The sequence below is a fragment of the Equus przewalskii genome, chromosome 1, assembly GCF_037783145.1.
Source record: "Equus przewalskii isolate Varuska chromosome 1, EquPr2, whole genome shotgun sequence".
Taxonomy (NCBI): Eukaryota; Metazoa; Chordata; class Mammalia; order Perissodactyla; family Equidae; genus Equus; species Equus przewalskii.
Genome location: NC_091831.1, coordinates 123,748,493 through 123,807,194, shown reverse-complemented (window position 1 = coordinate 123,807,194; position 58,702 = coordinate 123,748,493). Strand labels below are relative to the sequence as shown.

General features: G+C 43.0%; 2 protein-coding genes and 1 long non-coding RNA gene across 10 annotated transcripts; 2 read left to right on the top strand and 1 right to left on the bottom strand.

Moving 5' to 3' along the window:
* Positions 1-5,087: 5,087 nt before the first annotated feature.
* Positions 5,088-33,970, top strand: KIF23 (kinesin family member 23). Of its 8 annotated transcripts, XM_070622164.1 has the most exons (24): positions 5,102-5,323; positions 6,866-6,935; positions 8,025-8,153; positions 12,563-12,668; positions 12,902-13,038; positions 13,624-13,733; positions 14,136-14,306; positions 15,644-15,685; positions 16,399-16,511; positions 16,664-16,785; positions 18,055-18,157; positions 22,943-23,022; positions 23,107-23,226; positions 23,457-23,583; positions 23,919-24,077; positions 25,074-25,231; positions 25,924-26,097; positions 26,394-26,573; positions 26,878-27,189; positions 30,375-30,605; positions 31,559-31,641; positions 31,831-31,909; positions 32,560-32,630; positions 33,340-33,970. In XM_070622164.1, exons 1-24 carry the CDS (start codon positions 5,313-5,315, stop codon positions 33,353-33,355), a joined length of 2,904 nt encoding a protein of 967 aa, XP_070478265.1. In that variant the 5' UTR covers positions 5,102-5,312; the 3' UTR covers positions 33,356-33,970. The 8 variants fall into 8 exon arrangements, with proteins under 8 accessions (XP_070478275.1, XP_070478265.1, XP_008539779.1 ...); XM_008541557.2 differs by lacking the exon at positions 15,644-15,685; XM_070622172.1 differs by lacking the exon at positions 26,878-27,189.
* Positions 33,971-40,503: 6,533 nt separating this feature from the next.
* LOC139083753 (uncharacterized) lies at positions 40,504-44,510 on the bottom strand. Its single transcript, XR_011540655.1, has 2 exons — positions 44,128-44,510; positions 40,504-42,738 (listed from the first exon to the last, which is right to left on the bottom strand). It is a non-coding gene; the product is annotated as an uncharacterized lncRNA (long non-coding RNA).
* Positions 44,423-46,973, top strand: RPLP1 (ribosomal protein lateral stalk subunit P1). The gene is made up of 4 exons (XM_070622259.1): positions 44,423-44,802; positions 45,439-45,513; positions 46,516-46,633; positions 46,850-46,973. The coding sequence occupies exons 1-4, from the start codon at positions 44,731-44,733 to the stop codon at positions 46,927-46,929; spliced, it is 345 nt and encodes a 114-aa protein (XP_070478360.1). The 5' UTR covers positions 44,423-44,730; the 3' UTR covers positions 46,930-46,973.
* Positions 46,974-58,702: the final 11,729 nt, after the last annotated feature.

Here is a 58,702-nt window from a genome sequence, read left to right as displayed (position 1 = left end):
GGTACTTTTCCCCTCCCGCTTTTGATATTTCTGTAACTCTCTTCTCTAAGAACGAGAAACTTGGCTTCCATTATCCACAATATATTTACATTTTTGCTCAGTCCTAGAATGTACAGAACATCATTTCAGAATTACTAACCTGTGTCTGCAAAAAAAAAAAAGCCTACTAATTAGAATTCAGCATATGTTTCCAGTTCTTTTTGTCTTGAGCCTGAGGGCATATAGTCTAAATGGTCTAAATTACCTGGGTTTGTTATAGCCCCCTTTACGTGTGAGTATGTTGTTCATGTGAAATATGGTTCAGATCATTTGTTTCTTTTTGTATCAGTTTTAGTTTCCCGTCCAAGCTTGTTGATTTTATTAATTTGTTTTTTGAGTATATAAAATACTAACATCATTCACTTTACAGATGGCCCGGGAATGTGAAACTGTGTTTCCAAGGCCATGGAGTGAATAGCAGGGCCGGGGAGAGAACTCTGGGTCCATGTGTGGGAGCTGGGTTGGGTGTGTCCCAGCTCCCACAGCAGTCCCGTCTCCTTTCACCGCCTTCCCTCAGACACTGGGCTTCAGCAGGTTCTGGCCATGGGTTCCCACAGCTGCACTTGCTTAACTGGGTGGCTGCATTAATTTATGGCTTTGAACCTGTGCAGTGTCAGCCTGTCTGCAGTGATTCGCATAAGACCCTCTGCAATATTATCATTTATAATAAATATAGATTTGGTCATTTAGATGAGCAAAATATTTTTCTCATATAGATTTGGTCTTTGTCCACAGTTCCTGGTTCACAGCTCCCAGAAACCACGGAATTTCCTAAGTATTGAGAGTGATAAAGGTGTCTTTGTTATGTGAATGAGGTGACTCCTGGAAAGCACCCGAGGATGCTGGTTGCATGGATCCCAGTGGAGCCAAGCGTGTGATTAGAGGGTTGGACCTTTCAGTCCCACCCCCTTGGCCTCTGGGCTGGAGAGGGAGCTCAATCACCAATGGCCACTGGTTTAACCAGTCATGCCCACGGAATGGAACCTCCATAAAAACCCAAAAGGACAGAGTTCAGAGAGCCCTGGGGTTGGTGAACACATGGAGGTGCTGGGAGAGTGGCAAGCTTGGAGAGGACACGGAAGCTCTGCGCCCCTCCCCACACACCAGCCCTGTGCATCCCTTCCATCTGGCTGTCCCTCAGTTTTATTCTTATCTGGTGATCTAGTAAGTAAAATGTTTCTCCGAGTTCTGTGAGCCGCTCTAGCAAATTAATTGAACCTGAGGAGGGGGTCATGGGAACCTCTGATTTACAGCCTGTTGGTCAGAAGAACAAGTAACAACCTGGACTTGCAACTGGAGTCTGAAGTCCAAGGAGGGGGTCGTTGGAACTTCCAATCTGTAGCTGGTTGGTCAGAAGCACAGGTGACTACAACCTGGGCTTGTGACTGGTGTCTGAAGTGGGGGAGGGGCAGTCTTGTGGGACAATCCTTAACCTGTGGGATCTGATGCCATCTCCTGGTAGACAGTGTCAGAACTGAGTTGAATTCTTGGACATCCTGCTGGTGTCTGAAAATTGTTTGCTGGTGTGGGGAACCCCCACCCCATGTTGGAAGCTGGGTCTCAGAACACCCCAAAAGACTCTCAGTCCAGTTTGGCAGTTTCTCATAAAGTTAAACTTACACTTACCACAAGAGCAGCAATCCTAGCCAAGGGAAATGAAAACACATGTCTACATAAAGACCTTTACGCAGATAATTCTAGTTTCATTCATAATCACCAAAAAGTGGAAACAACCTGAGTCCATCAGCTAGTGAATGGATAAATGGTCATGCATCATACAATGGAATACCACTCAGCAATAAAAAACGACCAAATCACTGACACGGGCAACACGTGGATGAATCTCAAAAGCATCATGCTGAGTGGAAGAGGAGACCTTCCGGAGAAGACAAAACTCTTAAGGAAGGAAGTCAGAAAAGTAGTTGCCAAGGGCTGGTGGGGGAGGGGAAGGTGATTGACGACAAAGGGACAGCACAAGGGAATTTTTGGTGTGATGGGGATATTATAGATTTGATTGTGGCAGGGGTTACAGGATGGTGTGTGTTTGTCAAATACATAGATGGCGCAACTACAAGGGGTGAATTTTACTGTGTGTGAACTATACCTCAATAACCTTGACTTTTAAAAGAAGCCTCCCGGTTCTGCTCCCTCCCTGTCTCCTTCTCTCACCTGGATCTCTAATTGTAATTCTAGTTCTAGGAGAAAATACAAATCTTTTACTGGCTATGGGGAGCCCTTCCAGGGAAGAGAGTAGGATGTGTTAGGTGTAAGGTGCCTGTGGGACACCCAGAGAAATGATATAATGGAATGGCATTTTAAAGAAAATTAATAAGCCAGAGAGCTTTAATACAGATAGAAGTGAGGAAGAGGAAACTGGCCTGAAGAAAAGCTACAGGTGGTGCAATGTCACTGGGTCCTCGACTGTTCATTCATTCCTTCAAAACATTTGTGGAGGGCCTCCATGGCTAGGCGCCAGGGGTGCAACAGTGCCATCTAGTGAGGCTGTGGGGATAAGCTGGAGAGGAGACAGCAGTAAACAGTTATTGCAAATTGGGATGTGACGGCTGAAGCAAATCAACTGGTGCGGTGACTGGGGGAGTGCAGGGGACTGTGGATACAGAGCAGGGGTCCGGGATCTAGAGCAGGGTAGCTGGCAGAAGACTGAGGATGAGGAGGCATTGTCAGAGGAAGGGACGGAGGGCAGCTTGACAGCAGAAGGAATGTTGTGTGAGCCCAGTGTGTTGAGGGCACTGAAGTTCAACATGGCCGGAGCAGTGCCGGGGTAGTGTTAGGCGATGAGCTCGGAGAGCCCCAGGGCCCTGTTGAGGGTCTCCAGCAATCAGCAACGGGAAGCTACTGCAGAGCATCAAGCAGGGGAGTGCTGTGATCGGGTCTGTGATGGAGAGGTGAGCTGGCTACAAAAGGAGCCCAGATTGGAGGGTGGCAGCAGGGAGGCCTGTTAGAATACTGCTGCAGTCATCCGGATGAGAGACGGTAATGGCCACGGGGATGGAGAGAAGTGGAGAGGCTTGAAGGCTGTCTCGTAGGTAGAACTGTCAAGATTTGGTGATTAAATGCTGGAAAAGGAGAGGGAAAAGTCAAAGAAAGTACCTCAGCGTCTGGCTCGGGTGGGTGGTTGATGGTGATGCCACCCACCGACAGGGAGCAGGTTCAGGGGAGCGATTGGGATGTGTGAGGTGTGAGATGCCTGGGGGACCCCCAAGTGGAGAATCCGGAAGGCAGCTGGATATATGGGTCTGGAGCTGAGAAGTACAAAGGTGAGTCGTATGTGAAGCCATGGGAGTGGTTGGGAATGTCTAGGGAGCGGGCCAGCTAGTGACCAGGTCAAAATTCCAAGGCATAACATCTAAGGGAGCGAAAAGAACTCAAAATGAAGTTGAGAAATGGGCTGGAGAGTTATGAGAATAAACAAAGGCATAGGAAGAGAGGAATGGGAAATACTTTCTAGTGCTGTTGAGAGGTCAAGTTAGATAAGAGTGGGGAAGGGTCAATTCGATTTCGCATCAAGGAGGTGCTGATCTCGGTGAGAAGAATTCCAATGGAGAGATGAGGCGAAAGCCAGACTGAAGAGCAACTAAAAGGTAAGTAGCTAGCAGCCAAATCCAATTCCTAAATGACACAGATCCCGACCTCTCACTGGACAACACAGAAAGTTCTAATGGTTCAGACAAACATAAAAAACAGCAATAAAACACTGGGAAAAAATATAAAATAAAAAAAAATTATCTCAGAGTGGGGAAGACTTCTAGTATGACACAAAACAGAAGGCATAAAAGACTGATAAATTTGGCTACCTAAATTTTTTTCTAAGCTGTCACAAAACAAGATAAACAAATTAAAATAAAAATGATATTATGAACTATAAAATATTTGAATTCATATTTTGGATGAGGACCAATTTCTTTAGTATATGAAGAGCTTTTACAAATCAATAAGAAAAGCTGACAACTCGATAGAACAAGGAAGTAAAGTATATGGACACAGTTCATAGAGAAGGAAGCACAAATGGCTCTTGAATATGTGAACAAACACTCAACCTCATTCATCATAAAACAGAATTTAAACTACGTTGTGATTTTTTTTCACCTATTAGATCAACATCTATTGAAAAGTTTGATAACACTTTTTTGTCTGAGAATTTTTGCAAAACAGGCACTGTCATACATGGCTGGTGGGAGTGTACATTTGGATGGCCTTCATGCAGGCCAGTTTAGCAGCACCTGTAAAATATTATGCACACATATAGTCTTTGACTCAGCACTTCTAGGAGTTTATCCTACAGATTTACTTGCATTGTGAAAAACGATGAACTTCCAAGTTTATTCACTATAACTATGTTTGTAATAGTAAAGGTCAGAACCATGTTTAGGTGGAACAATATGGGCCAAGGATTATGTCTATCCTCGCTGGTGTCCGGTCTGTAGGAAGTTGTGCAGATGGGACTAGAGTTCCACAAGAGCACAGATGTTGATGCATGTTTGATAGTCATCAGTTTAGGGGCAAAGGTCGAAATGAGATAGAATCAGTTCATCTAAGAAAATAGTGGTTCTGGACGTAGCTCCTCAAGGGCAAGGACCAAATTTTTTTCATCTCTGTATGCCCAGCATCAAATATTAACAAGAATTTGATAAAACAATGTATATCTAGGTACAAGAGCTGGAGGAACCAGAAAGGGTGAACCCAGGGAAGGTAAAGAAGAGACAGAACGGAAGCCAAGATGCTGTCGTGATGTGGCAGCCAGAAAGGGGGTCTGAGACTCTGCGCAGGGCACAGCACTCCTGGGCGGGAACGACGTAGCTGACCCCTCTGAATCACCCCGGGACTTGCCCTTCCATCGTCCTTCTTGTGCTGTAGGAAGACAAATCCTCAGTCTCCTCATCGGAGAATGGAAGGGGATGGATTTCACAGTTGAAGACCGCCGGCAAGCCCCGCCCCCGTGACATCCAGACTCCTTAGGCCCTTTCCGCGTCGGTCGCCTAGGAGATGAGCGCCACTTCCGGCAAAACAGGCACTTCCTCTGAGGCCCCGCCCCTCCCCCGCTGGCTGGCGCTGATTGGTCCGTTTGAAATGCGCCTGGCGCGAGCTTACCTGGGCTCGCAGCGGCGTCGCCCGGCTTACCCCAGCGCCGCGCCGGAGCCTCCGAGCCTCGCCGCCCGAAGCCTGTCCCTGCGGCCCGCTGTCCTCGTCAGCCCGCCCGCCCGATCGAGCCCGGCGTCCCGCGCGCGCGTCGGGGCGGCGCGGAGCCTGCTGCCATGAAGCCAGCGTGAGTACCGGGCCGCGGAGCAGGGGCGCCGCGGGGCTGGGCTGGGCCGGCCCTCCCCACGCTGTCCCCGCCGCGCTCCGCCCCGAGCCCCGGGCTGCCCGGGCCGCGGCCCCCTGAAGTGGGAGCCCGGGCTCGGAGACCCGTCTGTTCGCCCCCGGCTCTCGCCGCCCCTCCCTGGCCTCCCGCGGCCGGGTATGGTGGCCCCAAGTCAGGGGGAGGGAGGAGGTTGGCGCCCCGACCCTGGCGCTGGCGAGCCGGGCTGCCGTCCTCCTCGCTCCGGGACCGCCGCCCCGCCGCTCTCTGTTCTCCTTCCCTCGCCGGCCGCCCGCACTCCGGGTGGTGCTTTGCCGAGTTAGTGCGGGTCGGGAGGCCACACGGGCGGGGTCATCTGGCGTGGAGAGCTAGTGATGTGCTCCGTGTTGGGGGTTGGGTGTGGGGGGGTCTCAGTCCCCGGGGACGCCTGGCAGCCTTGAGGCGGAGGCCAACCCTTTACGTAGGCTGGTTGCTTTTGCTCGGTTCTTTGGCCACAGACGGCCCCCGCCCCCTGCGCAAACGCCCACATTCCTCACCGAGTCGGTGACACTGTCGGCGCTGCAAAATTCCTTGAGCCGCTGGCTGGGTGAAGAAACACTTGTGCAAAGAAGAGGGTTGACTTTATCATCGTCATGTAGCTAGTCCTTTGCAAAAGGCAGCTTACTTTCTTAAGAGGCTAAAGTCAAAGTCGTCATCTTAAAAAAAAACTTGAGTTTAAGTAAACCTACCATAATATTTTGCACTTAAAACACTAATTTACTTCTGTTTCATCTGGGAAGATAGTGAGAAAATATTTTAATAATCTATAGTCCAAGCTGATAATTTCACTTAATTTTAGTGTTAAATGTTCATCTAGCCTATAGATAAATGTGGAGGGGGAAAGTGGCGTGCTAGAGAAATGGTGAGATAAGTCAAAATATCTTTTTCTTTTGTCTCTATTTAAGCGAGCAAGAAATTGCAGTTTGGGAGCACATTTTGTTTGGGGACAAAGGATGACAGTTTTGTGAATTCAATAACCAGTTGTTCCTTGAAAGGAGAGACATTAATCTTAATGAAAGAATGGATTCCTCCATCTGCATTTTCATAATTTATTGAAGTTAATGGCTTGTCAGTCTGCCTTGGCAATGGCTGTTGGCGCAGTGTGTGTGCTTGTGCACATATATCAATGCCTTTCAAGATGAGTGTGGTCAATTAGTGGTAGATTTTTCAAATTTGTAGTGCCTCTGTAAAATTGTTGCTCAAGAAAATATACACGCTATTTTAAATACAGAACTGTTCAAAGAGTAAGCAGGAACACAGTACAAAATGTTTCCCAAACCAAATTTTAATTATTTTTGGATTACGTATGCTACAAATGCAAGTTATTCTTATTCATGTTATTGGGGATGTAGTGTTTTAGAACTGCTAAGGAATAATTTTATAAACCCTAAGAAGGTTGTCTCTATGAATTGTAGGTGAAGGTTTTGTATGTTAGTGTTGAACTGAAATTTTTTTTTTATCTATGACCAGGAGGACTAAGACACCCAGGAAACCTCTAGTGAAGAAAGGATCCCAAACGAGTCTTAAAGACCCAGTTGGGGTAAGGTCTCCCTGTGAATTGATGTGTGTGTATTTCCTCGGTCCATTCTGTCCTGTGTGTATGCTTGGAAGGGACGGAGCTGTGGAAGTGGAGTCAAGGAACATTTAGTTAAATGGGTAAGGCAGGTTCCACCTTTGAAATTTTGTTTCTATGTAGGATTCATTAGTCCAGTAAAATGAAGTCTTTGATTGTCCACTGCATACCTCCTATAACTAAGTATAATTTGAAAGGTAGATAATGAAAAATATTCTTCAACTATTGCAGAGAATTCTTCATCCTCTCTGGCATCTGGGGGAACTTTCTGCTTGGATGAGCATCCTCTCCCATCTTTTGAAATGTTATACAGTAACTGAGGGCACGCTTCCTGAAAAAAACCCCAAAATCTGTGCTTTTTGGAAAAAGTGTCATAAAGACTCTGGTATAGGACAGCTTAATTCAGTCTAATGACTGCTTCTAATTGCATGTACTTCACTGGTTTCAGGCTAGGGAGCTTCCTTTAAAAACAAATGGCAATAAAAGAAGGTGGGTTTGCTCTGGGCAACCCCTTCACTGGCACTAGAGTGTGTCTCTTGTTCTGAGTTGAGGGAACCAGATGTTTTGCACGTACAGCTGAGCAGCTTTTCCTCAGCCCTGTCTCTGATTAAGAAGACTGCATTTCAGATCCAGCACTTACTTATTTCTATGTTAAGTGTTAAGCTGGCAAGTTTTAATTAACATCCAATTCCGAAGAATTCGAACAGCTATTCAACTAATTCTCACTATGTGATATGTTATTTTTAGAGATTTTTATATTAGTAGTGGTATAACTTTATTAAATTGTGCCAATATTATAGTGAAGAGAAGCTGTGTGATGATACTTTTGTTATCCAAAATTATTTTAATTTTATGTGCATTTAAAATCTCTCATATCTAATATATCTGTTTGCATTTGACAGTTTCAGTAGCAGGTTTTGGTGTTCATAGCTCTAGGTTCATATAGATCTCTTCAATTGAGAGACCAAATATTTGTTGAGTGAATGAAATGGGAAGCTTAAATGAAAAGCCAGGTAAAAAGTCAACCTCTGTTTTCTAACCTTCTTGCGTTTTCAGGTATACTGTAGGGTGCGCCCACTGAGCTTTCCTGATCAAGAGTGTTGCATAGAAGTGATCAATAATACAACCGTGCAGCTTCATACTCCCGAGGGTTACAGACTCAACCGAAATGGAGACTATAAGGAGGTAATTCCTATTGGAACCAAGCTGTTTTTACTTGATATGTTCTTCTCTGAATGGCTTTTCTATTTTTTAAATTTAACAGAATGTATGTTTCCACTTTTTGGGAAGACTTAATTACTTCCCTATAACTACCATATCCAACGCGTGTAATTTCTGCGACGGACAGACGCACCTTTGGTAAACTTGAGTTAGAGGATTGCTTTTAGAAGATAATTTTTTGTATTGGATATTTATTGTTTTTTAGAACATATTAGGGATAGTTTAATGTGGAATGATATGTGATTGTGCTAGGCAGAGGTATATATCTCTCTCGTGTGGAGATTAAAATAACATTTAATAGGCATTGTGTACTTTGTGTCAACTTCTCATGAATGTTTAGATTTTTAATAAAATGTTGAACAAAGTGAGTTCAGTTCAGTTCAACGAACATGTTGCACTAAGCTGGAGGGTGGAAGATTTTTTGAAAGTGAGTTAAGACGCAGTCCTTGCCTTTATGGAGCTATAGCTTAGTTGGGGGCACAGGTGGTAACAAGTAACCCTCATACAGATAAGACAGAGAGACAGGTGTGTGGAAAGAGGCGGGCTGTGGGAGTGCAGGAGAAAGGATTAATTCAGGCTGTCTCTACTTTCGAGCTGCCCTTCACTTGTTTGTGCACACTCCAGTGAAATTGCTCGTCAAAAGCCCACCAGCAGCCTCTTTGCTGCCAGATGTGGTGGGCACCTCTTTGTCCTCCTCTTCATCTGTTTCTCAGCAGCACCCTCCTTCCTGAAGCCCTCTCCCGTCTCCCCTGCTCCAGGGTCTCATCCCTCACTGGCTCCTCCTCCTTCTCCAAACTCTAAATACCAGGCTGAGCTACACCCAGGGCTCTCTTCTCTATCTGCCCTTTTCCATGGCTTTATGTTAACTATATGGTAATAATGCTGGAATTCTTATCTCCAGCCTAAACCTCTTCTCTAGCTCTAACTCCACTGCTGGGATGTCACATAGACATCTCAAATTTTACATGTCCAAAGGAGCTCTTGATCTTCTCCCCTCTAAGTCTCTTCCTCCCTTGTCTTCTCTTCTCAGTAAATGGCACCACCATCTGTCTGTTTGCTCAAGCCAGACACCCTGTTCCTACCTTTCTCTTATCCCCCTCACAGCCCGTTCCTCTAGGTCTGATCACTTCTGCTCCAGTGCACATCTTGGAACTGTCCTTTCATTTTTTTCACCACTGCCACCACCCTTGTCTGAACCTGGTTATTAATCACGAGAATCAGCACTTCTCAAACGATGTGTGGTGAGGGAACAGCTTTTTTTTTTTTTTCATGGTGGAGACTGAGAGTTCTGTGGCAATTGGAACTAACCATCTGAGTTAGATAACACAGATAATCTGTTCAATGAGGTGAGCCCATTGATCACATGCTGGGATGCTGCAGCCATGTCAAATGGCTACAAAAGTTTCTGAACATTACTCTCAATTTGTGTAATTATCTCCTCCTAGCCTGAAACAAACAGTTCTCAGAGGGGCGCTGGCTTGCTGACCATACTACTGAGTGGCACTGAAGTCTAAGTGGACTGCCTGCTTCCTCTCTGAATCTTCTTTAGTCCGTTTCCCATAGAGCTGCCAGAGTGTTCTCTTAAAGCATAGATCAGATCTTACCATCTTCCTGTTTAAAACCTTTCAAGGAATAAAGTCTTTAAATGGGCAAAATCCTGCTACTCTGCCTCCTGTCTGTCTCCACCCTCATCTCGGAGTACTCCTCCCGTCCTTTGAGCTCCTGGGAGAAGCCAGAATCATGCTTCAGGGCTGTTCCTCTGCCTGGGCTTCTCTTTCCCTCAGCTCTTAGCATGATGGCTCCTCATCCATAGGTGTCAGGTTAAATATCACCTCAGAGGGTGTCCAGACCACTCCATCAGAAGTAGCACCCCTCCCTGCTTCTCTCCTGGTCTGCAGTCTGCTTCCTTGATAGCACTTAGCACAGTCTAGAGATGTATTTACTTGTTTATTGTCTCTTTCCCCTGGTATAATGGGGCTATGCACCTTCTCTGTCCTGTTCTCTGAACACTCAATAAATATGGATTAAGCATGGATGAGTAGTCTGGGAAGACTTCACGGAGGAGTGAGCCTCTGAGGATGTAAAATAGGTGAAAACTGATTTAGTGAATTTCACTTCTTTGTTCATTTCAAGCATGTATAAACAGTACAAAACATTTGATGGGGATTAAAATTCCTCACTGCCTTGTGACAGAAGGCAACATTGGATGATGGAAAGAGCACTGGACTGGAAATGGCTCTGATGCTAACCAGCTTCATGGCTCTGGGCAAAGTTCCTCCTTTGGCCTCAGTTTTTGTCACCCGACAGGAGGGGTTTGTTCATGAGCACTTGGAACTCACCTGCCTGACCTCTCAGCGCTAGCCTGCGTGCATCCTTTCAGTTCTGTGATTCTTCGTTCTTTTCGTGAACTCTACAGCTGTTTACAGGACTGGAGTAAAAACTTCCACGGAGGCGAGAGTGAGCCAGCTGAAGCTGGTGTGTGATCTTTAGCGAGCTATAAAATGAGCATGAAGAACCTCCCCCAGAGGCTGTGAGAACGGAACGGTTCACTGCTGTGCTCAGGCGGTGCTGGGGCACGGCTGGCGCTGATGGCCACGGCTGCTGCTGTCACTATTATTACACATTTGAGTACTAATCTGTACCTGTCTCCTTTCAGGAAACTACTAATTTTAAAAACATAATGAGCATGATATTGATATCTGAGCAGGTTGAATTTAAGGTAAAGGCTGTAAAACAGGAAAAAGGGGCCCACTTGGCAAAGGCTGTGATTCATAATAAAATCTCATGCATACTCATGCACCAAATAGCATAGACATTCATGAAATAAAAACTGTAAGGAATTCAAGAACTTGCAGAAACAATTGTCTTGTCTGCAATCCAATAGAACTAGAAAATAACAAAAGTAGAAATAATAGAATAATAGAAATAATAATGGAATAATAATAATAAATAATAATAGAACTTAGATTAAAATACATTTGTAGGGGCTGGCCTGGTGCTGCAGTGGTTAAGTTCGCGTGCTCCACTTTGGCAGCCTGGGGTTTGCCAGTTCGGTTCCTGGACATGGACCTACGTGCTGATAACCAAACCATGCTGTGGCAGGTGTCCCACATATAAAATGGAGGAAGACGGGCACAGATGTTAGCTCACGGCCAATCTCCTTAAGCAAAAAGAGGAGGATTAGTAGTGGATGTTAGCTCAGGCCTGATTTTCCTCAAAAAAAAAATAAAAAATAAATTGAAAAAATATGTTTGTATACCCCAATCTAATTTTCTAAGTAGGAGTTTGATAATATTTTTGGTGACACTGTTATACTTTGTAATCATATTTTGAAAGAGATTTGATAATTGAAGTATTATTACTTTTTTTGGAGGAAGATTAGCCCTAAGCTAACATCTGCTGCCAATCTTACTTTTTTGCTGAGGAAGATTGGCCTTGAGCTAACATCTGTGCCCATCTTCCTCTATTTTATATTTTGGGTGCCTGCCATAGCATGGCTTGCCAAGCAGAGTGTAGGTCTGCGCCCAGGATCCAAACTGGTGAACCTCAGGCTGCTGAAGTGGAGCATGTGAACTTAACCGCTATGCCGCCGGGCTGGCTCCAGTATTATTGCTTTTTTAAAGGTTACAATTTATTTAAAATTGATTTCATATAAGAACTCAGATGATATTATATTTACAATTCATTTCTGGTTTTAAAGAAAACAGTACATCAAAACTCTTGATTTTATGCTGCTATACCATTTTAAATGACACCTTTATAAAAAATTAGAAAGCAGTAAAATAGTATATAAAGTAATGCTTGAAGATTTTCACAAGTCTATGACTGAATCGTTGTCATACCTTTTGATCTTCTTTGTCAGTTAATTAAAACAAAATCAGCCTAAGTCTATGTTCTCTTCAGTGGTTATAACTGTAAGTGTTTACCAGTTTATAATTAGTATAATTTCGGTATGTCAGGACTTTTTTAAGCCTTCCAAGTTTAAAGACTATTCATATTTTCTCTTTGTCTAGTTCTTAAATGTTCATAAAGAAACATCTGAATAGGGGCCGGTCCCGTGGTCGAGTGGTTAAGTTTGCGTGCTCAGTTTCGACGGTTGAGGGTTTCGCTGGTTCGGATCCTGGATGCGGACATGGCACCGCTCATTAAGCCATGCTGAGGCAGCCACGCTGAGGCTAAGCCACATGCCACAACTAGAAGGACCCACAACTAGTAATACACAACTATGTACCGGCGGGCTTTGGGGAGAAAAAGGAAAAAAAATAAAATCTTTTAAAAAAAAAAAAAATCTGAATAAATTTAAACAGATGTATTTCTAGCCTAGACATAGTGGAATTCCATTTATGTGCTTTTTATCTTTTCCTTCTCCACAGACTCAGTATTCATTTAAACAAGTGTTTGGCACTCACACCACCCAGAAGGAGCTCTTTGATGTTGTGGCTAATCCCTTGGTAGATGACCTCATTCATGGCAAGAATGGTATGATTCTTGGAGTTTTATTGGATTTTCCTTTTTCTCCCCCTCTGATAAAACTTTTTTGATACTTATGTATTTGGTTTATGTTTGGCCTTGAATTCAGATTCAATTTGTTAGGGTAGCATTAAACCTGCTTTGTTGAGTTGGCTAATTTTAAGTGTTTTTTAATATAATAAAGAAATATTACAGGCGGAGGACTTTTAAGATCTAACCCAGTGTGACTTGCTACATCGTAGGTCTCCTTTTTACATACGGTGTGACTGGAAGTGGAAAAACGTACACGATGACTGGTTCTCCGGGGGAAGGAGGGCTGCTTCCTCGTTGTTTGGACATGATCTTTAACAGCATAGGGTCATTTCAAGCTAAACGATATGTAAGTGTATTTCTTTTCTGTTGCGACTATTTCGCTTGACATAGAGACCAATATACCTGTGGACACAGTAGGATTAAGGGAGAACTAAAACATTGGATATATTTTGAAACCTTAAATATGTTTAAATATTAAATATTTCTCACATGTGTTTCTTCTTATTGTTAAAAAACAAAATTCAACTGAGTAAATTTTCAAGATCTTATTGGCTTATTCAGAGATCCATGAATCGGGCAGCATCCCATCTAGCAGATAGAAAGGAGCTGGACAACATGGAAGACTTTTCTAGGCAGGAGGGTGGGACGAGGAAGTTATACTAGCAAAAAGTGGACTGGTTGTGGCAAGGTCACTTTCCTTTAGTGGGTGGCAGGGGTCTGTCGGGCAGATAACCTCACCAGTGCTGACCAGCTAATTCCAGATCCACTGGTTTAAGATTCCATTCCTGGGAGAAGGCTGACACTGTAATTAAGTTTTACAGGGTTTGGTGACATGGGGCTTAGCACAAGTGACTCCATTTGGGGCCTGTTGTCTTGGTTTAACACTAAGTCAAATTCTAAAAATCCTAGTCTGATACTCGCCCCACTTTAGGTTTTTAAATCTAACGATCGGAACAGCATGGACATACAGTGTGAAGTTGACGCCTTGTTAGAACGGCAGAAACGAGAAGCCATGCCCAACCCAAAGACCCCCTCAAGCAAGTAAGTGACTACATCTGTGCACAGCACTGGCCCAAGGGGAACTTGGCTGGTGGTTTCCTCAGGTGTAGGGAAGGCGAGCATGACAGTTGACTTCAGTGAGATCAAAGCTGAGGAATGTTCTTAAGTGAGTTTACGTGCTGACATCTTCTCTTCGGTTTAGAGCACGCTATTTGAATCTGTTTAGAGAAGGTGCCACTCTGGGTGGGAGAGGGTGTAAAAGTGGGTGCTGTGTATCTGGGAGGACAAGGGGGTCCTGAGTATGAACGCAGTTGCTCTGCATTTCTGCTTGTAATGGCAGGTCATTTATGTTATATCTGCTAGTTTCCCCTTGGGATCCTTTACTTTTGATATTGACTCAAATTATATAAGATCAGACTTTTTGGCTTTTTTTTCTTTTTTCAGACGACAAGTAGATCCAGAGTTTGCAGATATGATAAATGTACAAGACTTTTGCAAAGCAGAAGAGGTTGATGAAGATAGTGTCTATGGTGTATTTGTCTCGTACATTGAAATATATAATAATTACATATATGATCTATTGGAAGAGGTGCCCTTTGATCCCATAAGGCCTAAGTAAGTAGTGAAGAGATCCCCTTCTTAGCTGCTTAACCTCGGGGAAGTCCCTTCACCTGAGCGAGCCTTCGTTTCCTCAGCTGTATGTGTGGATAGTCCTTGCTTTTGTCTTCAGAATGAGATATAACTTGTATATCATGCAGTTGGCGCTCAATGAGCAGTTTTATTATTAACTAGACATGTAGCTGTGTTAGGGAACCAGTGGTTAAGGCATCTAAGGAGAAGAGAGGCCTGAATATTCATCTTAGACATTACTTTTGAAGACTCTTTGCCCTGGGCTAAGCTCTTTCGAGAGGGACCTTGACGGCACAAAGTGTCCCTACGGATGTGCCCTGGGACTGCCTTTCGAGAACCCGACACTTAGTATTGGGAGGCTGTAGCCTCTTTAACCAGCTGTCTTAGTCCCTACAGAGTGGAGCCTCAGGCTTGTCTGTACAGCTAATGCTCACAGATCTTCCATCACTGATTAGTATGACGTGACATCTGTGTTGTCATTCTGCCAGAGTTAAAAGACTACTCTTTAGATTCCCTTGGGTCTTGCCCTGCTGAGAATGAAGACAGTTACACCCTGGTGTCACAAACAATAAACCTGCATTTGTGCCCTCGTTGACTCTGGAATCTCATGTCTACCATTAGTATCTTGTTCCTGACTTGACGGTTTTGTTCTTAAGCTAAATACTTATCTGCAATGCCATCTTTGTTAAATAGGCCTCTCAGGACATAAATAGTAGGAAGATCTGTGTCATATTTAACTTTTGTGTGTATGTCTAACTGAACATTAGTGGAGAAACAGCTGGATTTAGAAAACCATTAGACTGAGAACAGGTGTTGCTATATCAACTTTTACTTTAAACAATTTATAGGCTAATTACTTTCCAATTTGTTTCAAAGTATCATTTGTGCGTACCCATGTTCGTATGCTGTTGTGATGTCATTCATTGCTACCCATCAGTTCCATGTCTGCACATGTGCCAAGTTGCTGTTTGGTTTGTTCTCACTGAGATTATTTTCAAAGGAGCCTATCTTGGTTTTATTTAGTCATACAAAAGGAAGACTGACAAATGTGACTTGTATGCCTTGTGACCTGTCTGGTAACCTGTTGAATGAACTCGCATGGCACTTACTTGGCACTGAATTCAGATTTAATTTGTTAGAGAGGTGTTTAACCTGCTTTTTTGAGCTGGTTAACATTTAGTGTTTTATTACAATGAAGAAATATTACAAGTGGAGGATTTTTAAGATACAACTCATCGTGACTGTCACATAATCTGGACAGAACGTGTTGCTGTGAGACGGCTGCTGTAGGAACAGTAACTTACACCTTATTCCTTTGGTAGGTGGAACAGCTGCAGCACCCCGATGAGGAGCACAGATTTTGTGTATGTGACGGTGTTGTCTCTTTTCTTAAGAAGGGTGCAGTTATACTAGTGGTTGGCATCTGTGGCATGTTTGCATGTAGGTGGTTTTTCATTGGCACTGGTCTGGCTGCTACCTCTAAAGCCCCGTCTTACTTCTGGAAAAATCTGCCATTTACTGCGTGACGGCGGCTGGTAAACGTTTCTACCCCCACCATCCCCAAGACTGAGGCCCATAGGCAGCGCCCTTTCCCGTCCTTATCCCGACATTCAGACTAGAGCTTGACCAGCCACTCTGAAAAGATTGCCACTCCTGGTATAGACCAAACTCTTTCTGAATTTGTTTTTTGCTGACACGGAGGTCAGAACCAGTTCCATCTGTCGATCTTTTAATATTAGGAAAATGCTAGATCTTGATGCTTAACCTGTGCATGTGATGTTGCTGTCCTACCATTTTGATCTCTAATTGTTTAGTAAGTGTTGTTTCATGTGCTTTCTTAGAATAAATAAGCGCAAAGCTTTTAAAACAAAATAGGTTCCTGTTCTCCTGTTATGTAACTAATCTTGACTACGTGTCCTTATTCTTATCCAAGGTTAATGTTTTTTCTGCAGTCTTGCTTAGGCTTATTCCCATTATAAGAATGGGTGTCATGTTGCCTGGCATTTTAGTCCTAGTCTTAAATTGAGATATTGGTATCTTATAATTTAGGAAACTAATGTTTTATTCTTTCTCATAGACCTCCACAATCTAAATTGCTTCGCGAAGATAAGAACCATAACATGTATGTTGCAGGATGTACAGAAGTAGAAGTGAAATCTACTGAGGAAGCTTTTGAAGTTTTCTGGCGAGGTTAGAAATGGCTAAAATTAGAAAAATATAAAATGATAAATGTAATCCTGAGAGTTGCCACTATAATTTAACAGCAGTACTCTTTTAGTAGAAAGTGTATATATGGACATGACTGAGTTCAGGTTTGATCAGTGATTCCTCTATCATCACAGGCCAGAAAAAGAGACGTATCGCTAACACACATCTGAATCGTGAGTCCAGCCGTTCCCATAGCGTGTTCAACATTAAATTAGTCCAGGCCCCCTTGGATGCAGATGGAGACAATGTCTTACAGGTAAAGTTTTTAGTGTGTGGAGTTTTTCTTGTTCTAACCAAATCCTTAATTTTTGGAATTAGAGTTAAACCAGGGAGGTTTCATGGCAATGAAGACTGCTCTTTGAATTAATATATGTGTAGGTGATGACTTTTTTCTAATTGTTCCATTAGATAGTGTACATAGTTTTGGGAGACTGGCTATTAAATCTTAGAACATGGAATTTTGCTTTGCAAAGGGTTTACAAATCTTTATAAATCTCTTTAATAGAAGAGATAAAGTAAGAAAGCGTGATTCATTGTTTTATCTCTGAAGACTCATTTTGTATGCAGAAATTCAGTTAATGGTTTTTAAATGTCAGCAGTCAACTCTGAAGGGTAGGTTCAGTTCCGGAGATGGCCAATTCTGAACCATTCTCCTCTTGGTTGATAGGCCAGTAGGGCCGCCCATCTGATCGCTGTTTACTGCTGGGCCTGTCACGCTACAAGGTTTACACCAATTAGTAACAGCATTTGGGCCCGAATGTAAATATTTAGTAACTTTAAGCTATTAAAGTGTAATTCCATTCAAAACATACATAAAGGTTTGTAGATGGCAGGAGATGGTACTGAAGACCACTGGGATCTGAACTCTGATTCCTCTTCATTTACCAGCTGTCTGACCTAACTGTAGGAGACTTCATAATGTTGTGAGGATTGAAGGAGGTAACGCGTGTGAAGTTCTTTGTCCGTGCCTGGCGTACAGTCAGCACTCACTACCTGGTAGCTAGAAAGTGCCTGCAAGTCAAGCCTCCATATACACCAGATTTCCTTTGAATCACATCTCACATTACAATATCAGTTATGTCCTCTTGACTTTCAATTCTTATGATAAAGATTAGAGTATTATGAAGTTATTAGATTATAAAATTATTAAATATATAACTACAGAAAAATTTAGGATAGCCCTGTGCTAGGCTCACTCTTTAGTAGACATTTACTGAGCTCGTGCTCAGTGCCAGGCACTGTGCCAGGTGCTGCAGATGGAGACTCCCTGGGCTCATGGAGCTTACAGTGTAGCATAGAAGACGAGACGGTGGGCGACAAGCATTAACGCGTGAGTGTATTTATCATGTGCTGTTAGCAAACTCTTCCTCCAAAACATGTATCCTTTGCCCCTGCTGTACATTATATATTGTGCAAATACCATATTCATAAGACTTAATAATGTGCTGATTTGAATATATTTAAAGAACATTGTAAACCACTTATAACTCATGTTCTGTTATTGACATTATGATCTTCCCTTCAGGAAAAAGAACAAATCACTATAAGCCAGTTGTCCTTGGTAGATCTTGCTGGAAGTGAAAGAACTAACCGGACAAAAGCAGAAGGGAACAGATTACGTGAAGCTGGTGAGCAAAGCACAGTACTTATTTATTGCTACAGCTTTCAAAGACTTGCACTGCCAGTTTTTGTCATCTGTTTATTGATAGGTGGTTTAACCATAATTGTCTTCAATTTGATAATTTAGAGGCTGTTTAGTGGTCAGTGCTGTTTCTTATGCTGGTTTATCATCGACCTGTTACAGTATACTGATTTAAGAATGAGGAAAAATGACTAAAATAAAAATAAAGTTATATTCATATTGAATATTTATTGCTAGTATTGTCAGTACTAGGTCCTTAAAATTAAGTGATTCACTGTAATTCCAACATTCCTAGTGGTAAAAGTCAACTTTTGGAGATGGGAAAAATCTTTGAACACAGAAGCCAATTGAAAGGAAATCTGTGGGTTTTTTTTTAATGTTTCATTTAGTATAGCCATTCATGTTATGTTTTATGTTAACAACATTTCTGGAGTACCTACTGTGTGCCAGGAATAGAACACAGATATAAAGGATGGAGCCCTGCCCCAGAGAGTTCAGGTAGTACAAGAGGGAGGCAGATAACCAGACTGTTCCAGTAGAGTATGAGGGAAGGGAGCACAAGGTACTGTGGGAGTACTGGGCAGGGCTGTCTCATCCAGGGAGGTGTGTGTGAGGGGGTGTCTGGGGTGAATTCACAGAGTTGACACTTAAATTGAGGAGTGCGGCTATATGAAGGATAGGATTAAGGCATCATCCCTGACACAGGAGGCAGCCACTTGTAAACAGACCAGGTTCCTGAGAGAACATGGCAGGGTCAAGGTAGCTGAAGTGGAAGGTATGGGTTGGTGAACCAAGACAACTGAGAGACAAGAGCAAGGCAAGGTCGTGAAGACTCTGTCCATCATATTAAAAGGTCTGAATTTTACCTCGAAGGAATAATGGTGGCTACCAGTTATTAAGAGACTAGTGTGTATCATAGTATCTACTATGCATGGGCTTGATTTCTTGATTCTGACTTTTCAGCATTTTATCACACCTACTTTTCAGATGAGCAAATGGGTTAGGAGAGTTTAAGTAATTTTCCAAGGTTGGAGACTGGGTTCAAACCCAGGTTGGTTGGAATCTCAAAACTTGTGTCTTTCTATTGTTATATAGTCTCCCCTTAAAGTCAGTGAAGGATTAGTTCTTTTAGAAAGATCATTTCCCCAGTGTAGAGAATTAATTAATTAATTTACCTGGAGCAAGTCTAGAGATATGAAGAGCAGGAGCCTTGCAGTAATTCAGATGAGCAGTCGTGGGACCTGGAGGCAAAGGTCAGACAAAACTGAGAGCTAGCTGGGAAGTAGGTCCACCTGGATGTGGAGGGTGAGGAAGAGGACAAGGAAGACTTTAAATGAGGAGAAGCAGTTTACGGTGCAGGCGTGGGCAGCTAAAGAGCTTTGTGTTGGATATGTTCAATTTATTCCAGTGGAAGTGCCTGGTAATTGGATGCAGAGGCACATGGATTTGGAAGGAGAGAGATTTGACTTGAGGTTTGTAGGTTTAGGTTTTGCCAATAGAGAAATGATTGAAGCAATGGGGGAGATAAGGTTATTCATGGAGAACAGATAGTGACCAGCTGAGGGCAGAGCCTTGAGATCAACAATCCTTGAGACGATGAGTTTAAAGCACCTGGGAAGGAGCGAGAAGGTTGGTGACTTGAGGGATTATGAAATGACTAAAAAAAACACACACACATATTATATGTGTGTAAATAAGAGAGAATCTGGAATCCAGATCACAAGAGGAAGGACTAACCTTGAGGGGACGAGAGGTTTAGCTAGATTGCCAAGAAAGTAGAAACCTGGGGGTTCTGATGCTTTGGGGGAAAGAAACAGAAAGGACTATCAGTGTTAATATGGATGAGGAGCAGGTGTGTCAAAAGATAGGATGTGAGAACTGGAAGAAAAGGAGATTGTGGTTAGGGCATATAAAGGAATAACTCAGTTTTCCTCTTTCTTATTTTGGGAAAAATCCAATTCTTCCCTACTGTTTCTCTCCTGTGTGTCTTCTTTACTTTTACGCAGAACACTTCACTTCTGGTCACCAAGCAATTCCACGACACCAGCGAGGTGTCCTATAATTGAAATTTTGAAACTACCTACCTGGGGATAGCATCAGATCTCATAGATTAAGGGCTCAGTCCCACAAGACTGCCCCCCTACTTCAGATGCCAGTCTCAAGTAGCAGGTCCCCAGGTGGCCCACAGATCCTGATTTGGCTACAAATTGGAAGTTTCCACAACCCCTTCCTCAGGTTTAATTAATTTGCTAGAGTGGCTCACAGAACTCAGGGAAACACTTACTTATGTTTACCAGTTTATAGAAGGATATGATAAAGGATACAGATGAGCAGCCAAATGAAGCGATATGTAGGGCGAGATCTGGGAGGATGCTGAGCACAGGAACTTCTGTCTCCTTGGAGCTGAGGTGTGTCCCCCCTCCCAGTATGGATGCATTCAGTCTGGAAGCTCCCTGAACCCCATGCTATTGGGATTTTTATGGAGGCGTCCTCATGTACACAAGATCGATCATTAACTCCATTTCCAGCCTCTCTCACCTCTCTGGCTGAAAATTCCAAGCTTCTCATCATGGCTTGGTCTTTCTGGTGACAAGCCCCCATCCAGGAACCACCCAGAATCGCCTCATTAGAACAAAAGATGCTCCTAGTGCTTTTATCGCTTAGGAATTGACAAGGGTTTGAGGAGCTCTCTGTCAGGGACAGGGTCAAAGACCAAATATTAGAACAAGAGATGCTCCTGGTGTTCTTATCACTTAGGAAATGACAAGGGTTTTAGGAGCTCTGTGCCAGGAACTGGGGGCAGAGACCAATATATATATTTTCTATTATCTCACAGGGCATACGACAGTGTCAGGTTTCCAGAGGTGGCACAGTTCTGAGTGAAATGTCTGGGGTTTGGGCATGGCTGTGCAGCTGCACTGGTAAAGAGATAAAGATTTACTGCGTTGAGGAGGTCAGGCCCTCTGGCAGCACGTCAGGGTGATCCTCCTCATAGATACCTAATGACTCAGGTGCTGGCATGCAGGAGGAACATTTGAAGGCAGCAGTGAGGACCAGGAGCACGTTGCTGGCCTCCCTCTGCTCCCATCCTTATAAAACGCCAGGCATTAGAAAACAAGCGTCTTTTACTCAAAAAGGCTGCAGGGGAAGCACTGCCCTTCGGGGAATGAGGGTGAGGTTGCAGGCCTCTGCATCACTGTGCAGGGTGAAGCGTGTGGACACTTCTCAGATAGTATTTCTGAATGTATAACGTAAAGTACACAGGATTACAAAGGAAACCCATTAGACCAAAACGTGTTTTTAAAAGTATTAAAACATTTGTCATACGGTAACTTATGTGCTTCTTTATTGATGCCTTAAATAAAGACCCACCAGCAGGTCTAATAACTATATAATTTCAAAGCAATGAACATAAATATCTTGAGATCTGCAATAAACTGTAATATGCTATAAAAATCTCTGATGTCTATTGATAAAAATCACAGGTACTAATACTGCTGTGTTTTTTTGGTCTACATTCATAATTGGAGGAATTGCTAAATTTCAGAGGTCAGTAAAGATAAAGATGTAGTTTATTTCCTATCTAAGTATGTGGACTCCCTGAAATGTACCCATGGACAACATGGACCCCAGGTTAAGAACCCCTGGCCATTAGGGAGACAACTGGATCATTCTGTGAGAGGTCCAAGGATGAATGAAGTCTGTTAACAGGAATATGGTTCCGGAGAGCACAATGGAAGAAGAAAGGGCATTGGGAGCTGGGGTCAAGGAAGAGAAATCGTGCGTCAGGGAATATTACAGGGGTACCGATGAGCTCTGAATTTTGAGAGGTGGCCAAGGATGAAAGTGTGGTGGAGTTGGCTGACCTTAATCAAGGTTCCAAAATGAGCAAATTCTTATGTACTGTTGGGGTCTCTGAGGTGAAATCTCATACATTACTGGAGGCCTGATTAATCTCTCAGACTTGCCTTGGCTTAGAAATCCAAACAAGAGGGTCAGAAGTAACAAGCAGGGGCTGGCCCCATGGCTGAGTGGTTGAGTTCGCACGCTCCGCTGCAGGCGGCCCAGTGTTTCGTTGGTTCGAATCCTGGGTGCGGACATGGCACTGCTCATCAAACCACGCTGAGGCAGCGTCCCACATGCCACAACTAGAAGGACCCACAACGAAGAATATAATACAACTATGTACTGGGGGGCTTTCGGGAGAAAAAGGAAAAAAATAAAATCTTTAAAAAAAAAAAAGAAGTAACAAGCATGCCACCTAAGAAATGCTCGGGTAGATGTAGAGCAGACAGAGTCAGCTGGGGCCTAAGACACTTGACCTAAGACATCTCCTCAGGAACAGGAGCCCCTCTGCGTGCAGGGAGACTTCAGTGTCTTGAGGGAGCCAACTGCTGCCTGAAATGCTCACGCTTTAGAGAAAATATTTTAATATGAGGAAATTAAACATCTGCATCTAATATACTCTTTCACAGAATTTTGGATTTGGAAGAAATTTTATGGGTCATGAAGTGTCATGTAGCATCGAGCGGAGAGTCCTTTTGACGGACTCCCTGAAGGACGGTATTAACTGCTCCTGAAACACTGCCATTAAAATACCTGTGAAATATGCCCGACCATGCATGGACAGCTCTTTAAATTGAGCCGCTAAGATCTGTTTTTGTAATTTCCATCTAATCGTTCTATGAAGTAGGGATTTTATAGGCAAACAGACCACACTGCCTATTCTATTGTTGTTTTCAAATGTCTTCTGTGTGTATTTGTCTGTCAGGTAACATTAACCAGTCACTCATGACGCTAAGAACATGTATGGAAGTCCTACGAGAGAACCAAATGTGTGGGACGAACAAGGTGAGCACCAGCCTCTAACTGTTGGTATAGATTCATTTGTGTGCATTTTTGGCCTTATGTATTTGGATTTGAATGTATTTATAGATGGTTCCATATCGAGATTCAAAGTTAACCCATCTGTTCAAGAACTACTTTGACGGGGAAGGAAAAGTACGCATGATCGTGTGTGTGAATCCAAAGGCCGAAGATTACGAGGAAAGCTTGGTAATTTTAATGTATTTATCTTATAAAGTCTCAGAGTTTCTATAGAGAAAACTAGTATTTGGATGTGAAGAATGACATTTTGAATGTGTTTTAAATTGATGCAGCACCATTAGTTAGAGAAGTGACCTAATGACCGATCTCTTATTGTTTCATTTAGTAGTTTCTGAAGGACTTGGATATGCTTATTTATAAAAAAAAAAAAAAAAAACTCCATTTGTTTTGTATCTTAGCAAGTCATGAGATTCGCAGAAGTGACCCAAGAAGTTGAAGTAGCAAGACCAGTAGACAAGGCAATATGTGGTTTAACGCCTGGAAGGCGGTACAGGAACCAGGTCCGGGGAGGTCCAGTCGGAGACGGTAGGATTTGCAGTTATGTCATTTGCCCACTCAGTAGTCTGTCTGTCTGTCTGTCTCTTTTTAAATCTATTTCATATAAGAGAACTGTTTACTTACCTTCCCCTCAAGAACCAAGTGCAAAAAAGTCTGAACCAAAGTATAAATGAGATTTTCTTTCTACATACTCTAACTCTCAGTTTTAATTCACTTTCCTTTTTTATAACTCTCATGGGTAAGGAAGCATGGTTATGACAACTCGAAGTACACCAGTAACTGGACGGGGGCTCCCATCACAGTGTTCAACTTGTTTAAATCAGCTGCTTCTCTCCTGTCTAACTTTTTATAATTCAATACAGAACCGCTGGTTACGGAAGTGGTTTTACAGAGTTTTCCACCTTTGCCATCCTGTGAAATTCTGGATGTCAACGATGAGCAGACTCTTCCCAGGCTGATTGAAGCCTTAGAGAAGCGACATCACCTACGACAAATGATGATTGACGAGTTTAACAAACAATGTAAGGGCAAAAACGGTGTGCAGTCGTTTAACTCCCGACCTTCGCAGTGAGTCTGGTCCTGTGGCAGGCTGGATCTTTGGGGAACGGTACTTGGTCTCTACGCTTTGCAGTGCTCAAGGCTTTGTTCAGTTGGACTGACAAACTTTCCCCACAGCTTTTTGATATTCCAAGAAAGTAAGAGAAAAGAAAAAAGTGAGTGTATTCTCTCCTTTTTTAAAATTAACAGTGGTGGACACAAAGGAATAGTAGCTACTTTGTTTTCAGTTCCTACTAGTTACTTCTTTGCAAGACACTTGACATATATCACATCATAATAACTGTGTCTTTGTGCAAATTACTTAATCCTCTATTTCTTAGTTTCCCGGTCTGCAAAATGGGGACTGTAATTGTTCCTACCTCAGAGGGTGTTGTGAGGATAAATGAGATAATGTATGAAAGTCACGTAGAACACTGAACAGTCTGGTACACAGTAAGCGCTCAGGAGGAGTGAATCTACTGTTTTTACATCATCATCAACTCATTTCAATCTTCATAAGAAAGGTGTGAGATAAGTGGTATTTAAATCCCCATTTTGAAATGTGGAAATGTGCTTGGGAAAATTAAGTAAGTTGCCCAAGTCACATAACTAGTAAGCAGTGTACTAGGGATTTCAACTCAGATCTAACCGATCCTAAATCTAGTGTTACTTCTGTTGTCCCTATGAGGGCTGGGAAGGGGATGCCATGGCGTAGTGTTGTTCACTGAGTCATGTTTCTATGTAGCATAGAAAGACACAGTGTTTTTCAGTCATAAACAGAAAGCTTCTCTGCATGTCTGTTTTGTAGATTTGAGAATCAAATTCTAGATTTCCTTCCAAACGTGATTTCTGATGATAGATTAACTCTCAAAGAGAGATTTGCTGAATAGCTACATTTTATTTATTATTGGCTAATAAAACTTGATTTCATTGGTTATTTTGGAACTGGAGTAAACTTGGCATGCGTGCTTTTGTTTCAGCTATTACTTTTAAAGCTTTGTTGCAAGAATTTGACAATACTGTTTTAAATAAAGAAAACTACATTCAAGGAAAACTAAATGAAAAAGAAAAGGTGATCTCGGGACAGAAATTGGAAATAGAACGACTGGAGAAGAAAAATAAAACTTTGGAATATAAGGTTTGCTTTGGCGTTATTATAGGGGATGTACAGGCTGGCCGCTTGGCGCTGGTCTTGATGTAGCCATTCTGCTTACCGGCCTGTAACCCCTGCTTGCTGAGAGTTATCACTTGGGTAGCTACTAATCTTCATCCCCCCCAAAGAAGAGGAAATGGGAGTGAAAAGCATAAAAGGCATAATGTACCCTTTAATTTTATGAGTTAGACGTTAGCAATTGAAGAGAATGTTCTCTGGCTCAAATAGGTGAGCTTCCTAGGGGGCTCTCTAGAGATTAGTTTTGATTACAGTTGCTTTTTGGTTTATTACTGTGTAATACCTGCTTGTTCTCTCATTTACATCCTTTACAGAGGGGTACATATTCATTCTAGAGAGAAGCTCATCTCAGCCAATACAGTCAGTGTTCTCTATTCTGAAAATAGCCTAGAAAATAAAATTGTAGCCTTAATTTTAGGGGAAAGTAATTTCCACATGAAGTCAATCATAACTTCAACTTTCAGTGAGGAACTTGTTTAAAAGTTCTCATTTTTAGGAACGGAGGTAGGAATTCAGATGAAATTTTAGAGGAAAACGCTGTCTCCGTGGTTTTTCTTTCCACAACTATGCTTGCATAAGCAAATAATTAAAAAGATTATTTTATAGCTTCATGAAATATTTACACACCAAAAACTCAACATAATGGTCTCCCTTCCCAGATTGAGATTTTAGAGAAAACCACTACTATCTATGAAGAAGATAAGAGGAATCTGCAACAGGAACTGGAAACCCAAAACCAGAAACTTCAGAGACAGTTTTCTGACAAACGCAGATTAGAAGCCAGGTTGCAAGGCATGGTGACAGAAACAACGATGAAGTGGGAGAAAGAATGCGTGAGTGCCATTCCTGTAGCGAGACCTCCGAGAGGGACGACGTGTTTCACAGTGTAGCGTTCTGAGCATTTGTGCTTGGGGCGTAGGGTTTAGGTGGTGGCGGCAAAAGCAGCCACTATTCGGTTCATTCTATTTCCTTTCTCTGCCCTTAAAATTCATGACAAATGAATTAAACTTATGAAGCATAGTTAACTCAGGAAGAATTGGAGAACTGTCATTTATAGGAAATAGTGTTCAGGTAATCTGGTACACTCGTGTGGTGTAACTGAACTGGAACATACATTGATCATCCGCAGGAGCGTCGAGTGGCAGCCAAACAGCTGGAGATGCAAAATAAACTCTGGGTCAAAGATGAAAAACTGAAACAACTGAAGGCTATTGTTACTGAGCCCAAACCTGAAAAGCCAGAGAGACCCTCTCGGGAGCGGGATCGAGAAAAAGTGACTCCAAGATCTGTTTCTCCATCGCCAGTACCTGTAAGTTATTTGTAGTTGTGTTGTAATGTAGTACTAGAGAAAATTTATTCAGATTAGGTGACTATTTCTATGTGATCAAAGTTTTGCTTTATATTTACTATATTTATCAAACTTCTGTTTGTAAATATTTTTATTCTATTTATAAATATTTGTAAATTTAGTATGAACAAAGTACAAATTTAATATAAAAAATTTAGTAACAGTACAATTATAATGTTTTCATGTGCTAAAATTATAGAAAAGTATTGAATTATTTCTCTCAGTTTTTCAGTCTTGCTCATTAATTTTTCTTCAATTTTTTTAGCTTTCTAGTAACTATATTGCTCAGATTTCCAACGGCCAGCAACTCATGAGCCAGCCACAGCTACATAGGCGCTCTAACTCTTGCAGCAGCATTTCTGTAGCTTCCTGTGTTTCGGAATGGGAGCAGAAAATACCTCCGTACAACACACCTCTCACTGTCACATCTATCGCAAGGCGTAGGCAGCAGGAGCCAGGACAAAGTAAAACTTGTATCGTATCAGACAGAAGGCGAGGGATGTACTGGACTGAAGGCAGGGAGGTGGTTCCTACCTTCAGAAATGAGATAGAAATAGAAGAGGATCCTTGCTGCAGGGTCAGTGCCAGATTCTTTTAAAGCATTGTAGCAATAGACCTTAATCTTGTTCTTGTGTAACTTGGTTCAGAAAGCTCACCGGAAAGATGGGTGAGCTCCAAAATAATAAAGGTCTAATGAAACATCAGAATCACCCTGAAATTGAGGCCTAGCTTGTCATCTGAAAAAGCCTATCTGGCAATAGAAGTAATGCCTCGTGTTGAGCGAACGCGGGTTCGCCAGGTACCTCCAGAGGAACCTGTGCTTTTCAGTTGCATAAGCTAATAAGCATCCGCAAAATCAGTGAATATGAGTGTCTCAGAGCACATTCTCCATTTTTTGCTTTTGGTTTCCCTTCCCCAAATTAGATTTTTTGCTGCTTTTGAACTTTTTATTTTTAAAATTGTTTTCCCAAACTTTTTTTATTTTTTTTTTAAGATTGGCACCTGGGCTAACAACTGCTGCCAATCTTTTTTTTGTTTTTTTCCCTGCTTTATCTTCCCAAACCCCTCCCTGTACACAGTTGTATATCTTAGTTGCAGGTCCTTCTAGTTGTGGGGAAACTTTTATTTTGAAAAATTTCAAGCCCAAAGAGAAATTGAAAGAATGGCACAGTATCATTTTTCCCCCAACCTAGATTTACCATTTTAAATGGATTTGTAAACATTCTTTCTTGAACCCTTGAAAGTAAGTCATAGACTTTGTGACACTTCATCCCTAGGAGTAAGGACACTGTCCTGCATAACCAGTCTTAACAACACCTAAGAACGGTGACGTTAACAGAATAGATAGCCTCTAATATACAGCCCATGTTTGCGTTTCCCCAGTTGTGAAATGGCTTTTGTTTTTTCAGTCTATGACCCTATCAAGGTGAATGCATTACATGTGGATATTAGGTCTCTTTAATCTGTTTTAATATAAAAGCCCCTTTTTGATTTTCATGACATTGACTATTTTTGAAGAGTCCAAACCAGTTGTAACTACTGAAGGCTTAAATGTCCAATAAATTGCTTTTAATCTCAAGACCTTTATCTCATTTACAAGGCCTCTGCCTCATTCAAGGGTGTTTAAACAATTTCACGTTTGTTTTCTTCTTAAGGATTAAGGTAAAGTTTTCCTTTTAATCTGAATAAATAGACCAAGTTAATATTGTGAATTTACATTCAGTAAAATCTTAATATAGTTCTTTTAGAAGTTTTCTTCTAAACAAATTAATCTTATAGTAAATATTTGCTTTAGATTTTCTGGTATAATTGAAGGTGCAGACAAATTTTCATTTAGATGGCTTCATTCCTGATTATTAAGGGATGGTGATGAATTGCAAGGTATTTACCAAGGCAACAGATGATTCGAAAGTCTCTTAAGTTCTTTACTTTGCAGATTTTGCTTTAAACCTTTTTATGGAGCAAATTATGGTGACTGGTCTTTCTGATCAACTCTAATAAATCCCCTTTATTTCATGGAAGTTTATAGACTGGAAACGATTCAAGGCCTGCTTATGCCTAATCAACATTAATGTAATATCTAATTTGGCTATGAGATATTTAAGAGGATTTACTAGAGATCCTTTAACTTCTCACTTGAAATCAAAATTTCTTTAGAAGTGCAGCAGAAAAGTTTAGGCTAGTTATCTATGCATCTAAGTTTGTTAGTCAAAAATTATGTCAGGTGGACTGAATTATACTTCAGTGAGGAAGAAACTTTAAATATCATTTATTTCATAAATGATAGTAGATTTTAAGGACTATCACCTTTCTGAAGCTTGTTTCAGAATGTATTTATTGCTAAATGTGTTTCAAGAAAACCGTCACCTTTGTGAAATGGTAGATTGTGAGAGCCAGATGGTCTGTCGGTTAATTAAGCCATTTTAAGAATGGACAGTCTCCTGCTTGCTGTGTGGCTCGGGCATGCTTAGTGGCAAACTGTGTTGCTCATGTTGATAGGATTGTGATTTGTCCCGAGGACCTCATTTGCTTCTTATAACTATGTAGGGGAGATGCTTCAGTTCTCCAGATAGGCATCTTGAATTGGGATCTTCCTTCATACTTGACCAGCTTGGAAGGACTTGGCCTATGACAGGCTCTTTCATTTGCTTTCAGTTTTACAAACAGAAGATGTTTGTAAAATCCCAAAGATACTCATTCTTTCAAACTATTACCTATGTCCTGTATGTGAAATATTTTTTCTGAGGCTGAATATGCTAAATTTAACTTACCCAAATTTATATGACATTTGACTGGAAGCAACTAGTTTTTTATTGTCTGACTGAGACTGATTTGAACACTACATTCTTTATTTGGTTCTTGAAACTGATGAAATGTTTGGGGGAAAAAAATAGTTGGTATGTTTTAGCCATTATTCTGTGACCTTTTCATGAAGTTCTGTTTTGAGATTTTAAAATCTTAGCTGAAAGTACTCAGAAGTACTTTACATTCTTTTAATCATCTTATACATAAGGTTCTTATACCTTATGCTCTTGAGCATTTTGTGTACACAGCTCCATCAGCTTTTTTTTTTTCGGTCTTTGTATGAGGAGTGTTTTCTTTTTTGTTGAGAGGGCTATGACACGTCTAGGGCTTTTATTGATCTTATTGAAGCTTTAAACATGGTTGTGGACCTAACAGATTATCTTACAATCCCAGGCACAGATACTGGTTTTTGATTGAGAATGCAAAATGAATTATTTGTACGAAACACCACCTACACAGGAAAGACTAGCAGCGGTACCAGGATTTTTCCTTCCATTCTTTGTTGAAAGGGAAGCTCCCTGGTAGGATATAGTCACGCTCTGCTTAATGACAGGGCTATGTTCTGAGAAATGCATCATTAGGCGACTTTGTCGTGTGAACATCACAGGGGGCACTTACACAAACCTAGATGGTGTAGCCTACTACACACCTAAGCTATACAGTACTAATCTATGGAACCACCACTGTATATGCGGGATGTCACTGACTGGAATGTTATATAGCACATGACTATATATAATATATAAGCTGGTGTTAAAAGATGTTTGTTGGTTTTTGTGTTTAAAACCAAGGAGAACATTTAAATTGCTTGAATGACATTTAGCTTTGGAAAAGGTTCATGCATTTGTTTTGATACTGCCACAAACTAATGTAGCCAAACCTGCTGCACTTCTAATAATATGCTTAAGTTAATTCTGGGTTATGCTTGTTTCTTGATTCCTCTTTCAACCTGATCAGAACGTACCACCAATTCGTCTCCGACACAGACGATCACGCTCTGCAGGAGACAGATGGGTAGACCATAAGCCTGCCTCTAACGTGCAAACTGAAACAGTCATGCAGCCACATGTCCCTCATGCCATCACAGTATCTGTTGCAAATGAAAAGGCACTAGCTAAGTGTGAGAAGTACATGCTGACCCACCAGGAACTAGCCTCCGATGGGGAGATTGAGACTAAACTAATCAAGGTAAAAACAAATGTACACAGGAGAAAAAATATATATAAAAAAGGCAACTTAACAAAAAATTCTCTACTCTTTTATTCTTTTGATGACACACAGGCAGTGTCAACTGGAACGTAAATCTTTTTGTTTGTTAGAAAACTCAAGTAACTGCTTAGCTTGTGAACCCGCTAAACTAGGACTCAATCTGCTTTCTAGTGAATGCGACTTAGATTCCCAGGTTTGTTAGAGGAACCCCAGATCTATTATGTTTATTATTTTTATTATTATTTATTATTATTATATATTCTTATGTATATTTAGTTTTAACTGCTACTTAAAAAGTAAACCTAAACAAAAAAACTCCTACCTCTGTCTTCTGTCAGTTCAAGATAAAAAGCTCACGTTAAAATTTGGCCAATCAAAATTACTTAGTATTGAGCTACTCAAAGCCCTTTCCCTTGCCTGAGAAGAATTTCCTTTGATCAGAGAGTCACTTAATAATCAGGGAAGTAAAAGACAAGACTGCAAAAAAAAAAGTTTTTCATTTCAAATTCAATTTAGAGGATAGTTCTTATTATAGTTACAAGTAAGACTGCACTGTCATTTGAATATGAGGGGGATGGTGCACCCAGAGAAGAAAAGATAATGCCTTAGAACATTGAGACATTTCTGGGAGATTTCTTGATCCTTAGGCTACATTTTAAATTATAGGTTGAACAAACAGGAATAATTTTTTTCTGCAATTAAGAACGTTACTGATTATATTGCATTGAACTTCTTTGTTTAGTGAGAGAGAGATACATACTCCAATTTCTAGAATATTTTAATAGCACAGACCCAGCAGTCCTAAGCACCATCTGGTTTTGTGGATGGGAGTCTGCATAAAACAGTGGAGTGTTAAATTCAATTTAAAATATATATGTATGTTTAGCATTTGGATGTACCAAAGTAACAGTGACCTTTTCTCTTGGCTTTAGGGTGATGTGTATAAAACAAGGGGTGGTGGACAATCTGTTCAATTTACTGAAATTGAGACTTTAAAACAAGAATCACCAACAGGGTGAGTGATCATCAAGTGTATCTTTTCAGAGGGCTGTTGTTTTCTTAACTGCTCATTCTTGAGGAACAGAATATCCTAAAATGTATTATTAATTCTCTAAAGCAGTGTAAACAGTAGTTCCTTGGTTCTAATATCTTTCCTGTTCTTAGATGCAAAAATAATTGTTGCATCGTTTCCCCTTTACCACAGTCGAAAACGAAGATCTTCCACAGCAGCACCTGCCCAGCCGGATGGCACAGAGTCTGAATGGACCGACATAGAAACAAGGGTAGGGGTAAAAATTATTTGTCTGCTTAGTAAAATCAGGGGTTTCATGTTTTAAGCCCCATGGCTGTAGCTTTTCATGCTCTCCGAGGCAGCTGAGGTCTGATCTCACGTTGCCAGTGCAGCATAGGCCTGTTCCTGGCAAACCCACAAAGGTGTCTGTATTTCTTTAGGACTGGTCTTACTGGAGCTCTTCAGTTCAAAGCCCCTGTTTGCAGTGTAGAGGGATAGGGCCCAAGAAGGAAGTCAGAGGCTGTCACCCGAGGGTAACAAGAATTCACATCAGATTGATGAGGATCTTCTCAGAAGCAGAACTGCGCTGTGGAAGTGTTATTCCTGCTGAGGGGCTCCTGTGGAAAGGGCACGGGAAGGTGGGGGTCAGGAGGCCAAGCTCTGGCCACCAACTTTCTCAAGAACTCCTCTTCCTTATCTAAAATGAGGAAATTAACCTGGATGATCTCTAAAGACCGTCCCAGCACACAATTTTTGTGGCCTATGTCAAGAGAATTACACGTATCTGACTGGTGCTCTAACCTGGGTATCTTCACTGAACTAAAGCAGTGCTGGACTTCACCTGGCGCACCTCTCTAAGCAGGACTGTTTCAGAGACTGCTGAGAGGGGCTGATCTTTCCTTTCTGTCCTTTCCCTCTCAGTGTGCTGTGGCTGTGGAGATGAGAGCGGGCTCTCAGCTGGGACCTGGCTATCAGCATCATGCACAACCCAAGTGAGTCCTGACTCGCGGGGGCCTCTGTGTTCTCCCTCCGAGTATGTGCACCACCTCTTCGCCCTGCCATCCACTTTGAGAGCAAATGTGTGGTTGTGGGTACCCCTGGACTCTCTGGGCCCTCCTGGCAGACTGCAGCAGGCAGCAGCAATGCAGGGAGACGGATCACTTCTGTTCACATGAAGCTTCCAGAGGCTGAGCTGAGGCACTTGTGAGGAGAGGAGGCTAAAGGCTTTGGTCGGGGACGACAGCTCTCCCTGTAATTCATTCTCTCCTGACTTACTCCTTGGTCTTGTTACAGCAGTAAGTGGCCACGAGAATAGAATGGAATGGTGGACATCATGGTAGGGAAAGGACTCACATTGTGACCTCTTCCATGAAACACATACCCAAGAGTCTGGCCCATTCTTTTTCCTTATTCTTAAAACCCCTTTCTTTCCAAATATTTACCTATACAGGCCCATTTGTCCATTTTTAACACATGTATTCCTTAGCCAATTTGGGAAATCACTGCAACAGGATAAAAGATGGGAAGTCCTGTTTTTTAAATTTAATACCAGATAAGCATAGTTACTTGCTTTCTTAGAAGAGCTTGAACTTTTTCCATGATAAAACAGGAGTTCTCTTAAAGCCCTCCCAGACATTCAATTGCTACGAATGTGTCATTGATTGCAAAATTCAACACTAAGTGCTGGTTTTCATCTTTTAGGCGCAAGAAGCCATGAACTGACAGTCTCAGTGACGAAAGAACATTTTCATTTGCCTTGGTGATTTCTCCAAAGCTATGCCAGGAGTCTTCTGAGTCATCTTACAGATCTCCAGCTTTGTTGAATATCACAGACCTCGAATACACACCACACTGGCCTAGATCAGAGATTCCTCTATGGTTCCAAAGACCTCTCGGATTCAACAAACTATATTATATTCCTTGCCGTATTTAATATTAATAGCAGAAGATTCCCTTTTCTCATTGCCGTATGAACTTTTTTATAATGCTATTTTTTTCTGTATATTTCTTGTATACTTAAACTAATTCATGCGAGTGTTCTTCTTGAGTGATTAAGGATCAATATATCTAGATCACACTTTATTTTTTATTGTGACTTTTCCAGCTCTTGTCTAAATATTTCTTAAGGTTTATAAACAACACAAATGCTGCTATTGATTAGCTGCAAGAATGCACTTTAGACATATGACAATTCAAACTTTCAAAATAAAGGCGTCAGTGACTGGCCAATAAGAAACCATTTTAGGAAGGTGTTTTGAATTTTCTATGTATATATTCCCTTTCTGACATTTAGATATGCCAAAAGAATTTAAATAAAAAGCACTACGAAATACGAAGTTGTGTGATAGTCATTTAATGCACACTCCAGCACCTAGCATCATGCTTTGCATTTAGTTGACACTCATTTGTAGGATGCCTTAAAAGAAAGCACTAGAAAGAAGTTTCTCTCTGTTTTAGGGCACAAAGGAACGGCTCTGAAAGGGAATACTTCCCCTGCCAAGAATGAGGAATCTTCTCCCAGCCCGCAATCCTTCACATAACAGACTGTGTTTGACTTGGGAATCTTCCCTGTTATTGCTTCATTCAGTTGATTTAGCAAGGTTACAAGGGCAGCATTCATAAATTTGAGTTCTTGATATTACACCTAACTTAAAAACATGTAAAATGTGGAGGAGAGCATGGCATCAGCATCATGGCAGCATGAGTCGTTCCTTTTTTCTCTCCCCTTATTTTATAACCAATTGCTCATTCATAATGGAACAAAAATGCCTCTGCATATGACACTGGAACCTCCAGGAGATTTCTACCCACCTGTGATGCAGGAGGCAGGGAGGTACGTCCCCAGAGGGGACTGGATCCAAGGGAGTTGGTGAGCCTGCCCCACTCCCACTTGCACAATTGGGGAAAAAGTGAACCAGGAGAGTGCAAAACAGGGTGGACATGCCAGGAGATACTTTGTGGAGGTCCAGCCAGCCTGATGGGAGGACCAGGCAAGCGGTCAGAGTGAGACAGCTGAGTTTGGAGGCAGAGGAGGAGTAAGGATTGGAGGAGTCAGTCCCCCTCCCTGGGGCGACACTGCAACACCCTGGGCTTTCACTGGTGACTACAGTGACCTCCCTCAAGAGGTGGAAAGTGAAAGCAGTGAGTGACTGACCAAGCAGCACGAATTTCTGAGGAAGGAGCTTGGTGACCACAGGGAGGGAGAGGAAAGGGAAAGAGGCAGACAAGAATAACAAAGGGCACTGAAGTAACATGGTCCCTGCTGTCTGCTTCCCGAATTCTGCTGGAGGTCCACCCACAGACCACTGGGAATGCTCTCACTTGAGGATGCCCCTACCAGGCTGTGGGTGCCCACAAAGCTCCAGGGGCTAAGCCCACACCTCCCCACACTCCGCTGCCAGCTTTTTCTACCCACGCTCCTAAGAGCAGCCCCAGAGCTAGCTCAGGAAAAGAGAAACCAAAAACTTGAGCTATAGCACCACCTTCTGGAAAGCAAAAGAAAAGCTTCTAATTTCCAGTCTGGAACTGTAACAACGTCAACAACTAAGAAAGGTGTGTGCCGCTTCAAATGTGATGACAGATGCACATTTCATCAAATACTGTGAAAAATCATGGTAATATGGTATCACAAAAATAAAATGATAATTCTCCAGCAACCAAACCCAAAGGCACAGAATATGCATTCTGATAAAGAACTCACCACAGCTGTTATGAAGAGATTCAACAAGCTATAAGAAACTTAGAAAGGCAATTCAACTTAGGAATAAGTTAATTAACAGAAAGACTTCTTTACCAAAGAGATTGAAATTTTAAAAAAGAACCAAACAAATTCTAGAGCTGACGACCTCAATGAATGTGTTGAAGAATGTATTAGAGACCTTAGGAAATAGGGCAGATCAGGTTGAAGAAAGAATTAGCAACTTGGAGGACAGCAATTTAGGAATGACCCATAAGAGGAGAGAAAACAGATTTTAAAAAAACGAATTAACCCTACAAGGGCTGTCAGATATGATGAGAAAAACAAATATAAGAACAATTGGCTGACCAGAAGAACAGACAGAGTAAGGAGCAAAGAGTATATTTAGAGAAAGAATAGCTGAGAACTTCCCAAACCTGGGAAGGATTGGACACACACGTTCAAGAAGCTAATAGACCATCATATTATCTCAATGCAAAAAGAGCTTCTTCAAGACATGTTATAATGAAACTGTCAAAAATCAATGATAAAGAATCTTAGAGGCACCAGGGGGAAAAAGAAAGTAACCTACAAAGGAACCCCCATTAGGCCGTCAACTATTTCACAGCAGATATTCCACAGGCCAGGAGAGAGTGGACTGACATTTTCAAAGTGCTGAAGATAAAAACTGCCAGCCAAGAATACTTTATCTGGCAATGTTATCCTTCAGATACGAAGGAGAAATAAAGGCTTTCCCAGGTAGACAAAAACTGAGGGAGTTCAACACAACCAGACCTGCCTTGCAAGAAATGCTGAAATGAATTCTTCAAGTTGAAATGAAAAGATACTAATTAACAAAAAGCAAAGGAAAGTACACAATACAAAGTACACTCTAGCAAAGATGAGAAATTAGAATTAGAATTAGAAAACTAACTCTATATTAGAAAGGTAAGTTAACCCCTTAATTATAATATAACTCCTTCCTTCTCTTAAGGAAGAGAGCATTAAAAATAACTATAACTACTATAATTTCTCAATGAATTCACAGCATAAAAAGAGGTAAACTGCAACATCAAAAATATAAAAGGGGAGGAGTAAAAGGGTGGAAGCTTTCTAGCTGAATGATGATAAGTTGCAATCAGCATAAAAAGGACTATTTTATCTATGAAATGTTTTATGTAAGTCACATGGTAACCACAAGATTAAAAATCTAGAGTCACGAAACATAACAAAAGGGGGGATCAAATAAGTCAGTGTTGGAGGAGGTCTTGGAGAGGATGTGACCCCCAGTTGGGCTCCTCACCCCTTCCCTGTCCTTAGAATGTGGGTTCCACTTGCCTTCCCTGAGCTACAAGCTGCCCCAAGAACACAGCCTTGAGACAGTAATGTGTTTTTGGGACCATCTGGATGGTATATGTGCCTGAGCACAGTTAAGGCCTCTATATAAACTTTTAAGATTCTGCAGGTGAGTGCAGAGATCTCATCTATGGCCATCCAAGAAGTCTTGTACTTAAGTTCCTTTGCTTTTTAAACCTGCCACCTACCAATCTGGAGTGGTCTGCCTCTTTCTTCTGTCTCTCCCTGCCCTATGTGTATGGGGGCCAGTTTCAGATTTCACCCGGGAAGCTCCAGAGGGTGTGAACCAACAGTCACCCTGGAAAACCACCACTTTACAAAGGCAGAGAGAAAGAGGGAAGAAGAAACAAAGGAGATACAAAACAACCAGGAGGTAAACAATAAGAAGGCAGTACTAAGTCCTTACATATCAATAATCACTCTAAATATAAATGGGTTGAATTCACCAATCAAAAGGCACAGAGTGGCAGGATGGATGAAAAGACAAGATCCAATTATATGCTGCATACAGGAAATTCATTTCCGCTCTAAAGACACACATAGGCTCAGATCACCAAAATATTATTAAGCAAATACTAACATCTAAAGGGAGAAATGGACAATACAATAACAGTAGAGAATTTCAATATCCCACTGTCAGCAACAGATACATCATCCAGACAGAAAACACAGAAATGGAATGGAAGCATACTCTAGAACAAATGCATTTAGCAGACAGATATAGAACATTCCATCCAACAGCAGCAGAATACACATTCTTCTTGAGTGCACATGGAACATTTTCCAGAACTGATCATTTGATAGGGCACAAAACAAATCTCAGCAAATTTAAGACAATGGAAATCACACTATCTTATCTGATCACAATGGTATGAAACTAGATATCAACAATAAGAGGAAAGCCAGAAAAATCTACAAATATGTGGAAACTAAACAACATACTTCTGAACAACCAATGGTTCAAAGAAGAAATCAAAAGGGAAATAAAAAATTATCTTGAAACAAATGAAAATGGAAATACAACATATCAAATCTTATGAGATGCAGCAAAAGCAGTTCTGAGAAGAAAGTTTGTAGTGATAAATGCACATATTAAGAAATTAGAAAGATCTTAAACAACCTAACTTTATACCTCAAGGAACTAGGAAAAGAAGAACAAATTAAGCCCAAAGTTAGAAGGAAATAATAAAGATCAGAGTGGAAATAAATGAAATGGAGACCAGAAAAACAATAGAAAGGATCAACAAAACTAAAAGCTGGTTCTTCAAAAAGATAAACAAAATTGACAAACCGTTAGCCAGAGTAAGAAAAAAAGATTCAAATAAATAACATTAGAAATGAAAAGGGAGACATTACAACTGATACTACAGAAATACATATGACCATAACAGACTTATGAACGATTATTTGCCAACAAATTAGGTAACCTAGAAGAAATGGATAAATTTCTAGAAATATACAACCTACCAAGACTGAATCAGGAAGAAACAGAAAATCTGAATACAGCAGTAACTAGCAAAGAGATTGAATCAGTAATCAAAAACCTTCCAACACAGAAAAGCTCAAGAAGAGACAGCATCACTGATCAATTCTACCAAACTTTCAAAGAAGAATAACACCAATCCTTCTCAGGCTCTTCCAAAAAACTGAAGTGGAAGGAATACTCCCAAATTCATTCTACGAGGCCAGCATTACCCTGATACCAAGGCCAGATAAGGACACCACAAGAAAACTATAGACCAATATGCCTGATGAATATAGATGCAAAAATTCTCAACAAAATATTCGCAAATTGAACTCAATAACACATAAAAAGACATACACCATGACCAAGTGGGATTTATTCCTGGGATGCAAGAATGGTTCAACATATGCAAATCAATAAATGTAATACATCACAACAATAAAATGGAAAATAAAAATTACATGATCATCTCAATAGATGCAGAAAAAGCATCTGACAAAATACAACATCCTTTCATGACAAAAACCCTTGGCAGATAGGGTACAGAAGGAACATAACTCAACATAATAAAGGCCATATACAAAAAACCAACAGCTAACATTATACCCAAAGGAGAAAAATTGAACGCTTTTCCTCTAAGATGAGGAACAAGAAAGGATGCCCACTCTGACCACTCTTATTCAATACAGTACTGGAAGCCCTAGCTAGAGCCATTAGGCGAGAGAAAGAGACAAACGGCATCCAAATCTGGAAAGAAGAAGTAAAACTGTTGCTATTTGCAGATAATATGATTCTATATATAGAAAAATCCCAAAAACTCAACCAAAAATCTCTTCGCACTAATCAGTGATTTCAGTAAAGCTGCAGGATACAAAAACAACATACAGAAATCAGTTGCACTTCTATATACAAAGAATGAAACATCTGATAAAGAAATAAAGAGAACTATCCCATTTACAATAGCATCAGAACAATAAGATACTCAGAAATAAATTTCACCAAGTAAGTAAAGGATCTATGCAATAAAAACTACAAGACTTTGCTGAAAGAAATTGAGGAAGACACAAACAAATGGAAAGACATCCTGTTCTGGATCATGGATCAGATGAATTAATATTGCTAAAACATCCAGACTACCCAAAGTTATCTATAGAATCAATACAATCCCCACTGAAATACCAATGGCATTCTTCACAGAAATAGAAAAAAAAAGTCCTAAAATTTATATAGAACCACAAAAGACCCTGAAGAGCCAAAGCAATCCTGCGGAAAAAGAACAAAACTGGATGTAAACACTTCCTGATTTCAAACTATGCTACAAAGCTACAGTAATAAAAACAGTATGGTACTGGCACAAAAACAGACACACAGACCAATGGAACAGAATAGCCCAGAACTAACCTCTGCTTATGCAAGGTAGTTGACTGTATGGTCAACTAATATTTGACAAGGGAGCCAAGAGCACCTGATGGGGAAAGGATCATCTCTTCAACAAACGGTGCTGGGAAGACTGGATAAACACACGCAGAGCAATGAAACTGCTCTTGTACCTTTGTCTTATATCACTCACAAAAATTAGCTCCAAATGGATTAAGGACTTAAACACCAGATCTGATACTATAAAGCTCCTAGAAGAAAATGTAGGGAAGAAGCTCCTCAACGTTGGTCTTGGCAAGGATTTTTTGGACATGACACCAAAAGCACAAACAACAAGAGCAAAAATCAACAAATGGGACTACATCAAACTAGAAGTTTTTTTTGCACAGCAAAAGAAACAACTAACAAAATTAAAAGGCAACCTACATATTGGCAGAAAATTTTTGCAAACCATAAGATAAGGAGTTAAAATCCAAAATTTACACTTAAGTAAACTCTCCTTTATTATTTTAAAAAATTGCTTTGGTTATTATTTGGTCATTCCATTAAAATTTAAGGTCACTGTGTTAAATTCTATTGAAAACGCTAATGGAATTGAAACTACATCATTTGGAGAGAATTACCCACATTAAGATCTTTCCATCTGTGAAAGATGGCATATCACTCTTTTTAGGTTGCCTCTGATGTTATTCCATAAAGTTTTATAATTTTTAAAATAATGGTCATGCACATCTTGTTAGATTTATTCCGAGACACCACATGACTTTTGTTGCTAGGGTATGAGGTGTATATTTTAATATTGCATTTTCAAATTGACTTTTGCTGAGTACAAGAATGCTGCCGGTTTTTATATATTAATTTTGAATCTAGCAACTTTGCTGAACTACTTATTAGTCTGAATTATTTGTCTATGAATTCTCTTGGAACTTCTGGGTAAACAATCATATTGTCTATGAATAATGAGAGCTCATATTTTTTCAATTTTAATATCTTTTCTTTTTCTTGTCTTATAGAGATGGCTAAACTCTAAAACAGTAATTGAAACAGAAGCAGAGAAAGGAGGCCTCTTGTTTGTGCCTGGTTAAAGAGTACATTTCTAAGGTTTCACCATTAAGTATGACGTCTGCTGTAGATTTTTGGTAGGTAACTTATCAGGAAGTCACCCTCTACTGCAGTTTTCTAAGAGTCTATGTGAATAGTTACTTAATTTTATCAACTGATTTCTCTGAGTCTGTAAGAATTTCACATAGATTTTCCTCTTTAATTTGTTAGTGAATTATTTTTAATAGATTTTATTATGTTGAACTATCCTGTTTAGTCATGATATACCTTATTTTTATCTACAGTACTGGATTCAATTCTTTAATCTTTTATTTTGTTTTTTTCCCAGCTTTATTGAGATACAATTGACATTAATATTTTATTTTGGATTTTTGTGATTTCTCACTTTCATAAGTGAGAAGAACCTACAATTTACCTTTCTTGTACTATTAGGTTCAGGTTTTGTTACTATAGTTAAAAGAACAATTTAGGGAACAAAATATTTGATTTAAAAACGTTTCTTATTAGCACAGTTTAAAATAGGCAAAACTTTGTTTTACTGCATGTTGCTACATTAAATTTGCCAAAGATCAGTTTTTTCTTAAGTACTTATACTGGCGGGAAAACTGTGTTTTGGACGGACTTATTCTGGCTTTGGAAATATTTGAATTTTTCAATAGGTTTACCTTTTTCCAACAAATTTCTACTAAAATTGCTTCCTAGATTTGGATGAAAACTGAAAACAATAGTTCTATTTTTAGAAAGCTTGATAGTTTTTAAACATCTTTTTAGAAAGTTCAGGCTATTCAGATATGTTTACATTCATGGCTAAGATTGACCCAGGTAGGACCCTGAGTTGGGGGTTCCCATGGAAATGTTTGGTCAGGGATGATTATGAGATAACAGCACTGAGTGAATAAAGCAGGTTCCTGAAAAAAGAAAACTGAACCACCTTACCAGGAAACTAGGCAAATTCCAAGAGGGAAATAGATTAGGAAATGTAAAGATTACCATTTTTGATGATAGGAATTAAATTTAGGTTTCAGATCATGTAATAAATGATACATACAAGTTGTAGATAACTTGAAATATCAAAAATAAAGAAGACATTGATGAAAGAAAGTGAAGAAGACACAAATAAATGAAAAGATAGTCCATGCTTATGGGTTGGAAGAATATTGTTAAAATGTCCCTACTACCCAAAGCAATCTACAGAGTCAATGCAACCCCTATCAAAATTCCAATAGCATTTTTCACAGAAATAGAACAAACAATCCTAAAATGTGTACAGAACAACAAAAGACCCCAAATAGCCAAAGCAATCTTGAGAAGGAAAGATCAGAGCTGGAGAAATCACGTTCCCTGATTTCAAACTACATTACAAAGCTATGGTAATCAAAACAATATGGTGGCATAAAAATAGACAAACAGATCAATGGAACAAATAGGGGGCCCAGAAATAAACCCACACATTTTGGTCAGTTAATTTATGACAAAGCAGCCAAGAATATACAATGGGTAAAGGATAGTCTCTTCAAAAATGGTGTTGGGAAAACTGGACAGCCACATGCAAAACAATGAAAGTGGACTCCTATCTTACACCATACACAAAAATTAACTTAAAAGGAATTACAGATGTGAATCTAAGACCTGAAACCATAAAACTCCCAGAAGAAAACACAGGTGGTAAGCAACTCGGTGTACATCTTGGCGATGATTTTTTGGCTCTGACTCCAAAAGCAAAGGCGACAAAAGCAAAAGTAAACAAGTGGGACTACATCAAACTAAAAAGCTTCTGCACAGCAAAAGAAACCATCAACAAAATGAAAGGCAACCTACAGAATGGGAGAAAATATTTGCAAAGCATATATCTGATAAGGGGTTAATATCCAAAATATATAAAGAACTCATACATCCCAACAGGAAAAAAAAAATCTGATTAACAAATGAGCTGAAGGCCAGCCCGGTGGTGCAGCAGTTAAGTTCGCACGTTCTGCTTGGCAGTGCGGGGTTCGAAAGTTCAAATCCCAGGTGCAGACAGGGCATCACTTGGCAAGCCATGCCGTGGTAGGCATCCCACACATAAAAAAGTAGAGGAAGATGGGCACGGATGTTAGCACAGGGCCAGTCTTCCTTAGCAGAAAGAGGAGGATTGGCAGCAGATGTTAGCTCAGGGCTAATCTTCCTGGAAAAAAAAAAAAAAAAAAAAAGAGCCGAAGATCTAAATAGACATTTTTCCAAAGAAGACATAAAGATGGCCAACAAGTACATGAAAAAATGCTCTACATCACTAATTATCAGGGAAATACAAATCAAAACCAACATGAGATATCACCTCACCTCTGTCAGAATGGCTATTATCAAAAAGACAACAAACTGTTGGTGAGGATGTAGAGAAAACGGAACCCTCGTGCACTGTTGGTGGGAACGTAAACTGGTGCAACCACCATGGAGAACAGTATGGAGGTTCCTCAAAAAATTAAAAATAGAACTACCATAAGATCCAGCAATTCCACTTCAGTGTATTTATCTGAAAAAAATGAAAATACTAACTGAAAAAGATATATGCAGCCCCATGTTCATTGCAGCATTATTTACAACACCCAAGACTTGGAAACAACCTAACTGTCCTCCAATGAATGAATGGATAGGGAAAATATGGTAGCGATAGACAACGGAATAGTATTCAGCCATAAAAAAGAATAAAATCTTGCCATTTGCACATGAATGGACCTTGAAAGCATTATGCTAACGAAATAAGTCAGACAGAGAAAGACAAATCCTGTATGATCTCACTTATATGTGGAATCTAACAAAAGCTCATGGATACAGAGAACAGATTGGTGGCTAGGAGGGAATGGTGGAGATCAAAAGGTACAAACTTCCAATAAGTCATGGGGATGTAATGTACAGCGTAGTGACTATAGTTAATAATACTGTATTGCACATTTGAAAGTTGCCAGGAGAGCAGACCTTACAAGTCACCACAAGAAAAAAAAATTTGTACCTACGTATGGTGGCGGATGTTAACCAGACTTAGTGTGGTGATCATTTCGCAATGTATACAAACATCAAATTGTTATGTTGTACACCTGAAACTAATATAACGTTATATGTCAGTTATACGTCAACTAAAAAAATTAAAAAAGAAAAAGAAATACTCTCAATATGAACCCAATATGAGTTTTATTAGCTTCAAAGGACACAAGGCGGCCATACAGCATCTAACCAGACAGCAGATACATCAAGAGGTCTTGAAACAGCTCAAGTGCAGTTTCAAGGCATTTCCACCCACTCACTGGTGCCTTAGCTACAAAAAAACGAAGCTGAAGTGGATAGTTCCCCTACATTCCTAATATCTTTTATATTTTGGAAAAAAGAGAGAAAGAAGATAAAATTTACTTATAATCCCCAAACCCATCCCTCTCCGCGCACACAAGCAGGAGGCCCTGACGTGAGCCTTCCGGATTTCAAACCCAGGCTCCACCGCACTGGCACCGGCGGCATCCCGGGCTAGCTACCCAGTCTACACCTTAGTCTTGCCATCTGCAAAATGGAGATGAACAGTACTTACCTCTCACGCTGTGTGAGGGTTAAATGAATCCTTGCAGAGCGTGGCTCAGTGCCTGGGACAGTACGCGCTCAAACGCTACTGCTATCCTTACACTGCAAGTTTCTCTTTTCCCCCTATATTCATTCATTTTACCCGAAACGCAGCTCCTGCCCTCCAGGTGGTCCCGCCTGCTCTGGGGCAGGGGTGACGTCACTAACTGATTGTCTAAATAGTGTCACCCCCGCTACAGTAGATGCGGGTTTTTCCTAAAACTACTTTTACTGTTCCCAAGGCTGAGTCTTACTCATACCAAGGCAATCAGCACCTGTGGGCGGTCAGCAACTCCCGAACTCTGCAACGAGCGCCACCAGCCGCGCGCAGGCATCTCCGGCGCAGCCGCGTCCGGCGCGCGGCTCTCGCCCCGCCTCTTCCGCCGGGCGCGGGCGCCGATTGGTCCGCGTGGCCGTATAAGAGGCTGCGCGCAGGCGCGAGCGCCCCTTTCCTCAGCTGCCGCTAAGGTGCTCGGTCCTTCCGAGTAAGCTAAGGCCGCGTTGGGGTGAGGCCCTCACTTCATCCGGCGACTAGCACCGCGCCCGGCAGCGCTGCCCAGCCCTCGCCCGCACCATGGCCTCGGTCTCGGAGCTCGCCTGCATCTACTCGGCCCTCATCCTGCACGACGATGAGGTGACGGTCACGGTGAGTGTGTCCTGGGCCGACGGCGGGGTAGCCTGCGGGCGGCCAGCTCCGTGCCCCTCTTCGGCGGCCGGCCAGCCCCTTCCGGCCGGAGTCACGGCCATCCGCACCCCGGCTCGGCGGCTTCCGGCGGGCGCCCCCGGGTGGGGCACGTGCGGGCCCCGGAGGGACGGGGTCGCGCCTGCGGCTGCGCGCTCCGGCTTGGGGAACCTGTGTTCAGAGAGACTGTCGTCTGTTGGCGAGGTTGCCGTTGGTCCTTCTGGTCCCAGGCCTTGTGCCGCCGGGCTGCGTGGAGTGGAGGAGAGCACGTGAGCTCGGCTCCACCCCGCGCCTTGACCCCTCACTTAAAATAGCTGCGGGACTGGGGCGACTCCCAGCCTGCGACATGGCAGCGATGAGCGCGCCGCCTGCCAAGGTGCCTGGCGCTGATGCGTTGTTTTTGCTCGTAATAGTCGAAAAGAGCGTAGGAAATGGTCGTTTCAAATAAGTATGCATGAAATAATGAGAAAATATTTGAACTGAATAAACATGGCTTTGTACACACGTTTTGAGTGATTTTCTTCCAATTTGCAGTATTTCGGAGACATTGACGAAAGCTTCACTTTGCTCTCTGATGGATTGCCATTTTGCTTGTTTTAGGAGGATAAGATCAATGCCCTCATTAAAGCAGCCGGTGTAAATGTCGAACCTTTCTGGCCAGGCTTGTTTGCAAAGGTAAGGTCGGGGTGGCGAAGTGATGGAGAAGCAAATTTGGGAAGACCTGCTGATGTCTAAGTCAGGTGTTCATGCTACACGTCCGGAAGTGCCAGAGGCCCCATGTTCCGCTGGACATCCTCTACCTGCTAGTGCTATCTGCTCACGTTTCTGTCTCTAGGAGCTAATTTAGGGTCTTGGGTGGTTGTGTCTTTGTCTCTTTCCTTCTGTTCTGAAACCATCGTAAAAAGAAATTACCAGGTCATTCCTTCTTAAAGGTTACCCAGAGGTAATACCACCCATGCTATTCCAAGCAGATCCTTCCAGCATGGCAGTCTGGTTTAATGGAACTTGGGAGTAGTAGGCATTTATTGACCACTTTACTTTGGGATATGAGAGGCTAGTGAAGACAGGATTCCTACCCAAGGAACAAGGCACTGGCTACCTCCCAGTGTACAGGTTACTTAATCTCTGGCAAGTGAAGCTCATGATGGCCTCTGACTATTCATTTTGTCCTTCAGAGAGCTTTGAGAACATTGTACGTATATCATCTTTAATAAATTCCCTTGGAAAAAATCTAGAATTACTTTGCAGTCTGAAAAATGGAATTTGTTAAGAGGAAGCATGGAACTGTGGAAAGAATCCTGGTTTGAGTGTTCAGGGAAGCTTGAATTTTCTACCAACAAGTTAAAAGCTAGCATTTTGGGGCCAGTTTTCTCATCTATAAAAAGGAAGTCAGTTGTATTTGACTACTTAAATACAGCAGTGCAAGAATGAGATTTAAAGCTTGAGTAGTTTTTTGTGACTCTCTTTAATGTAGCCCTGTGGGCTGTCCTATCTGAGTGTCAGAATCTAGCAGAGAAAATGTCACTGGCAGACTCCAGTGAAGGAGAAAGAAGAGAAATATATAGCGTAGGGAATTGATCAGTGTATGTTCAAAAAGCAGGTACTGTTTTTTTCTTGGGTGAGTGCTGTAACAAAAGGACAGAGCTGAGCATTTACGGATGTGCATGTGTGTTGCAGGCCCTGGCCAATGTCAGCATCGGGAGCCTCATCTGCAATGTGGGGGCTGGTGGACCTCCGCCACCTGCTGGTGCTGCCCCAGCTGGAGGTCCTGCCCCCTCCACTGCTGCTGCCCCAGGTACGAAACTTGGTGTTGGAGGGAGGAGTGGAGATTCCTAAGTATTATAGGCAAGATTGCTCTTAACTTGCTAAGAGTAGATGCTGTGTAGAAATCCTAAAGCCAGAGGTATAGTTTCATAAGGGCAGTCTAGGGTATTTTTGACCATGCAAGTTGAAGGGCCTGGAGTTTAAATTATGGAGAGGTATATAATTGACTCTTTCTGTTTCTTTTTAGCTGAGGAGAAGAAAGTGGAAGCAAAGAAAGAAGAATCTGAGGAGTCTGATGATGACATGGGCTTCGGTCTTTTTGACTAAATCTCTTGTAACATGGTGAATAAAAAACTGAACTCTTTGCTGCATCAGTCTTGCTGATGGTTTGGGGATGTACTGGGTGAAGATGACCTCACCTGTGCAGTGCTGGGTTTTTCCCCTGCCACCATCTTGGGAGAAATACTACGCAAGGCAGACGGTGTACTAAGAATGCACCTAATCTTGCAGCATTGAGAGCTGCATGGACAGGCGGGAGGAGAGGATCAGAGAGCATAGGCCTCTGCCAGGTTACCTGTGGGTTTAGTTCAAGGATTCTGAAGGATTGGGGAAGATTCAGGCTGTCTCCAGTTACACAGTGGATAAAACCAGAATTTACACGTGTACTTGAAAAACATAAGAGATGAAGTAGCTTTGTGGGGGCGGGGAATAACTGAGCAAGGGTGTGAATTGGCAATTGGTTCACTCTTCAAAATGCCAGGACACTTGGGACTTGGATTTACAACACATGATTCTCATGTTGAGAGCACCTATTATGCGCCGGGCCCTTGGGACATATTGCCTTTAGCTCTTCAAGTAATAAATGAGGTCGTAAGATTCAGGAGTTGATGGAAAGCAGGACTTTGAGACCCGTTGTACTCCAGTGTACAGGACTATTTGTCTAAGTAATGCAACCATTTGGACAAATGGCTGGTGTGTCTTGTAACACTGAGCAGCGTATAACCCAGCAGCAATTCCACTTCTAGGTATTACCCAAGAGAAATTACATAGGCACATCAAGATACATCTCTGGGAATGTTCAAAGCAGCACTTTAAAATAGCAAAAATCTCAAAGGTCCATCCACCAGAAAGTAAATGGTCCTAAATTATCAGCAGTGAAAACAAACTGCAGATAGAGGGGAATTCTTACTAATAAAGTCCCAGTAAATATAGCACATTATCCTTTTCATAAAACTCAAAAATTAATGCATTTGGTATATAAAGCTGATAGAATCTAAAGAATGGATTGTAAACAATTAAGGAGCTTGAGTAAGGGGTGGGGCATACAGTGAGAACCAATACTTAGTTCAAGAAATACTTTGGGTTAAAGAGGACACTGACGAAAGGTATGAGATCTAAAATGGCTGAAAATTAAGTGGTAAATTGGGATGTTATAAATATCTAATTCAGGTTTCTGGACCAAACAATACAATTGCAAATGATCACTATAGAAAGACAAGTGTTAACATGGCCTAACCTTTTATTCGTTTGATATGAATTAAAAAGTGCCCAGTTTCACCCACATTTTAGTTCTGAGCCTTGATTTCCTCAATGCAAAATGGGAATAGTATCTACTTCATGTTAGGGAATGAACAGAGCAAGTGAACATGCCCATCTGAGCTTACTAACCTGCATAAGGCACAGGGAACACAGGTGGCATTCCTGGTTCCCAGAATGCCCAGGTTCAGCAGGCCTAAACCTTGGGCACCTCACACCACCTCCCCACCAATTCCCCATCAGGCAGCAGCTTTGGTTTCTCATAACTGGTTTCATGCTTCTGATTGTTCACCAAGCATACTTGTTACTTTGTTCAAACAGTTCCATTGTTCTCAAAATTCTGTTCACATCTCTCCTGTGGCCACTGAAAGTATACTTGGGTCCACAGCTGGCTGGCTCACCCCTTTAATAATCCTGCATTAGCAGGAAGCCAGCATCCGGTGTTAGGGCTGGGATCACTCTCGTTCTGGAGAATTTTAGGAACAGACATGCTCACTGACAAGCCATCTAAGAACAACTGAAAAGCAAATCCATATTGTCACCAAATGTATTGCACAATGGGATAAGTAAAAAATCTGAATCTTCTGTCAAATGTTTTACTCTAGTGTGTTGTTTTTTTTTTTTTTTTTTTTTTGCTTCTCTCTTCTCAACTAAAAATGACATGGAGAGGGCCACATGTGAAATTTTAAAACCACCTTTTGGAAAAGAGAAACACTAGTTAAAATGAAAGAATTCAAAATATTTATGCAACAACTTGGTATATTGCCACAGATTCAAGTAAAACGTCAAATCCTTTCTCCCCCACAGTTTGAAGGAGTGTAAAGTTCTGAGGGAACCATGTGAGCCAGGTGATTATTGATTGGGTTGGTTGGGTAGCATTTTTTGGTTTAGAAATGTTCTCCCATTCTGAATTTGACCATGTCAGGAGAACTCAGCCCTGTTTGCATATCAAGAAATTTGCTCAGAAAGCTAGTGCCTCCCAAGTTCGCCCAGCTAGTGCAGGGCAAAGCTGGGCCTGCTGCCTCAGTTGTCCCAGTCTAGCATTCTTCTATCATGACATGGTGTCCCCTCCACACCCATGCTTTTGTAAGGTACAGTGACCTGCCCTTGATTTTTTTCTCTGTCACTTTGCAAACCACTTCTCCCTCATCTTATCTTCACCAACAAGCCTGATCATTCAGCTTGAGACATGGGCTGCTTTCAAGAGAGTATTGATATTTTTAGTTCTTCTGAAACAGCCAGCAGATGTCCCCCAAAGTCAGATCACAGACATCACACAGCGTGCATCATGGTTCCTGGGCTGTTCAGGTCAGATTCAACAATCTTCTGGAACACTACTATCAGGACACAGGGTCAGGGGCCATCACCTATTTTCGCAGGATTGCTCAAATAGTCATGGCCTTCCAGAGAGGCCTCCAAGTTCTACTCAGTTTAACTGGCTGAAGCTTCCACTCCTCTGACTTGTATACTTTTGAGGGTTATGACGGTCAATTAAAATAAGGAATGTGTATCTTTCACCTTCCAGATCTTTGCACTTGCTATCCTCCCTCTCCCTGGGCCTTTGGCTACCTACCCTGGTTAATTCTTCTTGTGGCACTAGGAAGCCCTCACCCCAGGATATATTAAATCTCTGCTCTAAATTCCCTGTACTACCGCTTTTTAAGAGTAGATGTGTAATTACATGTAAGTTTGTTCAGTATCTTCCTCCCTCTCCACATGGTAAGTTTGGGGATCAAGGCTGTCTGTTTCACTCACCTGTATCCCCAGTGCTTATCACAATGCCTAGCTCACTGTTGCTGTTCAATATGTATTTATCAGAGTCCAACTCTCTCCTTTTACACTTGAGGGAATCAGGGCCCAGACAGGAGGAGGACCTTGCTCAGGAGCAATGATTAGCAGAGCCAGAACTGGAACCCAAGTCTCTGGACCAGCAAATGCTCTTTCCACTGTAGTAGTCCTAACAGGGGCAGGAAACCTGTCCCGCACCCCACCACAAGCCTCATTAATTCATTTCATTCACACTTAGTACGCACTTTCCAGGTTGCCAGTTACTAGTGTGGTGTGAGATGGGAACCCAACCACTAAGATGAAGACGGACGACCAAGACGCTGGTACCAAGTTCTGGCCTTACACATTCCGTAATCCTAAACCCGCAGGACCTGGCTCGGTAATGAACGGGCGTCCAGGGATTCCCTCGGGAGATGCCCGCGCCAGGCCTTATTGAACTGGGAATTCTCAGCAGGCGTCCCGTTTAGCAGGACAACAGAACCAAGGCGTGGCGCCCAGGAGCCAGCAAACTTCCTTCTGGATACAGTGACCTGTCCCCTCTCCCATCACGCCCACATCGCCCAGGATGGGAGAAGATGCAGGAATGCTAGGAGACCGGATGAAGCATCCTCAGCCCTGTTCGCCCTCATGCCCTGGAAGAACCAAGCTCCTCAACTGGCGCAGATGCAAGGAAGACGTGCGCCCGCGCTCGAGTTCCTACGGCCCGCCGCTCGCCAATCAACGTCCGCGCTGGGAGGAAGGGGCGGGGCTGGAAGCCGAGTGTGGCCGAGGGAAGCCGAACTTCTCAAGTGCACTGAGGCCATCGACCGCTAGGGGCGCGCGCGGGTCCTCGGGGCCTTTTGCGCATGCCCCTTGGCAGCCGTCCCGCTTTTAATGCTGGTGGCTAGCCTTTTAAGGCTAGCGGCGATTTCGCGGTCTCGGGCGCTGGTTAGTGGATTAAGGCGGACGGTCTGTTGCGAAACCTCTCTGTTGGGGAGGTTCCAGCATTTTCATTAACCAGCAGGAACGGGTTGGGGCCTATGTGCAAACTGGGAATGATGACCCGTTCCTGCCGCAGGGCAGGTTTTGAGGGGAGGGAGCGACAGTAGTCTCGGCGTTCGGGCGGTACTGGTTCAGATCGCGTCCGTTCCCTGTGCTTTTACTCCGGGCGCGGGGCCCTGACTGTTCCCAGCACCTTCGTTTCCAGAAAGCGTTTTTGCCCAGAGAGAGGAGTGAGAAGATTTGCTCTGCTTTCGGCTGCTTATCGGCCATCTAGCTGAGTCACTTGGAAGCTGTTAAACTAACAAAACAAAACAAAAACAAAACCCCGAATGAAACAACAACTACACAGCTTCCTGGCCACGGAACCAGGACCTGCGGGGAGGTGGCGGGGCGGCTGCCTTTGAGCGAGCGCTCCGGAAGAGGCCGGTGTCTGGTTAGGGCTGGACCTCCCGGGGTAGGGCAGCCCGGCTCCTCCCGCGGCGCCCACGAGTGGAAGGCGCGCAGTCAGCACGGTTGGGAAGAACGACTGAATTAGTCACTGTCTTCAGAGGTCGAAGGGAGGTTTCACAGCCGATGATAAGCCGTGTTGACAACTCTTGGGAAATGGGCTGTCGCTTTGAGTGTATATTACTACAACTTTTTAAGGAGTGTAAATTGTGTTCTCTCTCTCAGAATTGAAAGTGCCATTACCTTCCACCTGGGAATTTCATCTATAGGAATCCATCCAAAAATATATGTACAATTTCACCGAAGCATTATTTGTAAGAGGGGGAGAAAAAGAGCATGAGACAGACTTTCCTGTAGCCAGTAACAGGAAGGCTGCTATTAGAGACAGCCAGAAGACCTTGCTGGGTGAAGAAGACGAGCTGCAGACCAGTATACATAATATGACCCTAAAAGATTCACACGCGCATGTTTCTATGTGTAAAGACAACTTCTGGAAGGATTCGAAAGTAACAACTGACAGTAATTACCTCTGAGGGGAGGGGTCGGATTGCATGGGAGAGAGATAATACGTTTCAATTTGTCCCTTGCCATATTGCTTGGATTTTTAAAAACCACGACCATGCATTACTTTTAATAGCCTTTAAGTCTGGTTTAGTAATGGCATTGCGGTCTCCAGTGCTGGTTAGTGGATCAAGGCAACTAATCTGTCATGAAACCTCTATGTCAGGAGATTCCAGCACTTTCATTAACCAGCAGGAAAGGGGTGGCGCACATTTGTAAATCAGGAAGAATGGCCCCGTTCCTGTCGAAGGGCTGTTGGAGGGGTGGGGAGCAACAGTTAACACTATTGTTAATTGTTCAAAAGTTGGGGGGACTTTTCTATGGAAGAGAAAATCAACTTATTCCAAGAAGCTGTGGAGGGAAGAACTCTAACCAATTTTGAGACAGTTTTAGCTAAAAATAAGGAAAAACTTTGCTGGGCATTAGGCTGAGGCTGGCATGGAGAAGACAGTGTGTGCTTCAGAAAGGAGTGTGGCCTAGATAGCTCTTCCAGCTGTGAGATCCCATAGGTCTTTGGGGGTGCCGGGTCAAGTGCTCTGATGTCAGACTACCTGGTTTGACTCAAATCCCACTGCCACTAAATAGGGCTGTGTGACCTTAGGTGAGTTGTCTAACCTCTCTGTACCTCAGTGTTTTCATATGCGTGGTGGGGATAATGATGACACCTACCTCATCTACCTCATTCTTGTAGGATTAAATGAGATGGTACATGTAAAACATTTACTACAGTTCCTGTTAAAAAAATGTTAGCATTTCTTTGCTATCTTATACGATGGATTGACACAAAAAATTAAAAAGAGGAGCTGGGCCAGTGGCATAGTTGTTGGGTTCCATGCACTTTGCTTTGGCAGCCTGGGTTTGGGGGTTTGGATCCCTGACGTGGACCTATACCACTCATCAGCCATGCTGTGGTGGCGACCCACATACAAAATAGAGGAAGATTGATGCAGATGTTAGCTCAGGGTGAATCTTTCTCAGCAAAAAAATAAAAAGAAAAAAATAAAAAGAATCTGAGAAATAATTCCTACTATTGGAACAGCTGTTTTATTTTTACACCTTTAAGTATTTGTGGAAACAGCCAAATATTGGATTTTCAGGATTAATGGAATTAGTGGATTGGTGGAATTGCATACACACTGGATGATTTTGCTTACAGAGGGAATGGTTGAGGTTTTTTCCAGATGCTGGCTCAGTGCTGCCGCATAGTGGCCAATCCTAGGAATGGCTACTTGGATAAATTGGCCTCTTCTTCCCAGAGCGCTGTGTGCTAGGGTGTGTGAGGCAGGCAGGCAGGGGGGCCCAGCTGTGGGCCCAGGGGTGAGTGGGTCAGTCCACACCTTGGAAAGGAAAGGCGTGTTTGAGTGCCCACCAGTGACCCAGGCAAGAGGAAACCCAGTGCGCTTGACTGTAGTCTCACCTCCTGTGTAATTTACTTAGCACATTTGACTTTTCCTCTTAAGACACTCAAGTTCATCTTGTCTATAAACAACGTTACTGAGCTGCTCTGCCGTCTGGTGTGCCCTTGGCTTTCCTCCAACGTTGGTGGAAGAAACAGCACATGAAAACCACTTCCTCTTTGGCCATAAAACTTAGAGAGGCCGCAGTGTCCTTACTGTTCCCGAAATAAGCTCTTGTGTGAAAAATTCTTTTCAAATTTAGGGCTAGGAGAAAGTTTGTATCCTCTGGTGAGCTCTGTGACTTATGATGCTCGCTTCTCTGCTCCAGCTGTTGAGAAAGAGCGCGAGTGTGATGCCCAGTCTTAGCGATTAAGTAGGCCCAAATGGATCATGTATTTGCTTCCGCCTCCTTTTCTTGGTACTGCCTTAAAAAAAATGTTTTTTTGTGGATCTTGTAATTTCACTGACTTCGTTGACTTCACCGCACATTTGTACTTTGGTCTATGCTCTCATATCCTTTCAAGAAAGAGGTAAAGGATCCATCCATGAAGTGGAAAGTGGAATATTTGAAGTTTTTTTTTTTTCTGGTGAGAAGTTTTTTGAGATGATTTTAAGTCAGTGGTTGCACTTGCATTTTTGAGACTAACAAGTTTATGGGTCAAAGATTTCAAATCATAATTTTCTTTTACTTGGGAAAATGAGAAGCTCATGCAAATAAGGCCGTCAAGGAAGTTGTGAGGTGTGGACAAAAGATCAGAAGCTATTAAGGTTCATTTCCTTATCCACTGCCACCAAGGATAATATTGCATCAGCATTCACATTTAGAGATGGAAAGTTGGGAGACTATTTGGTCCCAAAATATTTTTCCACTGCTGTCTGGAATGCCTGCGTTAGGGCTCGCCTCCTTGTAGTCGTCTTTAAGTATAAAAATTGTCCTGGGAGGGTTAGGGTATCAGTTCCTTGGTACCTTGGAGCCAATAAGTGGAGCCCCAGGTTCTCCCTTCTGCAGATCCTTTCAGAGTCTGGGTTTTTGCCTTCCCACCAAGAGAAATGGCTCCTTGGGAGAGCAGAGGCTGGTGGGTGAGAAAGCTCTGGTTCAGCTTCAACTGTCTGTGTGACCTTAGATAAGCCCCAGGACCACTCTGGTCCCCCCCACCCCTCCCAGCATGAAGGGCTTGCAAGGACACTTCTGCCTTCTGCGTAGCCAGTCCAGCTCCCTCCCAGGGCCCTGCGAAGACGACTCTGCAGCCTGGGCTGGTGGAGTCACCTTTCAGCCCTCCGGCGCCTCGGCTCCTCTGTTTACTCTCCAGTAAAGCCTTCGTCTGTTTACTCAGCAAAGATTCTTTTAAGACAGGCTAAGCACACGGTTTGCTCTGCTAACAAGCCTTGGCATTTATTGTGAGGACCTTTGTTGACTTATTCTTGAGTCTCCATTGACATTCACTGGGAAACGTTAACGCAAACAGAGGAGACATCCTGGGAGCTCCAGGCCTGGCAGAGTGCTCCAGGAAGGGCCATCCTTTCTGTTTTGGTTAGAACCATCTTGAGAGTTAAAAATAACAATCATATACGCACCATAAAAGATTCTAATGATCTTTTAGTTTCTAGGATCAGTATCTGAGCACTTCTGCAAAAGGTCTCTAGAAAGCTTGCTGTGTTCATTCTGGACAAGAGGGCAGCTGTGCCAGCCACTTTGCAGACCTCCTTCCAGGCGCAGAGTCCTCCAGCATGCTGGGAACCGCAGCGCAGCCACAGAGAACCTTGGGCTGGGGGTTCAAGTACAGCCCCGCCTCTAGGTGGCCGTGGGATCTTGGGACAGTCACTTCCCCTCTCTGGCTCTCGGTTTTCTCATCTGTAAGGTGAGGGGAAGTGGTCCACATGCTCATCTTCCCAGCTGGACTGGGCCCTAGGCCCGAGCACAGGTCCTAAGAGTACTCAACAATGTTTGTTGAATAAATGGTGAATAAGCCACTCCAGCCCATCTCTCCCGCCTTGCTCTGACATCCTGTGCCTGAAGCCTCCCAAGAGACAGCCTTGGCCTTGAGTCATAGTCTGACAGGATCTGCTAATGGGGTCATTGCAGACAACCACAAACCCTCAACGTCTGAATCAGCCGTTGCGGCTGCTAAGTGGTTTCACCTGCTCCACCTCTCGCCTCCTCTGCTCCCCATCCAAGCTGGTGCTTGTAAAGGAAACATCTTTCCAGGTGAGGGGACTGTGTATTTGGTTTGTCTTTGTTGCCTGGAAACTGTTGACATCCTGAGATATTCTGTTACCTTCACTGGGTAATGAAAAATTGATGACTTTCTTCTCTGTCAACAAACTCGCGGCCTGTTCACCTTGGCTGGGAACGGGTGGGAAGCTGGCTGCTTGCTCCGCAGCTGTTTGCTTTCTTTCAAGCGGTTGGGTTTGCTTTACTTAGAGGTGGGGGTGGGGCCAGGCGAGCGTGACTGTGTGGGCTGGCGGCGAGCGTTTTTACTTCCCTCAAGTGCCCCTTTGGTTCCAGCTGGTGCCTTTGCCCAGCTGGTCCCTAGCACCTCTCCGCTCTGAGGCACCCCCTGTGTCACCCCTCCCAGAGACTTTCTCTGGTCTCTCCAGCTCTGAATCTTCCTTGTCCCTGAAGAAGCCCTGGGGGCAGCCTGCAGTGCGCAACTTGATGCCCATCTCCATTCTGCTCAGTCTGGTTTCTCTTCTTGGCAGTGCATCAGCCTTGCTGCCCCTCCCTGAGGGCAGGCAGTAGATGTTCCCGGGCAAGCACAGCGTGTTAGGTTTAGAAGGGACCGCAAAGAGCGTCTGACCCTCTCCTTTTGCACGTTTGTGGAAGAGGAAGTCAGGGTGGCCAGGGGATGTAGCCATCCAGTTCTGGACTCAAACCCAGGATGTCCACCATCCTTGCCCCACATCAGGTTAGGACCCCCCACCCGCCACCTCCCTGCTTGTCAGGGGGAGGAGCTGCATTTCCAGAGGCCTCCTTGGCTCAGACAGCTCCGCCTTCCTGCTCTCTGTCTCATAGACGGGGTGGGCAGAGCCCAGGGTCTGGCTGCTGTGCACTGTCTTCGGGGCACTGTCCCTGGGGCTCTCTCAGGCCTAAGCTTCCCCTTTGCTCCAGCTGTAGGTCCAGCAGCTGCGCTCTGAGTCTCAGAACGGCACAGGAGTCCTTGCCGTCTGCTGAGGCAGCGTCCCCGGGGATGGATTCCTCATAACTAGCCATGTGGCCTCCAGCCAGCCGTTTGCACCAGTGATGCTCAGAGTGTGGTCCCTGGACCCGTGCTGGCTCACAAACTATTGTTACCTGAAGACAGGTACAGGAGGCACTTGCTGAGAACTTGGGAATACGCGCTTCGGAGCTTTCGTAGCAATTTGACATGGCCACAGCATTTCATTTTTATTGCCCTTTACAAAAAGTATTGGTCCATGACACATTGGAAGTAGAAAAAACAACGGCAACCTGGTCCTTCTTCCTGAATGGCTTGGGAAGCCCTGCTGCTGGCCCCCTCTTCCTGCCTGCACCGGGGTGCTCCTGACGGCTGCGCTCCTGTGAAGTTCGCCTTTGGGGCCGGAGGGGGCGACAGAGACATAGATAATCAGTCCTTCCCAAGCAAGGCTGCTTCATCCTCTAAGCATCCTCTGTTGGACACCTTCTGGATGCTGGGACCAGGGAGAAAGGAAAGCTTTCTCCTTCTTCTTCCTGTTTTGCCTCAGCTGAGAGCAAAGTCATCAGGGAGAACATCCAGGAGGGCCGTCCACGTGGAGATGGCAGGAAAGTGAGGATCGCTTTGGGTGCTTTCTTCCCGGGAAGAGCAGCCCTGCGGCTTTGGCGTGTAGTGCAGGGTGAGTCAGGTTGCCTGGCTCCTCCTCTTCGTGGCGGCGAGCCCTCAGGAAAGCCACTTAATCTCTTGGAAAGCCCAGTTTCCTCAAGTGTAAAGGTCATATTGAAGGTACCTATCCCCCAGGGCTCTTGGGGGATGAAAGGAGATAATCCCCGTAAAGCACTCAGTACTGTGCCGGGTCTAGTCACCCAATAAATGTGTTCAATATCATAACAGTCCCATTATACCTTTTTTCCTCTCAGTTCCTGCGAGGTTGGGAAACACCATCCTTTCCAGGTGGGCAGATGAGGGCAGCCATGCTCCTGTCCCCCCATCACTCTGACCGCTGGATCCTGTGACGTGGTGAGATCGGCTCAGTCCCCACCTCCTCTAGGAAGTCCACCGAGATGGATGCAAGCTCCAAGAGTCTCCCCATTGTGGCCTCATTTTCCTAATGACTAGTTTTTCTAATTCCTTCCTCCTCCGTGTCTTAAGCCCTGCACAGACTGCTCATTTCGTAGTATGTAAGGCATCTCGCCACTGGAAGGCACTGTGGTATGGTGGTTATGAGGCTGGCACCTGGAGCCAGGCTGCTTAGGTTGGAATCCTGGCTGCACATCTTGCAGGCTGTGTGACTTTGGACAACTTGCTTGCCTCCTCTGAGCCTGGATTTCCTTATTATACCTCATGTGTTTCTGTGATAATTGAGTGAGGTAATGCAGGTGAAGGTCAGGTGCCCAATAAACAACATGCAGATGAGGAAACTGAGGCTCAGGAAGGAGAGGAGCTCAACTGTAGGGTGCTTGCCACGTATGGGAGTCTAGACATGCCCCGGCAGAGAGGGAGCCACTCTTGTCTCTGTTTGGCAGATGAGGGAACCGAGGCTCAGTTCCCACACGTCTGCAGGACTATGAAGAATTGGAGTTGGGTTGCTGACTCCAGTGTCCGATACAAAGTCCAGAGCTCCTCTGCCTGCTTGGTGACAGGAGGGTAGGAAGATGTGGGGTTTGGGGGCCCGTAGGCAAGGAGCTCAAAGCCCAGAATAAACATTCTTACATTTTTCTCTGCTGCTTTGCCCAAACCGCAGGAGGATTTTCAAGAGAACAGGGTGTTAGTGAGAGGATGGGCTGACAGGCTGCCCTTTGGCATTAAAAGATTTGCAGAAGAGAGTGGGAGTGAGCAGCAGGGGGCGCTGTGACACCAGACAAGAGCCGAGGCCTCCCCGGGAACAGAGCCAGGCTCCCCGGCTCCTGAGTGGACCTTAGGCAGGCTGCAGGACAGGAGCCTGCCTGTCTGCTCAGGGCTCTTTCACCCGAGGACTGGGAACCAGAGGAGTCTCCCGAAATCTGGCTGTGTGGGCGTTAGGAGCACTGACTCTGGAGTCAGCGGACTTGTATTTGAGAGCCTGCTCAGCTCTTTCTCGTGAGTGATCCTGGGCAAGTCACTTCACTGCTTGGAGCCTCAGTGGCCTCACTGAAAAAAATTAATACCTGTCTCCAGGACTGTGGGGAGGATGAACGCGATGATGCAGGTCCCTTTCTTAGCAGGATGCCTGGCGCCCATGATCGCCCAGTGAATGGC

Excerpts from the sequence above, each read along its gene's own strand:
- KIF23 (XM_070622164.1), top strand. Across the intron at positions 12,669-12,901 it reads CCTCATTCATGGCAAGAATG|GTCTCCTTTTTACATACGGT; the intron begins GTATGATTCTTG and ends GCTACATCGTAG. Across the intron at positions 26,098-26,393 it reads TGAAGTGGGAGAAAGAATGC|GAGCGTCGAGTGGCAGCCAA; the intron begins GTGAGTGCCATT and ends GATCATCCGCAG.
- RPLP1 (XM_070622259.1), top strand. The coding sequence starts at position 44,731 with ATGGCCTCGGTCTCGGAGCTCGCCTGCATCTACTCGGCCCTCATCCTG. Across the intron at positions 44,803-45,438 it reads ACGATGAGGTGACGGTCACG|GAGGATAAGATCAATGCCCT; the intron begins GTGAGTGTGTCC and ends TGCTTGTTTTAG. Across the intron at positions 46,634-46,849 it reads CTCCACTGCTGCTGCCCCAG|CTGAGGAGAAGAAAGTGGAA; the intron begins GTACGAAACTTG and ends GTTTCTTTTTAG.